A 60,948-nucleotide genomic window follows, 5' to 3' on the forward strand; every position below is an offset into this window, starting at 1 on the left:
ACCTTAACCACTAAACTGAAAGGCCCAAGAATTCAGAAGCTCAGAAATACTATCACGCTCCAAAGGGAGCTTAAGCGGGCCACCTGCATACCTCAAACTCCAGGTTTTACTCTCTGTCAGAAGCAAGTAAAGAATCCCTCTTCTCATTGTATCAGAGCCCACTCCTAATATAAAACTAGGTAAAAGGGCATGAGATAGCCCTCAAGGATGGGAAATGAGTAATGAAGTGAACCACTTATTTGGTTTCTGTAAATAGCCTGCACCATAAGCCTTAATAGCCCACACTGTAAGCCTTAGTAGCCTACACTGTAAGCCTTAGTAACTCGCACCATAGGCTGTAGCAGCCTGCCTCAGACCACCAAGGTCATAGGAGGCTGATACCATACTCTGTTACCCCCACCTAAGGAATTGCACAAGTGCTGACCTCCAAGGTCACAGGAGACTGATACCACACTCTGCTACTCCCACCCAAGGACCTGTGCAAACGCTGACCACCAAGGTCATAAACTAATTGGCTTAGAAACTATGGGGTGGCACCAACTGACTGGCTAACACCCTGCGGGGCTCCTAATATTAGAAAATGATTGGTCTAAGGCACAGGCTTTGTTAGAAACCCTATAAAAACTACCCCATTCCTGCATTCGGGGCTCTGCAGTCCTCTACCCCTGTGCGGTGTACGACTGTGGGCCCCAGCACGCTTGGAATAAAATCCTCTTGCAGTTTGCATCAAGACCGCTTCTCGTGAGTGATTTGGGGTGTCGCCTTATCCGGGCAGAGCGTGGGGACCCCCTGTGGGGGTTTTTTCCTACATTGGGGGCTCGCCCGGGATGTGAAGGCCCCCACACACACCCGAGAACCGACTTGGAGGTAAGGGGGCCCCTTCTGGAGTGAGTGTGTGCCGGCCGGTGTTTATGTTCTGAGTATCTGGTTTCTGGGACGCGCGCTTTGTGCCAGCCGGTGTTTGTGTTCTGAGCATCTGGTTTCTGGGACGCGCGCTTTTGGCTCAGTCTGATTTGCAGCCGTCCTCTAGGGCCGTAAAGGACCAGAGGACCGTGATCAGCAGACGTGCTAGGAGGATCACAGGCTGCCACCCTGGGGGACGCCCTGGGAGGTGAGGAGACCCAGGGACGCCTGGCAGTCTCTTATACCCAGTCAGAAGACCGGGTGCTGTTATTAGAGCGGAGGCTTCCTCCTCCGTGGCCGTCCGATTCTTTTGCCTGCTTGTGGAAGACGCGGACGGGTCGCTGGTATCTGGATTTGTTGGTCTCAGTTGTGTGTGTTGTTGTTGTTGTTCTTTGTGTCTTTGTCTATAGTTCTAGGATGGGACAGACGGTGACGACGCCCCTTAGCTTGACTCTTGACCACTGGACTGAAGTTAAAACTAGGGCCCATAATTTGTCAGTTGAGGTTAGGAGACCCTGGCAAATGTTTTGTGCCTCTGAGTGGCCAACTTATGAGGTCGGATGGCCACCAGAAGGAACCTTTAATTCTGAGACTATTCTGGCCGTTAAAGATATTATTTTTCAGAGTGGACCAGGCTCCCGTCCCAACCAAGAGGCTTATATCCTCACCTGGAAGGATTTGATGGACAACCCCCCGCCGTGGGTCAGGCCGTGGCTGAATAAACCCAGGAACTCAAGCTCCAGAGTCCTGAGTCTTGAGAATGCAAAATGAAAAAAAAAAAAAAAAAAAAAACCCTCTCCTCCCCCTCGCATCTACTCTGAGATCGAGGAACCTCCTCCGGCTTGGCCGGAGACTCAGCCTGCCCCTCCCCCCCCTTATCTAGTCCCGGGAGCTGAGAGAGGGCTTCTCGCCCCTCCCGAAGCTCCACGCTCTGGCGTGACTGCTCCGCCCCCCTTCCTCCCAGAGCCTCCACCCCCAAGCTTGTCCGGGCTTAGCCGGAGACTCAGCCTGCCCCTCCCGAGCTCCTAGAAATGGGAGGGCCAACTGCAAGGATGCAGAGCCGGAGAGATGCTACCCCGGAGGGAGCAAATGGAATTGTAACACTGCCGCTACACGAGGCAGATCCTCCCATGCTGGGGGGCCAACTACAACCCCTCCAATATTGGCCTTTTTCCTCTGCAGATCTTTATAACTGGAAAGCTAACCATCCCCCTTTTTTCAGAGGAACCCCAACGCCTCACGAGGCTGATGGAATCTCTTATGTTTTCTCATCAGCCCACCTGGGATGATTGCCAACAGCTGTTGCAGACTCTCTTCACAACTGAGGAACGAGAGAGAATTTTAATAGAGGCCAGAAAAAAAATGTCCCTGGGGCCGATGGGTGACCCACGCAACTACAACATGAGATAGACATGGGGTTCCCTCTGACTCACCCTGTTTGGGACCACAATACGGCTGAAGGTAGGGAGAGCTTAAAAATCTATCGCCAGGCTCTGGTGGCGGGTCTCCAAGGTGCCTCCAGAAGGCCCACCAATTTGGCCAAGGTAAGAGAGATGATGCAGGGGCCAACGGAGTCTCCCTCAATGTTTCTTGAGAGGCTCATGGAAGCATTTAGGAGGTTCACACCCTTTGACCCCACCTCTGAGATTCAAAAAGGCTCAGTAACATTAGCTTTCATAGGACAGTCAGCTCCTGATATCAGAAGGAAACTTCAGAGATTGGAGGGATTACAGGAAGTTGAGCTACGTGATTTAGTAAAAGAGGCAGAAAAGGTATATTACAAAAGGGAGACAGAAGAGAAAAAGGAGCAAAGGAGAGAAAGAGAGAGAGAAGAACGTAAAGAGAGACATGAGAAAGAGAAAAAAGAAAGGGAGGATAGGTGCAATAGACCACAAGAAAAAAAATCTGACCAGGATCCTGGCCACAGTGGTAGAGAAAAAGGAAAAAGGAAGAGAAATTTTCACAAGTTTAGAACAGGCCGTAGGCAGATAGGGAACCTGGGCAACAGGACCCAACTTGATAGAGATCAATGTGCCTATTGGAAGGAGAAAGGACACTGGGCAAGAGACTGCCCTAAGAAGAACAACAAAAGACCTAGGGTCCTAACCCTTGGAGAAGATGAAATCTAGGGAGGACGGGGCTCGGAGCCCCTCCCCGAGCCCAGGGTAACTCTGAAGGTGGAGGGGAAGCCAGTCAGATTTCTCGTGGACACTGGCGCTGAACATTCAGTGCTTTTGGAACCAATGGGAGGGCTAAAAGATAAAAAATCCTGGGTTCTGGGTGCTACTGGACAACGGCAATATTCATGGACTACCCGAAGAACCGTTGACCTGGGAGTGGGACGGGTAACCCACTCATTCTTAGTCATTCCTGAATGTCCAGCGCCCCTCCTTGGAAGGGACTTATTAACCAAGATGGGTGTTCAAATTTCTTTCAAATCAGAAAAACCAGAAGTGTCTGCTGGAGGTTGACCCATCACCGTGTTGACCCTCCAGCTAGATGATGAGTATCGATTATACTCATCCCCGGTAGAGCCTGCTCCTCACCGACAGGATAACGTTTGCCTCTCCTGCCATCCTCAACCCCGCTACCCTTCTGCCTGAAGAAACTGATGAGACAGTGACTCATGACTGTCATCAACTGCTGATTGAGGAAACTGGGATCCGAAAGAATCTTACAGATGTCCCACTGACCAGAGGAACATTAACCTGGTTCACAGATGGAAACAATTACATTGTAGAAGGTAAGAGGATAGCTGGGGCGGCGATAGTAGACGGAACACAAACAGTCTGGGCCAGCAGTCTGCCAGAAGGAACTTCAGCACAAAAAGCTGAGCTCATGGCCCTCACACAGGCCTTACGACTAGCTGAAGGAAAGTCTATGAACATCTACACAGACAGCAGGTATGCTTTTGCTACTGCACACATACACGGGGCCATCTACAAACAGAGAGGGCTACTTACCTCAGCAGGGAAAGAAATTAAAAACAAAGAAGAAATTCTAAGTTTGCTAAAAGCCCTACATCTACCCAAAAGACTGGCCATTATGCATTGCCCTGGCCACCAAAAAGCCAAAGATTTTATCTCAAAAGGAAACCAGATGGCTGACCAAGTGGCCAAGCAGGCTGCCCAGGGGGTCAACCTTCTGCCCATAATTGAGAAACCAAAGAACCAAAAAAGTGAGCAACAATATACCCCAAGTGACTGGCAAGAAGTCAGAAAGTTGGGCCAGTTCTCTGAAACTCCAGAGGGGGCCTGTTTTACCCCAGAGGGAAAAGAGATTCTACCTCAAGCAAAGGGACTAGAGTACGTTCAACAAATACACCGCCTGACCCATCTGGGAGCCAAACATCTACAAAAACTGCTGCAGACGTCTCCTTACCATATTCTGAGGTTGCCAGAGATAGCTGGCTTAGTAGTCAAACATTGTGTACCTTGCCAGATGGTCAATGCTAATCCCTCAAGAATGCCTCCTGGGAAGAGGCTAAGGGGAGACAGCCCAGGTGCTCACTGGGAAGTGGACTTCACCGAGGTAAAACCGGCTAAGTATGGTAATAAGTATTTACTAGTTTTTGTAGACACTTTTTCAGGATGGGTAGAGGCTTATCCTACCAAGAAAAAAAACCTCAACCGTGATGGCTAAGAAAATACTGGAAGAAATTTTCCCAAGATTTGGGATACCCAAGGTAATAGGATCAGACAACGGTCCAGCCTTTGTTGCCCAGGTAAGTCAGGGACTGGCCAAAGTATTGGGGATTGATTGGAAATTACATTGTGCATACAGACCCCAAAGCTCAGGACAGGTAGAAAGGATGAATAGAACCATTAAAGAGACCCTCACCAAATTGACCGCAGAGACTGGCGCTAATGATTGGATAGCTCTCCTACCCTTTGTGCTCTTTAGGGTTAGAAACACACCTGGACAATTTGGACTGACCCCCTATGAATTGCTATATGGGGGGCCTCCTCCACTGGTAGAAATAACCTCTATACATAGTATTGATGTGCCACTTTCCCAGCCTCTGTTCTCTAGGCTCAAGGTGCTCGAGTGGGTGAGACAACGAGCGTGGAAGCGACTCCGGGAGGCTTACTCAGGAGAAGGAGACTTACAGGTCCCACATCGCTTCCAGGTGGGAGATTCGGTCTTTGTCAGACGTCACCGCGCAGGAAACCTTGAGACTCGGTGGAAGGGCCCCTACCTCGTCCTACTGACTACTCCAACGGCCGTAAAAGTTGAAGGAATACCCGCCTGGATCCATGCATCTCACATCAAGCCCGCTCTGCCACCGGGCCCCGAATGGCAATCCGAGAGGACAGACAATCCCCTTAAACTCAGGCTTCGCCGTGTGGCTTCTCCTTCTCCAGCTAGGTGATGCCTCCAATCCCCATGCCCCCCAAAAGTTGACTTGACAAGTGCTTTCTCAAATGGGGGATATAATATAGACTACAACTAGGGAAGCGCCCCCCTGGACTTGATGGCCTGTCCTGACCCCAGACATCTGTGCCCTGGTAGCCGGGATAAAATTTTGGGATATCCCAGAGCTCACCCCAGAGAAGATCTCTAGAGAAGTCCACTCTCATGTGGCAAAGCAGGCACTCACACAAGGGGTCATCTCCCAAGGTCAATATATGGCAGACAACCCGGGGTGCAGCTCTGGGCCAACCCAACGTAAGATGCAGCATACCCCATTTTATGTCTGCCCCCGAACTTCTAAACGAAGTTATGGAGGGACAAAAGAGTTCTACTGTAAACACTGGGGTTGTGAAACTACAGGCAATACCTACTGGCACCCAGCTTCCTCCTGGGACCTGATTACTGTGCAGGAAGGATTAGATGGGAAACAAGCAGTTCCTCTCAGCATCTCTTTCACCCCCCAAGGTCGAGCATCCCGAGATTGGATAAAAGGAAAAACTTGGGGACTCAGGTTTTATATGACAGGATGGGATACGGGCCTAACCTTTACTATGCAACTTAAGATAGAGCCTCCCACCCCAAGACCAGTAGGACCTAATAAAGTTTTGGTAAAACAGGGACCCCCTAAAATGACATTACCCAAGCTCCCACCCACAGTGGCAACTAAGACCCATCACATAATAACTGCTAGAACCCCTTTGACTAGCCCACTCTCGGAAGCCCCACACGGGACAAGACAGAGGCTCTTTAGCCTAATCCAAGGGGCCTTCCTCGCCATAAACGCCACCAACCCCAACATTACCTCTACTTGCTGGCTTTGTTTATCCTCAGGACCACCCTACTATGAGGGGATGGCGACTATGGGAGAGTTTAATATAACTAAAGAACATGATAGCCGGTGTTCATGGGGGACCAAAAACAAGTTGACTATCTCTGAGGTCTCAGGAAGGGGGACATATATAAAAAAAAGGCCCCCCCATCCCACCAACACCTTTGTAATGTTACTCTGACCTATAGACAGACTTCAGACAACCAATATTTAGTGCCAGGGTATAACAGGTGGTGGGCATATGATACTGGGCTGACTCCCTGTGTTTCTACTTCAGTTTTTAACCCATCCAAAAATTTCTGTATTATGGTCCAGCTTGTCCCCCGGGTTTACTACCATCCTGAGGAAGTAGTCATCGATGAATATGACTACCATCCCACTCGATCCAAAAGGGAGCCTGTAACCCTTACCCTAGCAGTCATACTTGGCTTAGGGATAGCTGCCGGTGTGGGGACGGGGACCACAGCCCTGGTCACGGGACCACAACAATTAGAAAGAGGGCTTGGTGAACTACATGCTGTCATAAATGAGGATCTCCAAGCTTTAGAGAAATCTGTTAGTAATCTAGAGGAGTCCCTGACCTCCTTATCTGAAGTGGTCTTACAAAACTGGAGGGGATTAGACTTACTGTTCCTAAAAGAAGGCGGATTATGTGCAGCCTTAAAAAAAAATATTACTTTTATGTAGATCACTCAGGAGCTATCAGAGACTCCATGAGCAAGCTCAGGGAAAGACTAAAAAAAGCGTCAAAGGGAGAGGGAAACTGACCAAGGATGGTTTGAGGGATGGTTTAACAAGTCCTCCTGGATAACTACTCTGCTTTCCACCCTGATGGGACCCCTAATGGTTTTGCTCCTGATGCTTTCAGTTGGGCCTTGCATACTTAATAAGATTTTTACTTTTGTTAGAGAACGAGTGAGTGCGGTCCAGATCATGGTACTTAGACAACAATATAAGGGCCTTCAAGGCAGCAGAGAGGAAGATTATGTCTAGTCTTTCTAAGTTCTAGGATTAGAACTATTGACAAGAGAAAAAGTGGGAAATGAAAGGCCCAAGAATTCAGAAGCTCAGAAATACTATCACGCTCCAAAGGGAGCTTAAGCGGGCCACCTGCATACCTCAAACTCCAGGTTTTACTCTCTGTCAGAAGCAAGTAAAGAATCCCTCTTCTCATTGTATCAGAGCCCACTCCTAATATAAAACTAGGTAAAAGGGCATGAGATAGCCCTCAAGGATGGGAAATGAGTAATGAAGTGAACCACTTATTTGGTTTCTGTAAATAGCCTTCACCATAAGCCTTAATAGCCCACACTGTAAGCCTTAGTAGCCTACACCGTAAGCCTTAGTAACTCGCACCATAGGCTGTAGCAGCCTGCCTCAGACCACCAAGGTCATAGGAGGCTGATACCATACTCTGTTACCCCCACCTAAGGAATTGCACAAGTGCTGACCTCCAAGGTCACAGGAGACTGATACCACACTCTGCTACTCCCACCCAAGGACCTGCGCAAACGCTGACCACCAAGGTCATAAACTAATTGGCTTAGAAACTATGGGGTGGCACCAACTGGCTGGCTAACACCCTGCGGGGCTCCTAATATTAGAAAATGATTGGTCTAAGGCACAGGCTTTGTTAGAAACCCTATAAAAACTACCCCATTCCTGCATTCGGGGCTCTGCAGTCCTCTACCCCTGTGCGGTGTACGACTGTGGGCCCCAGCGCGCTTGGAATAAAATCCTCTTGCAGTTTGCATCAAGACCGCTTCTCGTGAGTGAGTGATTTGGGGTGTCGCCTTATCCGGGCAGAGCGTGGGGACCCCCTGTGGGGGTTTTTTCCTACAAAACCATCCCATCCCGTCAGCCCCCAAAATACATTTTTATCTGAAGCCAAAGACGTGAGTTTCCTGGCGTGCATTCCTGCATAGTCCTTCTTAGGTAAAGGCTCTGTACTGGGCAACCAGCTTTGGTCCCTCCTCCACCTCTCAGAAACAACTCCTCTATTCTGAGCTCCCTCAGGAGGCACAGACAGGCCCCATAGTACCTCTTGACCCCACGTGCCTTTGGGGCTTGGTCTTCCTGGGGGCGGGGCCGCTGCTGGGGCATGTTCCTCCTGGGGGCGGGTTCACAGTTGGGGCGTGGTCTCCCTGGGGGCGGGGACGCGTTTGGGGCTTGTTTTTCTGGGGGGTGGGTCTTCCTGGGGGGTGAGGGGGAGGCAAGCTGTGTTGGTTGCTGGTTGCTCTCCAGAGGGTTGCTGGTGCAGTCCCCAACAGTCGCATCTCCTGGCTATTACAAATAGTACACCAATAACATGAGGCATGCCAGGAGATGCAATCAGCCCAGATGTCCGTCAGCTACAAATAAAAATGAAAGAAATCATAAAATTTGCAGAAAACTGATGGAACCAGAAATCATTATGGTAAGCCATATAAGTCATAGTCAGAAATAAAAATAGCATGTTTTCTCTCATGTATAGGAGCTAGATTTAAAATTGTGTGTGTGTGTGTGTGTGTGTGTGTGTGTGTGTGTGTGTGTACATGTGCGCACTTGCATGAGCATGACAGTGTGCATATTGGATGAAACTGAAAAGGGGTTCATGAGAGGGTAGAAAAAACTCTTAAGGGAAAATGGGGCAGGAGAATGAGAAATGTATGACATGAAAGCCAAAGGTGGGACTAACTAAGTGGAAGCAGAGAACCAGCCAGAGGGGCCAGGGGCATGGGGGAGGAGGAAAAATTAGAACAAAGTATAATGACATATTTGCATGAAAATGCCAAGTGAAACCCATTATTTTGTATGGTTACTAAAAAAAATGAAGGAAAAGAGAACTCCTTAAATGAAACTTATGTCATATAAGGACACTTGTGCTACCTAGAACACAGCATTAGTCCCTTTCCCATACAGACCTTATAAGAGTAGCCGGTCTGGTAAGAATGTGCCTCACTTAAAAATGACTACTGAAGCCGGCTGTGGTGGTGCACTCGGGAGGAAGTGGTAGGAGGATCGCTGTGAGTTTGAGGCCAGCCTAGGACTACAGAGAGAATTACAGGTCAGCCTGAACTAGAGTGAGACCCTACCTTGAAAATAAAAATTGCTACTTAAAAATAAAGGGAAGATAGTTATAGAAGATACACAAAAGGGCCACAGCATGACAACATGATGTTATCATACAAATGATAATTATCCAAGCAAGAGAAGAAATACATATGGGTTATATGGGATATAGGAGGTTGCTGCCATAATAGTGTGGCATACTGTTTTGTAATGAACTTTTTTTGTGAGATAAGTCGAACAGACTGGACTTTTTTATGAGAGAGAGTGAGGAACAAGAGAGAGAGTTAGCACATCAGGGCCTCCAGCCACTATAATCAAATTTCAGTCACACGTGCAATCTTGTGCGCATATGCAACCTTGTGCATCTGTTACCTTGTACATCTGGGTTATGTGGAATCTGAGAAGTTGGACATGGGTCCTTGGGTTTTGCAGGCAAGTTTCTAACTTCTAAGCCATCTCTCCAGCCCTGATGAATGTTTTTTTAATAAGTAGGAGTATGCTCTAAAATGCTGATAAAAAGTATAGTGTAGTAGATATACATACCAACAACATAGTTTTTATTTCATTATCACTGCCAAATATTACATATTACAGATAATTGTACATGCTGTACTTTTATATGACTGGCAACACAGTAATTTTGTTCATACCAGCATCACCATGAACACATTCCTTTGTGACATCATGATGACTACAATGTAGCTGGGCAGTAGGAAATTTTCAGTTCCATTATAATTGTATGAGACCACTGTCAAATCTATAACAAATTGTTAACAGAAACATCATTATGCAATGCGTGACTCTAATTACACAGAATTCATTATAACTAAGACAAGTAGTTATTATGCTAACAGAAGAGAATGAACATATTAGGGACCCAAGCATGTAATGACATATAATGAACAAAAGTGAGGAGAGTGTGAGAAAGCCAGAGGTAGTATGCACACACTGATTCCCTCACCTTCCATAGCAGAGGCAGCAGCCACCACTAACCTAGCTGTTTCTTTATTGGTGGAGGGAGCTAGGAGGGGTTTCACTATAGCAATGGAGAATGATCACTGATTAGTCCCTCTCAAGGCCCAACATCTTCCCCTTTTGTTTTTGTAAGAGCATTAGTCACCATGGCCCCTGTCTTAGATTGTCCCCCTCTGGGGATCTTACCCGTCACTGGGTACCATGTGTTTAGCTCGCTGAGAACCCACTCCATGGCCTGTCTTAGGTTGTCTCAGTCAGTCTGAGATCTTACCTGTCATTGGTCACATGGAGGGCAGAGGAGGTGGCAGTGGGTCATCTGAGGAACTTAATGCTGAGTTGCCAGCTTGTGGTAATGTATCTCAACCTGATGGAGTTTTATTGCCTCTAGCCTCTGGTGAATGAATTGTGTAATTTTGTTAATTACATAAGGCCTGACAGGATAAGGAGGAGGGGAAGGAGGGGCCTAAGATAAGGGAGGAGGTAGGGTAAGAAGCCATGTAAGCCCATCCACAGTGAGCTGTCCTGGGGGTCCCGTCGCCTCCTCTCCAAGTCTTCCTGGAGCCTCTTATCTTGTCCTGGGTGATTCCCGATTTATTGGCATAAAAGCAGCATTTTTCCTATAAAAAAAACAAGCATAAGCCTGTCTTTTTGGCCGTTAGTAGGTTTAGTCCCCTCCAGGGAATCTAGCTTCCAGGAATGATATCTACATCTGGGGTTAAGGTGGCCGGGACACAAAGGCCCATTTAATTGGTGGGCAGAAAGTCATAGGCCATCCTGCCTCCACAAACATAAGCCATTTCAGAAGGCGGGCAGCGTTGAGCACTGGGCTCGGTTGTGTTAAAAGTACATAAGGAAGGATGAATGTATCTCACATCTATACTGGAATTATTAGGGGAAGGTGGGGTCCAAATGCAAGTTCCAGAGGAAACATTGGGAAAAGCTGGACGGGGATGGGGAAGGTGGCTGAGCAATTTTTTAAGGTCATATGGACAACTGTACTGCAAGCAGCTGGGGAGGCCCCGATCGGAGGCAAAGCCAGAGCAGGGTGAAGACCATTTTAGGAACAGCCCTCTGGGGCGGGACACTCCCTGGAGAAGTGATTGTCAGTGTCCCCTTGTTGGGACACATATTTTAGGTCTCTTGCTGGTAGCCAAATGGGTCTTTTTTCATCTTGAAGGAAGACACATCCAAACCCTTTCCCTGCTGTGAGGATCTGGTCCTCTCCAAGCCCCGGTCAAATAGGTCCCTCCATCTTACCCAGATAGTAATGGATGAGGACCAATGTTTTTGAAAAATTTAGAATATTTAGGGTAAATAATGCTTTTTTTAGTTGGTCATGTGGGGGTAAGGATTCCCCCTTTTTGTTTTTTGTAATTGAGACTTGAGAGTCTGATTATATCTTTCAATGGTAGCCTGGTCCCGGAGGTTGTATGGAATGCATGTGGAATGTGAGATTTTTCCAGGTCTGCAGAAAATCTACAAAGGCTTTGCTTATGAAGCAGGGGCCATTATCTGTTTTAATTTGGTCAGGTAGTCCAAGGGTGGCAAAGCATTGAAGTATATGGGTAATTGCATGTTTAGGTTTTTCCCTGGCATGTGTCGATGCCCAGCAGGTGCGGGAAAAGGTATCAACTCAAAGAAAAATATCAGTGAGCCCAGTCACCACGAGAGGGAGGACTTCTCCCATCCAGTCCAAGGGAGCCACGTGGCAGTCTCCCAGGAGGTGGATTGCCTGCCAACTCCCAGTACAGGAGGTCCGGGCACAAGCTTCCAGGAGGGAGGGTCATCTATTTAAATTACCTCATTTTGTCCCTGGCTCCCAATAGATTTATAACCATCATATATTATAAATTTTACTCAGTTTAACTTTAAAGGTCCCCACAGTGTTGACTAATTTAAGATATTAAGACCTGTAAAATCAAACAAGTCAAACACTTCTAACATATAAAGGCACAGAGTAAACATTTTTAATTGGTATAAGGCATAGAAACGAGAGACAAAAACAATGTAAATTGAACCACCATAACCTAAAATTAGTCTCAGTGCCTGTAATTTTAACATGTTTGAGGTTTTTTAGCTTAAAATCTTAAATTTCAGCTGGGCGTGGTGGTGCATGCCTTTAATCCCAGCACTCAGGAGGCAGAGGTAGGAGGATTACCATCAGTTCTAGGCCACCCTGAGACTCCATAGGGAATTCCAGGTCAGATGCAGCTTGCTAGGCCCCGTTTAGAAATACAACAGCCGCTGGCGAACTGAAAGTGAAAGAAAAGAGAAAGGGAATGAAGAGATGTTGACAAACAAGTACAGGTTATAGAAGCAAAGTTTAGCGCATTAAATATGAAGTCTGCCTCATAACTTATGAGGGTATGCTCACCCGCACATGTACACCCATTACCTCCTCAACACATGCCTCCCATGGGGCACTAGTTGGCCGGGTTCCTAGAGCCCCACGTTAGGTGCCAGATGGAGGGCTCCTCCCCGGTGGGTAGGTAGTGCTGAAGGAAGGAGCAGGCCTGCTGGTTCCTCCCAAGGGGTTGAGGAGGAAGATGAGCGTCGGACAACTCAACCTCTCCTAGTCACCGGAGAAAATCCACACTGAGTCGGGAGTCTTGTGGAAGCAGGGACTCACAGGAACTCGCTTTATTGTTAAAAGCAGTTGCCTATATAATGTTGGGGACGAAGGTGGGGATTTTAGGATGGGGGAAGAGGTAAGGGCCAATAGTAGACTGTGACTATTGAAATGATAATTCCAACTCCTGCGCGGAAGTAGCAGGCCAGAAGCCATTAGGCGTCTTGCTGAGTCCTAGCTGGCCAGAGACAGGTCGCCAAACTTTAGCTAGGCTCAGGAAGTTCCACTAGGCCTCATGCCCGGGCCTCTCAAGGCCCAACATCCCGGTACTTGGCCAACTATATTCAGTGAACTCTCATGAATATTAGTGAGTGACTTCACATTTGAGAATATTTTGTAACATTTTTATGCATTTGTGAGAAAGAAGAAAGGAAGAGGCAGAGAGAGATCGAGAGAGTGAAGAAGGAAGGGGAGAATGTATGGACAAGCAGGGCCTCTTGCCAGTGCAAGCATACTCCAGATAAATGCACCACTTTGTGTATTTGGTTTTACATGGTACTGGGGAATGACACCTGGACTCACATGAAACTTCTTTTACGTATTTTTAGATCTTTATTCACCTTAAATAGTTACCAAGACCTCAACCTTTCATATAGAAGCAGAGGGCATTGGTAAAGTTGAATTCCTTCAGGTGATGTGTCTCTGTTTCTTTTTTTTTTTTTTTTTAAAGTTTCATGCATCTTCTCCCTATTCTTTTGTTCATTATTTTATTTATTTATTTGAGAGCGACAGACACAGAGAGAAAGACAGATAGAGGGAGAGAGAGAGAATGGGCGCGCCAGGGCTTCCAGCCTCTGCAAACGAACTCCAGACGCATGCGCCCCCTTGTGCATCTGGCTAACGTGGGTCCTGGGGAACCGAGCCTCGAACCGGGGTCCTTAGGCTTCACAGGCAAGCACTTAACTGCTAAGCCATCGCTCCAGCCCTGTCTCTGTTTCTTGATGCTGGAGCAACAGGTCCACTGGGGACATTTCCAGCAATGGGGCCTGTGTAGGCTTATAAAACTCATAGTGTTTTGCACCCTTTTCCAAAAGTTTTTGGACAGTAAGTGTCCTTGCACCCTATCCTTTTCTGTCACTGTGCACTCTTCTCTGCTTCACATGCAGAAGGGCTTCCTCAGCACCCCCTAACTCCCATGGCTCCAAGTAAATATATACAATTGGTTCTGTGTTTATGTAATATGTTGGCTAACTATACATGGCATGTTAGTTGAACTATTTTTTTTTTACTTGAATCTCAGTTTATTTATTTATTTGTGGTCATTCTTTTTTAAAAAAAAATTCTATTAGCATTTTCCATGATTATAAAAAAATATCCCATGGTAATTCCCTCCCTCCCCCCCCACACTTTCCCCTTTGAAATTCCATTCTCCATCATATTAGTTGAACTATTTTTAGTGTAATTAAATACATTTGCATGTTATGTTATCATCACCACTATCTTTCTCTGTAAGACCCCCAGAACGAGGACCCCACACTCTTCCCGGAAATGGCGACTTACTCACGAGAAACGGTCTTGATGCAAACAGCAAGAGGATTTTTATTCCAAGCACGCTGGGGCCCACAGTCGTACACCACGCAGGAGTAGAGGACTCCAGAGCCCCGAATGCAGGAACGGGACAGTTTTTATAGGGTTTCTAACAAAGCCTGTGTATTAGACCAATCATTTTTTTTTAACATCAGGAGCCCGCGGGGTGCGAGCCAGTCGGTTTGTGCCACTCCATAGTTTCTAAGCCAATTAGTTTAATTTGTTTAAGCCCCTCGTGGACCAATCAGTCTCCTATGACCTTGGTGGTCAGCATTTGCGCGGGTCCTTGGGTGGGGGTAGCAGAGTGTGGGATCAGTCTCCTGTGACCTTAGTGGTCTGAGGCAGGCTGCTACAACTTATGGTGCGGGCTACTAAGGCTTATGGTGCAGGCTATTAGGGCTTATGGCGCAAGCTATTTACAGAAACCAAATAAGTGGTTCACTTTATTACTCGTTTCCCATCCTTGAGGGCTATCTCATGCCCTTTTTACCTGGTTTTATATTAGGAGCGGGCTCTGATATAATGAGAAGAGGGATTCTTTACTTGCTTCCAACAGAGAGTAAAGCCTGGAGTTTGAGGTATACAGGGGCCCGCTTAAGCTCCCTTTGGAGCATGATAGTATTTCTGGGCTTCTGAATTCTTGGGCCTTTCATCTCCAAAACTTTAAAATTGCCTATCAATATTAATTCTGTAATTTTTTTTCCCCCTTGGAAAAAAAATGGACTCTTTCTGTTGCCCAGGCTGATTTAAAATACTTGATCATTTAGCCCAGTCTGACCTTCAACTCCAAGCAATACTGCCTCAGACTCAGCCTCTTGACTGCTGGGATTATAGGTATATGTCACCCTGTCTGGCAAAAGAAAAAAAGCAAGAAGAAAAGAAAAAGAAGTGCTGTGAATGCAGTAGCAGCAGAGAGAACATAAGCAATGTCCCTTGCCCTCCCACACCTCCAACTGGAGGCTTGCACCTTTTTTTGGGGGTGGGGGTGGTAAGGAAGAAGCGGAAACCATCCAGCATTTACTCACACCTAGTTAAGAGGCAGTTCAGGATGCTAGTGACAGGATCTACAGAACACGTGACACACTAAGGGTCCTAAGCTGGTTGGAATTATCCAGCAGAGTGCTGTCCAGCTCATCCTTCCTGTACGGTGCAGGGAGCAGGACAGTGGGGATTCCATGCGCTGCCATGATGCCCTGCCTCACCCCACCAAGATGGACAATCTTATACCTGCTAGTAGTCAGCATTTGCTATTGCCTCTGCTAGTTCATCCTACAGAAAAGGGAGGAAGAGGGGTTGAGAAGTTGTGGCGATGAGGAGTCATCGTGACTGCCCTGTCACTGCCCTGGGGTCTCCTGGGACTCTGTGTATCCCAGGAGCAGCCAGGGCTTACAGTAACAGGAGACTGAAACTGGTTAGGCAGTCTGGGTAACAGAACCCCAAAAGCTTATAGAAACCTCGATGTTACATCCTCCAGAAAAGATTTCTAGATTAAGCTTGCTCCTTTTCTAGATAACAGAAATTCTGATCCTTACCTAAGATTATTGGAAAAGCTGTAAAATCTGGTCTTTATCTATGCTAACTTGTAAACCCGGTCTTCCTCATGTAGCTACTTCCCATTTAAAAAAAAAAAAAAGTAGATCTGAGTCTCAAAGGTAGTTCTGAAGCCCCCTCTTGCCTCCCTGGACAAGAGCTCCACCTTGCTTCCTTCTCTTATATTCTAAAGTTTTAAGCTATAATAAAATCCTTCTGAACCTTATCCTCTTATCTGTGGATTTCATTTTTCAAATTCATAGGACAAGAATCCAGGAACACCCAAAAATATTGGTGTGTTGGCATACAAGAGACCCAGAATTACTGTATCAGCAATGCCTAACACATCCAGAGTCCCACAGTGGCTGCTGGATGGCAGTGCAGGGTGGTCCCATGTGCCCCTCCAATGTTGGTAACTGGCCTAAGGGCAGCTGGTGGGTGAAGCTGGGTGGTCCTGAGCCAGTGGGCCAAGGGGCTTCAGCCTGCAGGCTCAGCAGCTTTCCTGGGGCCTCCATCAGACCTTGCATCTGAGGCATAGACTCAATTCAAGGTCCCCTCTGTCAGGCATTTGGGGTTTCTCTTTTTTACAGGGCAGTTTGTGTTCCTAATAATTATTGTTGCCTATTTCATTGTATCAATTCAGTTCATTCATGTATAGATTTTTATATTTATGCCTTTGATAAATAGCAAAAGTTTGAGGAACAATGAAAGTAGGGGAGAAATAGGTAGTTTTATTTTTTAGATAGCCAGCTAGGGGAAGGGCCAAAGAGAATTCAGCATCTGATACAACCCAGTCTCATCCCTCAGGAACAGCACCCTCTGTTCAGGTATGCTGGCCTTTTGGGGGGTCAGCCCCTTGAGTCAGAGCACTCAGCTCTCTCTCAGACCCACCTGAGACTGATGGTAAAGCCCAATATGCTGTAAGAAGGGCTTACCAGTTGGACAGGCCTTCTTGGCTGTTCATTTGGCCTTGCCTGAACCTCAGGGTTCCTACACCAGAAAGGCCTTCCTCCATTCCAGCAGCCAGGACTCTCCATGGGGTGAGGATGCTTTTTCTCGCTTTATTACTCTCTTATTATCTTTCAGCTTTCCCCCACCCCCTGGCCCTTTTCCAATTTCCCTGGAAAACCCACTTCATGTTCTTTCTGTTCAGCTTCCCAAATGGGCTCCCAGGTCCTGCCTCCACATGGGTGTATATCTCCTTTCAAAGTCCCATCCTTGGATTCATAAAATCCCCTAAATAAATCTAATGATTTATAACCTATCCTTCTCAGTTTATTTCAAAATAGACAGGAGCCCAAAAGTTGGGAGTTCATAAGCTTTTCCAGAATTTCAAACCCCTGTATCAAAAGGATGAAATCTTTTAATTTAGTATAAAAAGCCATTGTATACTGAAAACAGAACTGTAGTGAATCTAATTTCTCTCACATTGTAAGAGAATCACATTACAAAATAGCAAGTCACAAGTTCTTAAATGTGAGTTAGCTTGTTTATTTCTTCTAACAGGAAAGAAACTTGTTCCTTTTGACACAGTTATCTCAGGAATAGAATGTAATTCACAGTGAACTACTTTTGCAGCTAGTGAAAGTGCATAGAAACTATTGAGGCCTCAAGGTATTCATGCAGCAAAGAGAACTGATTTCAAAAAAGCTCATATGATTTTTCTCTGCGTTGGTCTCCTTCCCCTTTGTGCTGGTATCCGGTTCACAGGAAAACATCACCCTTGCTTGTTTTACCAATCGTCCTTAGTTTCAGTTGGGCCCCTTTTGAGGTATGTTGGGGCAGCTGTATCCTTAGGATATGCATCTATGTGAAAAAGAGAAGCAGACTCTCCAACGGAGAGTAAGTTTTGAACCCAACATGGCTCAGGGAAATTTTGCGGAGGGGGCAGAAAGAATGTCAGAGTCACATGTTGGGTCATGATTTGCAGAGACATTTATCATACCAATAACTGGGGGCTAACTCCACAATGCACGACCCATTTACATCAACAAGGAGGGTCCAATGGGAGGGGGTAGATCACAGATGAGCCTAAACAATGGTACCAAACTGCCTGTATTTACTGAGAAGAAACTAATAAATTAAATTTAAAAAAAAAAAAGCTCATATGAGAGAGCTAAAGCAAATTCAGGTGTTTCACAGTAAATGTGGAATATAGTGCTGAGATACTCAAGGTTTGTAACTTAAATGTGACCAGATGGACCTCTTCAGGAAGTTACAAGCCACAACAAATAGAAAGTTCTACTAAGACACCCACCATATTGAAACAGAATGGTAGAATCTACTAATATGTGGGGGTAAGATTTACTTTTTGATAATTAAATAATAGAGATTACAAATGGCCCTGCTTTAACATGCTTTAGAGGCGGCAAGAAATGTCACACAGAAAGGTAGAGTATCCTTTCTTTGATTTTTCCTTTCTTTCCTTTTCCCTTCCTTCCATTTTTTTTTTTTTTTTTTTTGAGGTAGGGTTTCACTCTAATTCAGGCTGACCTGAAATTTACTATGTAGTCTCAGGGTGGTCTCAAACTCATGGTGATCCTCCTACCTCTGCCTACCAAGTGCTGGGATTAAATGTGTGCACCACCAGGCCCAGCTTATTGAGATTTTTGAGTTTTTATATTCTCAATATTGATCCTCTGTTGGATGTATAGGTTTTCTCCAATTCTGTAGGCTGCTTCTTTGCTCTATTCAGTGTCCTTTGCAGTACAAAGCTTTTTAATTTCATGAGGTTCCAGTGGTAGTGGTCTTACTTCCCGAGACTGGGTTTTATGCAGAAAAGTTCTTTCCTATGTTTTTCCTACTTTTTTCTCTAACAGTTTCTGTTTCGGTTCTGATATTGAGGTCTTTAGTCCATTATAAGTAGATTCTTCTGCATGGAGAGAGGTAAGAAATCTATTTTCTTTATGGCTCAGGCAAGACCTGACTAGAGAAAGCACTTCCCAGCAACCTCAGGCTGGAGCCCAATCCCTGCTAATTGTGTAGCTGCTGGAAGCCCCAGCTTCTCCTGCCTCTCTGCTGAGGTCTCACCTGGGTGAATATTCCTTATAGTCCTTAACTTTTTGGTAGGAGTGAATTGTTTATTTATTTAGATAGAGCAAAAGAGAGAGAGACAGAGTATGGTTGGGCTGGGGTCTCATTCCAATGTAATGAACTCAAGATGAGCCACATTGTGTATCTGGCTTTAAATGGGTACTGGGGAATTGAACCCAGGCCATGATGCTTTGCAAGCAAGCACCTTTAACCACTAAGCCATCTCCTCGGCCCTTAGCACTTTAAAAAAAAAATTGTTCATTTATTTACTTATTTATTTGAGAGCAGCAGACACAGAGAGAAAGGCAGAGAGAGAGAAAAAGAGAGAGAGAGAGAATGAGCACACCAGGGCCTCTAGCCACTGCAAATGAACTCCAGACGCGTGCACCTCCTTGTGCATCTGGCTAATGTGGGTCCTGGGGAATCAAGCCACAAACCAGGGTCCTTAGGCTTCACAGGCAAGCACTTAACTGCTAAGCCATCTCTCCAGCCCGAGCACTTTATTTTTAATAGTTTGTATCCCTGGCCACATGTGGCTCCTTTTCCATGTTTGGTGTGATGCAAGAAAATATTCTTTGTTGAAGGATAGAATGAACTGTATTAAAAGCGAATTTATTGGATTAGCTTTCGACAGTCCAACAATAGCAGTTTGCAGACCTGAGCATCAAGGAACCTGGTAGCTGCTCAATACATGAAGCTGGATACTTCCGCAGTCCCAATCCGGCACTGAACACCTGGAGGCTTCCTGGAGAAATGTTACTCTTCAGTCAATGCTAGTCTTCAGTCCACACTGGAAAGCAGCAAACAGCAAGCAGCCAGGTGGGAGGAGGGCATGTTTTCCTTCCCAAAGCTTCCTTAGATAAAGCCCTCCCCACTCCGAGAGGAGCTGGCCACTCAGAAAGGAGCTGCCCACTCTGGGTGAAGTGCTCACCCTTGGAGAAGGATTCCCCCCTTCATTCAATCCTCCCTGGAAGCAACCTCAGAAACCCACTTATGGGTAATGTCTATGGATTCCTAAAGAGATCAAGTTGACACAGAACTTAACCATCACAGTCAGGAAGGCATTTGGTCACACTGCAACCACAATAAGGAAGCAGAGAGCAATGGATGATGACCCTGTTCAGCTTGCTTTCTCCTTCTTATTCAATCTGGGAACCCTAACTCATGGAATGCTGCCATATACAGTTAGAGTGAGTCCTCCTACTTCAAATAACCCAATCTAGAAAATCCCTGAGACATTTCCTGAGATTCATCTCCACAGTGATTCCAAATTCTGCCAACCATCATAAGCTAAACCATTATAAGTCCACCCCTTGTCAATTTGACACTCAAACATAACACCTTTCAGCCATTAACTTCCACCCATTAGTCTCACTGTCATTTCATAATGCAAAATGTGTCCAATACAACTTCAAACATCCCCATGGTCTTAACAGTTCCAACTCTGTTCAAAAGTGTGGTCTCTTCTGAGACTCAGCAATCTCTTAGCTGTGAGCTCCTGTAACATCAACAGCAGAGGTTACAGTTGATCATGGTGAGGAAGGCATGTGTCAGGAACTGGAGCAGCCGGACACATTCAGTCCACAGTGAAGAAGCAGACTGATGATTGCTGCCTCTCTGCTGGCTTTCTCTTATTTTCAGTTTTTCCCTCCCAATTAACCTAATCTAAAAAAAATCCCTCTCAGTCATTCCCAGAGATTTGTTTCCATGGTGATTCTAAATTCTGTCAAGTTGATAACCTGAGATTAATCATGTACCCTTGTACATGAAAACAGCCATGCCCAGAATCCATAAGCTTATTAAATGAAAATCCTATCATCAGAGTTGTTTGTCAAGGGTGCCCCTGAAGCCCTGAAAACAATATGAACTACTGTCACTGCTGCTGGGTGTTCACCAGAACTACACAGTAAGACCCTATTGCTAAAGTCACCACATGCTTTGGTTGCAGGACATGGAGAAATCAAGCTGGGAGTGAGATGGAAGCTTCTTCCCTGCTAGGTTTCATAGTGCTGGAAGCTGCTATGTATGTAGGCTGCTGTGGGAGGCTTGTTGATATAGTTACCCTTCACGTTGCTGGGACAAAGAACCTGACCAAAAGCAGCTGCTGGGAGGAAAGGGTTTATTTTGGCTTACAGTCTCGAGAGGAAGTTTCATGATGGCAGGGGAAAGCATGACATGAACAGAGGCTGAACATCACCTCTGCCACAGCAGGTAGAAAACAGCAGTATGAGTCAGCTGATCTCTGGCAAGGGGAAGCTGGCTATAACACCCCTAAGCCTGCTCCCAGTAACACCTCCTCTAGCAAGCCCTCAGCTCCCAAAATGCCACCAGCTAGGGACCAAGCATTCAAAACACATGGGTTTAAGGGGATATTCTACATTCAAACTATTAAACTTGTCATTGCAGTCTTACTTATAAGCTATGGACACTGCTTGCTACATTATCAATACATAAGGTAAGATGTGCCTATTGGTATAATAATGGTGTAATTGTTACATGTGTAATCACCTCCTTTCTGCTTGGATGTCAGTACGGCTCCACAGGAGAAAATTCCTATGTAGTGTTTTAAGCTTAGTCAAAAGCACATTGCAGGCTGGAGAGATGGCTTAAGGGTTAAGGTGCTTGCTTGCCTGTGAAGCCTAAGGACCCATGTTCAACTCTCCAGATCCCACATAAGCATGCATCTAGATAGAGTTCAACTACAGAGGCCCTGGCATGCCACTTATTTCTCTCATTAAAAAAGCACATTGGAGCGGGGTGTGGTGGCGCATGCCTTTAATCCCAGCACTTGGGAGGCAGAGGTAGGAGGATTACTATGAGTTCGAGGCCACCCTGAGACTACATAGTGAATTCCAGGGCAGCCTGGGCTAGAGTGAGACCCTACCTTGAAAAACCAAAAAATAAAAAAATAAAAAGCACATTGCTGGGGAGATAGAGCCCCCAGTTACTGCTACTGTTGTGATAAATGGATATGATATGACTATCAAAATGTCTTCTAAACATTTATGTATCTTTCCACAGATTACTGTTGCAGTTATCTCTCATCAGGGAAGATTCTGTTTGCAATTGATGGCAGTTACTACAGAGTCCTGCTGGGTCAAGGTGCTCTGAATAAATGACTGTTGAATGCTCAGCCCTAAATGGAACATTTAGATCAATCACCCCTTCCTTGCTCAGAGAACATTGTAGAAGAGGGTGTGGAAAGAATATAAGAACTAGAGGAACCCTGTGCTCCAAGCATGATACGGCCATTGCTTTCATGATGCAGCTGTGATTACCTACATAAGACCTACACAAAATTAGTCCCAATAATATTCCATTATTGGGGAGGGACTCATGAAACTCAGCACCTCCCTGAGGATATACAAGCAGTTAATGGCTGCTATGGAGGAGGAACTCACAAGGACCCAGCCCCCAGAGGGAGGCTCTAAGTCCTTCCCTCTCATTCAGATATGCACAGACACACACCATACATACAGGTATATACATAAACATACATGCTGGGAATGATATATATATATTTTTTTTTGCCAATTGCCAATGTTCCTGTAAGTAATCCCAATTAAACTCATTGGTTTATTGAGCTACACTTCGTATGAAATCGTTTGTTTCTGTCATCACTGCTCTATCTGGGAAGAATAGTTGTTTGTTCAGGTCTCCTTGGAACAAGTTCATACAACAATCTGTGAATTTGTTTTTCTCCTTTCACGTCTGTCAGACTTTGTTTCATCAGGAAACACTACTGTTATTGCTGTAGTTTGGATGTGGTTTATGTCACAAAGGTTGATATTCTGTAAGTTTGCTCCTCAAAACTGTTAACTGATGTTAATTTAACTGGTCATTGTAAGGTAACTGGATCACTGTGGACACAGCCTTGAAAGGGGTTAACACTGGTCTTGTATAGTTTTTACAAGAGTGAGCTGTTATAGTGAGACCATCTCACACACTTGGCCCTTTCTACAGTTGTTCCCTTTCTGCTTTTATGCCATTTTGTGACAGTCAAGAAGGGTGGTTCCTCATCATAAGTCATGTGGAGTTTCAAGCCGCCAAAACATTTTGTGAGTTAACAGAGCTCTTTTCTGTGTTAAGTACAGAGCTTCAAATATTTCATTATATCAAACAGAGCAGTACATTTCAGACTACAATTTTTAAAAAACATGTTTAGAATCTTGTTTGTATGTATGCATGTATGTGTGTATGTATAGGAATACCAAGATTCTTTGGCCTTACCTAGGCACTGGGGAATTGAACCCAGATTGGTAGGCTTCACAAGCAGGTGCCCTTGGTTACAATTCTTAATGAATCAGTTAGTTTATGATTAAGGCTGTGATGGCCACACAGTGGAGCACTCTAAAAACCATGGATCTTGATTCTGGGTAGGTACTACACAGAGCAGGATGGCTGAAGCAGTACGTTAGGAAATCTGCTCTGAGGAAACCATGGTCAACCATAGACAAGAAAAGTAAAGGGAGACAAGCAACCAGTCAGAAGGTGGTACCATAACCCAGGTGTAAGACTCAAAGCCTACTGTGGATATGCAGGGCATATTTAGAAGTCTCCCAGCTTGATTTACCACAAGTTAAAAGATTTCACCAACAGTATGCATTGCTTCTTCAAGATAACTCATAGAGAAATTTGAGGTTTACAAACTTCTGTTTCACTTTAAAGCCCCTCAAACCTCTGCTTAGTCTTAAATAGACTATCACATTGTTCTGTACAACTGATTAAAAGTATGTACAGGGGGGACTGAAGAGACAGCTTAACAGTTCAGGTGCTTGCCTATGAATCCAAAGGACCCAGGTTCGACTCCCCAGTACCCACATAAGCCAGATGCACAAGGGGTTGCATGCATCTGAAGTTTGTTTGCAGTGGCTAAAGGCCCTGGTATGCCCATTCTCTGTCTGTCTCCTCTCTATCTTTCTCTCTCTTCTTGCAAAAAAAATAAATAAACAATTTAAAAATATTATAAAAGTACTTACAGGGCTTGTGAAAACTAAAGATCAACAAAACCCCACAAAATAAACTTTCCTATTTACTCCCTTTCTGTGCAATTGACCACACCCATCTCATGAAGTTAAGCAATGTGGAATGTAGGAAATAAAATAGCACACTACCTAGAATATGGTAGTACACTAAGGTTAATTTATTAATATCAGCCACTATTGGTTCATATACAGGGTCATGATAAAATTAACCTTCTGTAAGTATGAGATATGACATGATTTCAAATTTCTTAAAAGTTGTATTAGCTCTTCAGAGATGATACAACTACTGCTTTGCGCAAGTATATCAAAGGCTTTTGTAAAGACCCTTTTACAATGCCAACTCCTTATTTCACAGAGCAGCTTCTATTGCAGTGTTTTGCCTTGCTCCTTAGCTACAGTAGGGGAATGGGCCAATCAACAGAGCAGACAACAGGATCTTGAGACAGCTCCCTCTGAGATCAATCTCCTATGTAAGGACCCAGGGATCTAAGCTGGTCTCTTCCTTTCCTAGGTCTTGTCTGATAGTTCTTTGCTTGAGGCTTATGCAATTCACTTTCTTGATCTAGTAGGACTGGATTACAACCAAAATAACCCTGGTTCATATTTTCAAACAGGACTCTGCTATGTGGTAGTGCCACTAGGATGTGCATGCACACTCTGTATATACAGAGTAATGTTATTATTTTTCCCAATGAAATCATATGGTGACAATAGTTTGTTTCATGGTATTTGTCTAACAATAATCACTACTACTATATAAAACATGTATTTAGAATCTCACTATCTATTACTGGGAAATTTTTGTACTTGTATGCTATGTTAAAGATATCATCAGGCCAGACGTGGTGGCACAAGCCTTTAATCCCAGCACTTAGGAGGCAGAGGTAGAAGGATTGCCTTGAGTTTGAGGCCAACCTGAGACTACATAGTGAATTCCAGATCAGCCTGGGCTAGAGTGAGACCCTACCTTGAAAAATAAAAAACAAAACAAAAAGCCTTCATTGGGTCACCAAAAAAGAAAAAAAAGATATCACCACACTCCTAACATTTACTTTCTTAGAGTAAGGTCTCACTCTAGTAGTCCAGGCTGACCTGAAATTCACTATGTAGTCTCAGGGTAGTCTTGAACTCATGGCGATCCTCCTGCCTCCCAAGTGCTGGGATTAAAGGCCTGTACCACCACACCTGACTCCTAAAATTTGCATTTTATACATTACTGCTTATGAACCAATAAGAAAGGCACATATTCTTATTTTTAACAATGAAAGAGTTTGGGAATGGTGTATCTAGAGACATTATTCAACTTTATTTATAACAGTAAGAAACTGGAAATAAATAATCCACCAGGAAATTGATTCTTAAAATCATAGAATCATATTTTATAACAAACCATAAAATAGAATTGTGAAGTAATCGTTAAAAATGTGACAGCTGGGTGTGGTGGTGTATGCCTTTAATCCCAGCACCCGGGAGGCAGAGGTAGGAGGACTGTTCTGAGTTCAAGGCCAGCCTAGAACTACAGAGTACAAGTTCCAGGTCAGCCTGAGCTAGAGTGAGACCCTACCTCAAAAACAAAAACAAAAAGTTGTGAGTAAAGCTGGGCACAATGACTCACATATATCCCTATAATCCCATCACTCACTCTGGAGGCTGAGGGAGGAGGATTGCCATGAGTTCTAGGGTAGCCTGGACTAGAGTGACACCTTGTCTCAAAAAAGAAAACAAAAACAAAAATGCTGTGAATGTATTTGACATGAAGAGGCTAACTTTGTTTTTATATTATCCCAATGTCCTCTGGTAATTTTCTACCCTCAAACATGCTATACCTCTTCTTTCATCCTTACCCACTACTCACTCTGCTCTGCTTCCTATTTCATTCAAAAATCTCAATAGGAGGAGACTTGTGTAACTCAGTCTTATGATATTCACCCACCAGCCAGCATAGATGCCATCAGGGCTCCTTGCCTCCCCCAAAGCTGGAGCTTCCCAGGGAACACCAAGCCCTTCACTCCAGCACGAGGCTTCACCCTCTGGTCCACAAGGAAGATGCACATAACATGACACAAGAGGACACTTTACATGCAGAATCCTGCAAACTACTCCACATCACCAGTCTTGAAAAGTCCGGAGCAGGAATAGGCATTAGCACTCTTCCTTGGTACATGCTATAGAGAAGACAGAACAAAACATATCAGCCTGTGAAAATTACCAACTCAGTTGCCCAAACTGCCTCCTCCCAAACATGAAGAAAAGTAACACCAAAATCCAAAGTTTAGGGTGGGAAAGATTGCTCAGTGGTCAAGCTACTCGCCTGCAAAGCCTAAGGACCTGGGTTCAACTCCCCAGTACCCATGTAAAGCCAGTTGCATCAAGTAGCACATGCATTTGGAGTTTGCAGTGGCTGGAAGCCCTGGCATACCCATCGCCCCCCTTCACCCTTAAAATAAATATTTTTAAAGCTCCACAATTAAATATTCTTTGAAAAAATTAAAGAGTATCTTAATTAAAATTTAGAAAATGATACTAGAATTGAACAAAAAAAAAAAAGAATGGAAAAAAGAGAAATGATAAAAATAAAACCATAGGAACTGAAGACTAAAAAGATTTGAGGGCTAGAGAGATGGATTAGTGGTTAAGGCATTTGCCTGCAAAGCCAAAGGACCCAGGTTCAATTCCCCAGGAACCATGCAAGCCAGATGAACCAGGTGGCACATGCATCTGGAGTTCATGTATAGTGGCTGAAGGCCCTGGTGTGCCCATTCTCTATCAGCCTCTCTCTCTCTGAAATAAATTTAAGAAAAAGAATAGATTTGATAGAAATGTCAGCACAAAAATGAAATTAAGAAAGCAAATGTATATTGTTTACAATCATGTAAGTTGTTAAAGAAAAAAAGAGGGCTGTAGAGATGGCTTAGCGGTTAAGCGCTTGCCTGTGAATCCTAAGGACCCCAGTTTGAGGCTCGATTGTCCAGGACCCACGTTAGCCAGATGCACAAGGGGGCACATGCGTTTGGAGTTCGTTTGCAGTGGTGGAAGCCCTGGCGTGCCCTTTCTTTCTCTCTGCCTCTTTCTCTGTCACTTTGAAATAAATAAACAAACATAAAACAAAAAAATTTTAAAAAAAAGAAAGCAAAAGTAATACAGGCCAGAAAACAGACTAAAGACAGGAAGAGCATACAAATGCAACATAGCCAACTATCAAGTCACAGAAATTAACCAAACCTAGCAAGGCGGGATGGCACAAGCCTCTATCCCAGCAGTCAGGAGGCAGAGGTTGGAGGATCGCTGTCAGTTCAAGGCTAGCCTGGAATTAAAGTGAGTTCCAGGTCAGCCTGGGCTAGAGTGAGACCCTCCTTGAAGAAAATAAAATGACCCAAATAAACCTTCTGTCTTTTCAATAAATATGAATAGGCTTAAATTCACTCATCAAAATATTGGGGGGGGGGTTGAGCCGGGCATAGTGGTGCACATCTTTAATCTTAGCACTTGAGAGGCAGAGGTCGGAGGATCGCTGTGAGTTCAAGGCCACCCTGAGACTACATAGTAAATTCCAGGTCAGCATGAGCTAGAGTGAGACCCTACCTCAAAAAAAAAGTTTGGGGGCAGGAGGGCTAAAGGAGTAGTAGAGCACTAGCCTAGCATAATGAGGCCCTGGGTTTGATCCTTAATACTGCATAAACCAGAAAATAAATTGGGGGAAAGGGCTGGGAAGGTGGCTCAGCAGTTAAAGGTAATTAATTGCAAAACCTGCTGGCTGGGGTTCAATTCCCAAGCTACTCACATAAGCCAGATGTAAAAGTGGTGTTAGTATCTGTAACACAAATGACTGTTAATAACAGGCACTGCAGGTGGGCACACTGGTATACATCTGCAATCCCAGCACTCAGGAGGCTAAAACTGGAAAATCTCCAAAGGACAACCTGGGCTATACAGCAAGATTCCTGCGGGCTAGATGGGGCATGTTTCCATGGCATTGGCAGAAGCTCAAGAAAGCCAAGCCCTTTCACATGAAAAAGAACTGTGAGTTCAAGGCTAGCCTGAGACTACAGAATGAGTTCCAGGTCAGCCTAGGCTAGTGAAATCCTACCATTGAAAAAAAAAAGGAGGGGGACCCAGCTCACAAAATGGGAGAAGACCTGCCACTCTTTACAAAGGATTATAACAGGAAAATTTTAAAAATCAGTGTAGAAAGGACAATCAAGTTAACAGAAACATGGGTAAAAGACAGTAACAGTATTTCACCAAAGATGAAACTCGAGAGTCAATAAACTTAGGAAGAGATGCTGTACTTCATGCAAGTAAAACTACAAGACAATTTTTGCACCTACTAAGTTGACAAAAACAAAAACACCTTACAGAGCACTGACAAGTGTGGGCAAGTGTGAATTCTATATAGTTTATAAGAGTGTAAACTGGTAAAACCCTTTAAAAAAATGGCATTATCTTAAACTGATATAGTAATTCTTCTAGTCCTTGGAATATAGCACAGATAAAACTGGTACATACTTATACCAGGAAACATAAACGTATCCACATAAAGCCAGATGCACAAAGTGGCACATGCATCTACAGTGCATTTGCAACAGCAAGTGACCTCAAACTTTGATTATAAATAAATAATATATTTACTTATATACTTATTTGTTTTTGTTTTTGTTTTTCCAGGTATGGTCTTGCAGTAGCCCAGGCTGACCTGGAATTCACTATGTAGTTTCAGGGTAGCCTCGAACTCACAGTGATCCTACTACCTCTGCCTTCCGAGTGCTGAGATTAAAAGTGTGTGCCACCACACCTAGCTTACTCATCTATTTGATAGAGAGAGAGCAGCTAAGAGCGAGTATGGGCTCACCAGGTTCTCCTGGCACTGGAGATGAATGTCAGATGCATGTGCCACTTTGTACATCTGGCTTTCAAGAGGTACTGGGGAATCAAACCAGGTCATCAGGCTTAAATAAAATATACATAGTTTTAATATATTTATTTATTTATTTGTAAGCAGAGATAGAGAAGAGAAACATGTTGTCTAGAAAATTACACACATTGGGTACATTTAGAAAGAAGTGCAAGAGGAGAAGGAAAATATAAATGGCAGACAAATCTACATGAAGAAACAGGTTAATGGAAAGCCAAATATCTATGTATGTGTGTTAAACATTTTATAATGTTTTACTGGTAGAGGAAAAAAAATACTTTAAGATTTAAAACTTCTATTGAAGCTATTTAACAGATATATTTTTTTAAATTTTTTATTTATTTATTTGAGAGCGATAGACACAGAGAGAAAGACAGATAGCGGGAGAGAGACAGAATGGGCGCGCCAGGGCTTTCAAGCCTCTGCAAACGAACTCCAGACGCGTGCGCCCCCTTGTGCATCTGGCTAACGTGGGACCTGGGGAACCGAGCCTCGAACCGGGGTCCCTATTTAACAGATATTTCAGAGAATAAAAGTTTTAAAATGGTATATGCTACTTTTACCTTTTTAGACTATTTACATGACTTCTTGTCTGTATCCAAAACCTGATATGAGAAAAAAGCAGATAATTTTTATGTACTAATGTCTAATAGGTACTCTGTCACATCTTATACTTTTCAAATGATTCTAATATCATTGCCTAATAATCATATAATTACAAGAGAAAATAAAGCACTAATTATATAATTTCCATATAGGCATTTCCTTTAAATAAATATTTGGTGAAATTTCTAGTTCCACGGTACCTCTTGTACTTTATTTGATTTATTTATTTTTGGTTTTTCAAGGTAGGGTCTTGCTCTAGCCCACATTCAACTGGAATTCACTATGTAGTCTCAGGATGGCCTTGAACTCACAGCAATCCTACCTCTGCCTCCCAAGTGCTGGGATTAAAGGCATGTGCCACCACTCCCAGCTTCATACTTTAGAAGGTATATAGTAATAAGCACCTCTGACTTTCTAATATTCACATATGTTCAAGGGGACTCCTGTTATACATGGTTTTAAGATGATCTTCTTAGGTTTGCAATATTTCAATTTAATTTTGGAGAGACTACCCTCAATTGACATGAAATGAAAAAAATATAAATGCATTGCAACTTCTCAATGATTTTTTTCTTTTCTTTTTTTCTTGTATTTTGCTTTTTGTTTTTCAAGGTAGAGTCTCACTCTATCCCAAGCTGACACAGAATTTGCCATGTAATCTCAGAGTGGCCTCAAACTCACAGCAATCCTCCTGCCTCTGCCTCCCAAGTGCTGGGATTAAAGGCGTGTGCCATCACACCCAGCTGATTTTTTTCTTATAGACCAAAAGAATATTTAAAGAAAACCCTTTGAAACTACTACTTGCATATTTTTTAACTCTAAATGACTCCAATTCCTTTTAATAGTCTTTATAGCAGGAATACTAATTCTCCTATTTTCTTTGAATTTCTTTATCTCAGCTATTAAAAGTTGCTGACTACATAGCCAGGAGTGGTGGAACATGCCTTTTATCCCAGCACTTAGGGAGGCAGAGGTAGAAGGATTGCTGTAAATATGATTAGTCTGGGACTACAGAGTGAGTTCTAGGTCAGCCTGAACTAGAGTGATACCCTATCTCAAAAGGAAAAAAAGGGGCTGGAGAAATAGCTTAATGGTTAAGGCACTTGCCTGCAAAGTCAAAGGACCATAGTTTGATTCCTCAAGACCCACGTAAGCCAGATGCATAAGGTGGTGCATGCATCTGGAGTTCATTTGCAGTGCCTAGAGGACCTGATGTACCCATTTTCTCATTCTTTCTATCTCTATCTGACTCTCTCTCTCTCTCAAATAAATAAATATTTTTTTAAAAAAGGAAAAAAAGTTGCTAACTACAAAATTGGGGAGATGGTTTAGTTGGTAAAGACTTGCCACACAAGCATGAGGACCTGAGTTTGAATCCCCAGACCCATGCAAAAAAGCCAAGAATGGTGCTAGAGGGATGGCTTAGCAGTTAAGGCATTTGCCTGCAAAGCCAAAAGACCCAGGTTCGATTCCCCAGGACCCACGTTAGCCAGATGTACAAGGTGGTGCATGTGTCTGGAGTTCAATTGCAGTGGCTAGAGGCCCTGGTGCACCCATTCTGTCTCTCCCTCTTTCTCTGTCAAATAAATAAATAAAACTTTTTAAAAAAGCCAAGAATGATGGCTCATGCCTGTAATCCCAGTGCTAAGGAGGCAGTGATATGAGATCTCAAGACTTGGAAGATAGCTAATCTTGCCAAAACAGTGAATTTTGGGGTGAGTGAGTTTCTGCCTTCAAAATATAAGGTGGAGAGATTGAGAAAGACACCCCAACATTGACTTCTGGTCCTACACACACACACACACACACACACACACACACACACACACACATATCCACAGACATTAAAAAATGCACACACTGAGCCGGGTGTGGTGGCGCATGCCTTTAATCCCAGCACTCGGAAGGCAGAGGTAGGAGGATCACCGTGAGTTCAAGGCCACCCTGAGACTACAGAGTTAATTCCAGGTCAGCCTGGACCAGAGTGAGACCCTACCTTGAAAAACCAAAAAACAAACAAACAAACAAAATGCACACACTGGCTGGAGAGATGCCTTCACAGTTAAGGCATTTGCCTGCTAAACCTAAGGACCCAGGTTCAATTCCCCAGTACCCATGTAAGCTAGATGCACAAGGTGGTGCATTGAATCTAGAGTTTGTTTGCAGTGGCTGGAGGCCCTGGCATGTGCGCACGCGCACACACACTCTCTCTCTCCCGTCTCTCAAATAAATAATCTTTTTTAATTCACAAATGTGTATATATAAGAAAGAATTAAAAATAGTTCAAGAGTTGCTATCTTGAAAATTTTAAGAACATTTTAACTTATACTAACATATAACTAATGTAATTTATATTAGTGAATATAAATCTTCCTTTCTGCTATAAAAATAAAAAGAAATTCCCAAACCTAAGTAAATTCCAATTATCCTAAACTAACTGATGAAGCTCTCTCTTTAAAGAATAGTATCTTTTCAAACTTCTATCCTGGATACAACTGTAACCTTTTAAAAAGGAAAGCAAAAGAATATAAGCATACTTACTTTAGCTAACAGTTCTTGTGTTTCTGGAGTCAACGGAGCATGAGAAAAGTTACAGTGATCTCCTTGATAACACTTTGTTCCTGTATGGTAAAACTTGCAAGGGTATTCATGTGACACAAATGTTAAGGAAAAGAATAATCTTAACCCAAATAATTTATTGTTAATAATTTCATTTTTCCTATATAAAGATCTTCCCTATTAGTAGAATCACTCTGTTTAAATTATGAGACAATTAATTACTGAGTTAAATGTAAAATATATAATTTTAGAATGACAATTTTTCCTTCACAAATATATACCATAATGTTTACATGTTTCACTGATACATGAAAACAATATATTGAGAAATGTGATTATTTTAAAGGATTCATTTGGGATAGGACAGAATCAATGACAATAACATGTCTTAAAAAACCTGAATCCTTTATGTATTAGACTTGACTAAAATAGAATAAATTTACACAATTTCAATATTATTTTCTAGGAAAAAATCTTGAAGTTGGAATTTGACACTCCTCATATTGTATGACTAAAGAAAAACAACTTATATGATGATCAAAGGTGCTCTTACCCTAAAATGCTGTGTTCCATGTTTTTATAACTAGTCTGTACCATCTGGACTACAGAACTGAAGTTATTCTTCTAATCAAGGGCCAAACCCCACACAATATGGAATATACAGGTGGTCCATGCTACATGATCTCTATCTTTCCATGAAATAGCTTATGTGAATATAGACTCAATTAGACATTATCACAGCAGAAACTCTGACATCTTTTTTTTTTTTGTAATTTATTTCACAGCAACAGATGAAGAGAGAAAGAGGCAGATAGAGGGAGAAAATGGGCACGTTGGGGCCTCCAGCCACTGCAAACGAACTCCAGACAGGTGCACCCCCTTGTGCAAAAATTCTGACATCTTGATGGAACTGACCAGGTTTCAAGATCCCTCTGTACCACGCAGAGGGACCTCCATTAAGAGGTTTTCTAAAAGGATCCTCTTTGCTTTTTTAGGAAAAACTATAGATAACATAATCACTTTAATAGTAAGTTGGCATAGATGGTATAATTTTGTTTTAACAACAATTCTGGCTTCATTAAAAAGTTTTTATCTGGGGGCTGGAGAAATGGCTTAGTGGTTAAGTGCTTGCCTGTGAAGCCTAAGGACCCCAGTTCGAGGCTTGATTCCCCCGGACCCATGTAAGCCAGATGCACAAGGGGGTGCATACGTCTGGAGTTCGTTTGCAGTGGCTAGAGGCCCTGGTGCGCCCATTCTCCCCCTCCTCCCCCTCTCTGTCACTCTCAAATAAATAAATAAAAATAAACAAAAAGTTTACATCTGGAGCCAGGCATGGTGGCACACACCTTTAATCCAGCACTTGGGAGGCAGAGAGGTAGGAGGATCGCAGTGAATTTGAGGCTACCCTGAGACTATATAGTTAATTCTAGGTCAGCCTGGACCAGCATGAGATCCTATGGGGAGAGGGGGGGTGGTATGCATCTGGGACTGAGGAAATGGCTCAGCAGTTAAAAGTGCTTACTTATAAAGTATGCCAGCCCAAGTTCAATTCCATGGCACCCACATAAAGACAGATGCACACAGTGGCAAATGTGTCTGGTGTTCATCTGCAGCAGCAAGAGGCCCTAACATACATATTCTTATTCTTATTCTCGTTCTTTCTCTCTTTCCCTCCCTCCCTCCCTGTCTCATAAATAAGTAAAAGGATTTTTAAAAAATCTGCATGTTTAGCCAGGTGTGATAGCATATGCCTTTAATCCTAGCACTCAAGAAGGTACCTGAGTTCAAGGCCAGCCTGGGGCTACAGAATGAGTCCCAGGTCAGCTTGGGCTAGAGTGAGAGCCTACCTTCAGGATGGAGGGGAGAGTTTTCTTTTTAAAAATAGTCGTGGCATATCTATGAGGAGTAACAAAAACCAGCAGTAAAGGATATTATGCAAATACAGGCAGTTTTCACCTTTGGTGCAGTAGCCTTGCACATAATACTTACACATTTCCTTTTTCTTCTCTATCTCTGCATCATGATCAAATTTACACTGATCTCCCTGAGCAATAAAAGAACAAGGGAAAACTGTTATTTCCCATAGACAAGACATTACAATTTAATTCCTGCTAAACTTTAAATAAGCAAATGATTCCAGAAACTTAATGAGTCAGATTATAAATATATGACATGTCTGCTTAAATTTTTTAATACTATTTTTAATACACTGTAGTTTTTTTTTAATTATCTTGTTCTAGTGCTGGACAGATATCTCAATTGGCAAAGTATTTGCCTGGCAACCATGAGGATCTGAGTTCAGCCCACACAACCCATATTAAAAAAAGCCTGGGGTTGTGGCACACACCTGGGAAGGGAGGGCACATTCCCAGGCTTTACAGACCAGCCCGTCTAGCCTAATTAACAAGTACCAGGCTAGTAAGAGACCCTGGCTATAAAAAGGAGGATAGTGCCTGAGGAACAGCACCTGTGCATATACTCACTCTCTCCACCCCTCTTACACACACACACATACTAAAACACAAACAAATATGCACACACAAAAACTAAAATTATCTTAGGGGTCAAGGTGATTGCTCAGTGGATAAAGCAATGGTCACAGAAGCATGAGTACTTGACTTTGGAACCTCAGCACCCACGTGAAAAGCCAGATGATGTGGCAGCAGGCATTTGTAATCCCAGCCATGCCTATAGGTCAGAAGGGAAGCAGAGGCAGGATCAGCTGGAAGTTTGAGGATCAGCTACCTTAGCAAAAATCAGCAGTGAACATGAGATCCTGCCTCAGAGGAGATGAAAGACCAAGACCAGACACCCAAAAGTTGTCATTCAATTTCCGCATGTGCACCACAGCATGTATGTACCTGCACTCAAACACATCATATACACACACAACTCACATACCAAAAAATTATCTGCTAAAATATAAAATATAAAACTCAAATTTTCTTGTTGAACCTTTTCCAGAAGTTTTAAAACCCTCAGGTATGTCTTTAAAGACCATCAAATGGAAATAGCAGTTGGAGTACATTTTTGCTGCAGCCTTACATTTTAGCATATTTTTGTTTATTCTTATACCTTAATACATTTCCTTTCAATAAAATATTTGCAGACTTGTTTGCCTTTGCGTTCTACTGTGTGTTGATTGATGAACCCCTGACTCATCCTCACACATGGCTGCTTCTCTGTAGGTTCACCATCCTTTAAAAACAGAAGACCAAATGTGAGAAACAGAACTTAAATATTTTAAGGCTGAAAGATTGCTTAGTAGTTAAGGTGCTTGCCTGCAAAGCCAAAAGACCCAAGTTCAACTCCCTAAGACCCACATAAGACAGATTCACAAAGTGGCACATGCATCTGGAGTTCATTTGCAGTGGCTGGAGGTCCTGGCATGCCCATTCTCTCTCTATCTGCCTCTTTCTCTCTCCCTGTCTTTCAAATAAATAAACAATAAAAATATTTAAAAGAAAGAAATTAAAATATTTTATTTTCTTGAACAAAAACTATTGTGAACTACTTTTTAAAAGCATGTCTTCTAGCTGGACTGGCAGCACAACCCTGTAATGTCAGCATTCGGCTACAGCAAAAGGATCACAAGTTATGGCCATCCTGGGCTACAGAACAGGATGTCTCAAAACGAGGTGTCTTTTTATGGGGACTGGGGAGGTGGCCCAGTGGTTAAAGGTACTTATTTGCAAAGCCCGCTGGCCTGGTTTCAATTCCCCAGGCCCCATGTAAAACCAGATGCAATGGGCTGGAGAGATGACTCAGTGGTTAAGGCACTTTCCTGCAAAGCCTGACAACCTGGGTTCAATTCCCCAGTAACTACATGAAGCCAGATTCACAAAGTAGTGCATGTATCTTGGAGATCCTCTGCAGTGTCATACCCAGACCCTCTGTTTTATCTCTCTGCTTGGAAATAAATAAATAATATTTTTAAAAATAAAAATAAAAAATAAAACCAGATGCACAAAGTGGCACATTGTCTGGAGTTCATTTGCAGTAATAAGAGGCCCTGGCACACCCATCCCTACCTGATAAATAAAATATTTTTTAAACATATCTTTCTAAAATGGCCTTCAGGTATAAGACTTGGACTTTTGCACATTAGTTTACAAAATGAGTATTTTGTAAGTTTTGTCAGTTTCAACTGTGAAGTATCCCATACATTGCCCTGACTTTGTAAAAATGAAAAAATAATTAAAAATGAAAGTGTCAGTACTTGTAATAAAATATGAAGTCTAAAAGGATAAAAATATTTAAAATTATGGGAAAAATGAGAATCATAAAAACAGTGGAAAACCTGTAGTTTCAACAACAAGTTCACAGAGTACAAACTGAGTACACAGATTAGCTCAAATTAACAACATAACTAGAAATACATTCACTCTCATTATTTTTTGCATAAAAAATGAAGGTTAGGGCTGGAGAGATGGCTTAGCAGTTAAAGCACTTGCTTGCAAGGCCTGAGGACCCAGGTTTAATTCCCCAGGACCCTTGTAAGCTAGATGCACAAGGTGGTATTCACTTGCTGGAGTTCAGTTGCTGCAGCTAGATGCCCTGGCATGCCCATTTTAAAAAAAATTAATAAAATGAAGGTTAAGCTTAAAATCCATTTTAGATCTTTGGATACAAAAGCACTTTTAATATACTAATGATAAAGCTTACAGATTCTACATGTCAAATTAATAAATTCAGTTTTAGGAATATGGTACTTGCAATTAAAAGAGCTAGCTAGAGTCTCTTATGTGATCTGCTTTGCAAAAATGTCATATTATTCATTTAAAAGACCATGCAAACTATATCTGTACCTATGTCTAAGTTTAAACCTTTGGTTTCATATGAGAGTCTAACACATATTTAGAACTTGGACCTCATATAGCTTTTTTCAGCTTTGGCTGAAGAATCATCTAAACTCATGTAACCATATGAAAGGGAACCCTGAAGAGGGGTTACAAAACCAAGTTCAGCCCTGGTTTGGCCCTATGTGACTATGAGCAGAGAAGCTAGGGCCTCAGTCCTTATTTTCGGATATGGAGGCAGGAATGACTTTTATATAAATTGTTTCAATCTATACTACTTGGTATTTGTTTTCCCCTTCCTTCCTATCCTCTTTCTGAGATTGGATCTTGCTGTAATCCAGGCTGATCTTGAACTCCTGCCTAAACTCCCAAATAGTTGGGACTATAAGGCATGAACCACCATGTCCAGCTAATATTTGGTATTTCTTTTTAAAAAAAATTATTTTATTTATTTGCAAGCAGAGAGAGAGAGAAAGTGAGAGTGAGCATGTCAGGGCCACTGGCCACTGCAAACATATTCCAGATGCATGTGCCACTTTGAGCACCTGGTTTTACATGGGTACTGGGGAATCAAACCTGGACATTAGGCTTTGCAGATAAGTACCTTAACTACTGAGCCATCTCTTCAGCCCTGTATTTGGTATTTCAAATATTCTTATCACCCCAAACTCTTATCCCCTGTGACAAAGCCTAATAAAAAAAAAATTAACATTCAACTTAAAGACCTTCAGAAAAGCTGAGTCCAGAAAGGCAGTTCTATGCTAAGTGCACATGCAGACCAAGGAAAACTACAAATCAAATCAAAATACTAGAGCAGGGTTTGGAACTTATTAAGGCTAATGCCCAGAAACACTCATTTTAATTTCCAGAAGGAATCAAAACAGATAAGGGACTACAATAGTATGATCTTTGCAATACCACAATGGTCTTTGAACTATCTCCAGAACTCCTCTCTCCTTCCATATCTTCTGTGGTCACTGGTGGCACTACACTCAAAAGCCAAGGAGCCTGTGTGCATTACGTGTTCAAAGCCAGCTGGGAAATCACTGAGGTCAAAAGTGGGTGCTGACAGCCAATGTTCAGAGAAAAAGAAGCAATAAGAGTAAGAAGAACCACCATGGAGAGCTCACCACAGCTGGAGGTCTCCAGATAACAGATGTGGGGGATGCTCCTGCCATTCCATATCACTGAGCACTTCCTGAAACTGAAGAAAACTCCCAAAACAAATAGGTGTCCTCGGGCTGGAGAGATGGCTTAGTGGTTAAGCACTTACCTGTGAAGCCTAAGGACCCCGGTTCAAGGCTCAATTCCCCAGGACCCACGTTAGCCAGATGCACAAGGGGGCGCATGCATCTGGAGTTCGTTTGCAGTGGTGGGAGGCCCTGGCGTGCCCATTCTGTCTCTCTCTCTCTCCCCCCCCCCCCTTTCTCTCTCTGTCTGTCACTCTCAAATAAATAAATAAAAATACAAAAAAAAAAAAATAGGTGTCCTCCTACAAGCTATGCACCATACCTTTCCTTGTGAGCCACCGATCTTCAACACATTTGCTTCTCTGTTCCCAGTGCCAGGCCACTTTCGCTTCATTTTTTTCTGCTTATTGTTCTTGCAACCAGCTTTAGGATTTTTATTTTTTTGTTTGGCAGCTAGAAATGAGAAAGTTGGTTTTTAAAATGATAGAAAAGTCTGAAATCACTTTAATCTTAAGAACATCTTATAATAATTCGGGAAACTTCTACAGTTCAGTGGGAGAAAATTGATATGACACAGACTTGTCTTTCTAGAAACTATGCAATTAAGAGACCAAAAAGAGAATTATAACATATCTTGAAGTCCCAATTCATCCTTTTTTTTAGTTTTTCAAGGTAATGTCTCACTGTACCCCAGGCTGACCTGGAATTTACTATGTAGTCTCAGGCTGGCTTCAAACTCAGCAATACTCCTACCTCTGCCTCCCAAAGTAGAGATTAAAGACATACACCAACATACCTGGCTTTCTTTCCTTTTTAAAAGTATTTTTTATTTATTTATGTGAGACAGTGGAGAGAGAGAAAGAGAGAGGAGAGAAAGTGAGAATGGGCATGCAAGGGCCTCTTGCTACTGCAAATAAATGCCAGATGCATGTGCCACTTTGTGTGTCTGGTTTTACCTAGGTATGGGGACTTGAACCCAACCTTTCAAGTTTTACAAACAAGCACCTTTAACTATCATGCCATCTCTCTAGCCCCCAATTCTTTCTTTCTGAAAAGAAGTGTTAGGGAGAGGGAAGAAAAGATTATGAAATCAATCTTGCAGGTCATAAGCAAGGTCCTTTTGAAAATATCAGGATACAATTTTTCAATCAGGAATTGCCATACCATTACAAAGTGTGAGGAAAAAACTTCAAACAAGTTCCTTTAACCACTGAGCCACCTCTCCAGTCCCTCAAAGGTTTAGAATGACCTGTGTGGTGGTTTGAGTCAGGTGTCTCCCATAAAATTAGGTGTTCTGAATGCTAGGTTTCCAGCTGATGGAGATTTGGGACTTAATGCCTCCTGGAGGCAGTGTATTGTTGGGGGCGGGCTTATGGGTGTTAGTGCCAGTGTTTGGCACAGTCTCCTGTTCCTGTTGTCTACAATGTTGGCCAGGGGGTGATGCCCACTCTCTGCTCATGCTGTCATTTTCTCGTGCCATCAGGGAGCTTCCCCTTGAGTGTATAAGCCAAAATAAACTTTTTGTCCCCAAAAAGTACCCTTGGTTGGATGATTTCGGCCAGCAGGGCAAACCTGACTGCAATAGTAATGTCGGTACCAACAAGTGGTATCATTTGCTGCTAGACACCTGGCTGTGTGGCTTTGGCCTTATGAAGCTGATTTTCAAGAGGAATGTGAAGGATTTGAAACCTTGGCCTAACAGATGTCTTGCAGTGCTCTAAGTACAGCTTGATGGACTATTCTAGTCAGAGTTGCAAGACCTAAATGCAGTAAGAACTATGGACTGTGAGGTTTGGCCTTTGAGGGTGAGAAAGAGCTTTGCCTGGACTGGGATAGAAGCACTTTGTGTGAGAGGCTTGCTGTTATGCCCCTGTCCCAAGAATTTGTACAAGGTTGCTTTGTGTAGAAATGGACTAGTTTGAGTAGAGGAATATGGCACAGAAAGAAATCTTTGGGCTGAAATTTCTGCCCGTTCAGCTGCAATTATATGAGAGATTACAACCTTTAAGATTGGGCCAGTTGGGCTAGAGGGATGGCTTAGTGCTTAAGGTGTTTGCCTGAAAGCCAAAGGACACTGGTTCAATTCCCCAGGGCCCATGTTAGCCAGATGTAGAAGGGGGCACATGTGTCTGAAGGTCGTTTGCAATGGCTGGATGCCCCGGTGCATCCATTCTCTTTCTCTCTCCCTCTTTCTCTGTCAAATAAATAATACAAACAAAATATTTTTAAAAAATTGGTTCAGCTGACCTGCACTGGGGTTTCAGGAAGACTATAGACTCTTTTGAAGGGGCCTGAATGATCAAGGAGTGTCCTGTTCTTCAAAGTCTGCTTTATTCTCCCCTGGATCAACAAATTGGTACCCTACCTGGTATTATGGAATATAAGAAATGCAGGAAAGGGTCACTGAATTTGCAACACAGTCTTTTGTTTTGGAAACTTCAATGGGCAGTGTGTAGTAGCAGGTTTGCTGGATTGCTTGCATGGAGACCCAATGGAGATGCTGGGACCACAAGATGGCTGCTAAGGGAAGCTGCTGGCCCCAGATGAAGTTTTCCAGGACTGTGAGTAGCCTAGCTGGAGGGGTGGAATTGGAACTCCAGAGACTTGTTGCTGGTTAGAATTATTAGACTTAGAAATTTAGCACTGGCTAGAATTGTTGGACTTGGAGCTACAGAGTTTGATGTTTGCCCTGGTTGTTTTAAATCTTGTATTGGCTGAATAGTTCTTTGCTATGCCCAATGCAATCTTTTGCACTGTGAGTGTTTATGATGTGCCATTATGAGTTTGGGTTTTTTGGGTTTTTTTTTTTTTTTTTTGGTATTACGGCTCAGTTAAAAGACCTTCAACTATGGGGATATTTGAACATCATTAGGATTGATAAAAAATATGGGAACTTTAAAAGTTGGACTGAATGCATTGCATTTAAAAACATTTTTTTTTATTATTATTTATTTGAGAGCAACAGACATAGAGAGAAGACAGATAGAGGGGGAGAGAGAGAATGGGCGTGCCAGGGCTTCCAGCCTCTGCAAACGAACTCCAGACGTGTGCGCCCCCTTGTGCATCTGGCTAACGTGGGACCTGGGGAAGCGAGCCTCGAACTGGGGTCCTTAGGCTTCACAGGCAAGCGCGCATTGCATTTTATATCATGGATGCTTTATCAGGTTATGAGGGCCAGGGGTGAAATGTTTGATTCAAGTGTCCCCCATAAACTTAGGTATTCTGAATGCTAGGTTCCCAGCTGATGGAGATTTGGGGAATTAATGCCTCCTGGAGGCAGTGTACTGTTGGGGGCAGGCTTATGGGTATTATAGCCAGTGTCCCTTGCCAGTGTTTGGCATACTATTCAGTTTTTGTTGTCCACCTGTGGTGTCCACTCTCTGTTCATACTGTCATTTTCCCCTGTCAGCATGGAGCTTCCCTTCAAGTCTAAAAGCCAAAATAAACCCCTTTTCTCCCAAAAGTTGCTCTTGGTTGGGTGATTTCTGCCAGCAATGTGAAGCTGACTGTAACAACTTAATAAGTTACAGCCAGATTTCTCATTGATGTTTCATATGGTGATACATGCCTATAAGCCTAGACTTGCAAGGGTAAAGCAGGAGGATCAAAAGTTCAAGACTAGGGCTAAAGAGATAGTTTTAGGAGTCAGGGTGCTTGCTGGGAAAGCCAAAGGACCCAGGTTTGATTCCTCAGTACCTACGTAAAGCCAGATACACAAGATGGCACATGCATCTTGCATTCATTTACAGTGACTAGAGGCCCTGGCATGACCATTCTCTCCCTCTCATTCTCTCTCAAATAAAAAAAACATTAAAAAAAAAAAAAAGTTCAAGGCAAGAATAGTTCGAGGCTAGGGCTGGAGAGATGGCTCACAGTAAAAGATGCTTAATAGCAAAACCTGATGGCCTAAGTTCAATTCCCCAGTACCCATATCATTTGCCCTAATCACTATGTCTAAATCTCATTTTAGTAATGAAAGAACTGTATTTCTATACTGGGAATATGACTCAGTGGTAAAGTGTCTCCCTGGTATTATGAGACTGAGTTTAATCCCTAGCACTTAAAACACACATGCGCGCACACACATACACACACACACACACATACACACACACACACACACACACACAGACAAAAAAAGAAAAAAAACGATGTAGGGGAGGTAGAGAGATGGCTTAGCGGTTAAGTGCTTGCCTGTGAAGTCTAAGGATACTGGCTCAAGGCTCAATTCCCAAGTACCCACATAAGCCAGATGCACAAGGTGGTACATGTGTCTAGAGTTCATTTGCAGTGGCTGGAGGCCCGGATGTGCCCATTCTCTTCCTCTTTCTCTCTCTCTCTGCCTCTTTCTCTCTCTTTCTATCACTCTCAAATAAGTAAATTTAAAAGAATTAAGGGCTGGAGAGACGGCTTAGAAGTTAAGGCATCTGCCTTGAAAGCCGAAGGATCCCGGTTTGATTCTCCCACATAAGCCAGATGCACAAGGGGGTGCATGCATCTGGAGTTTGTTTGCAGTGGCTGAATGCCCTGGCACCCCATTCTCTCCCTCTCTCTCTCTTTCTCTCTCTCAAATAAATAATTTTTTTTACATGAAACACAATAGTTTCATAGTATTTATAAGTATATCATACAATACTGTTTCCTGTTATGCCACATACCAATATGGCATTGTACAACAAGCATAATGCCACCTGATTCTTACAAAAGTAAATCATTTAAACAAGTCAGTAAAATAAACAGTAGTACCTGCTTTTAGGCATACAGATTGTAAAACTGGTTTACTTTCCTTTGATTGGTATTGTGTAGCAACAGAGAAGTAAAAAATCAAAAAATAATTAAAATGGCTAAATATGCAAAAAATTGTTATTCACAGCGACATGGCTACATAGGATGAATTATTCTATGCTTATTCTTTCCAATTGTGGAATTTCAAGATAAAAAGCACTTGTTTCCTACAGGTTCACAAAACAGCATAACAAGAACAATCAAGGAGAATGCACTGTAGGGTTAGTTGAGAGTAACAAACTATGGCCCAATGCCTCTACCTGCGGCAGAGTATTTCCAAATCCAAACAATGGTTACAAAAATTATTTGACATCTTTCCTAACATAGAAAAAAAAAATTCTTGCATGCCTCTCACAATCCAATTCTTTTTTTCCTATTATAATTAATTTAAAAAATAAAAATAGATATAGGTATAGAAAGATATAAACTATCACCCCATCAGTAAATCCTATAAATGATAGCAATGCAAACAGATATATCCTATCTTTCAAACATGTAGAGGTCAGGGATTTAGCATTCTCCTTTTGACAAAAGCCATGGCCTTTGATAACAACCCACCTGTAGCCCCCAGCTACTCCTAAAACACAAGCACATATGCATCAAGTGCAAGGTCTCAGAACAAGCAAGCTCATGACTGGTATAATGATCACCAAAAACACTTCTCATAAGTAAAATGCAGGTGAAAAACCCCTTGTCCACATACTGACAACCATGACAGCTTCTAGAGAGACTCTAACAAGAAAGTGGTTGGGCTCACCCTTCTGTGTACCTTCTCCTCCCTCTTTCTTCACAAATTCTGCAGGAAGTGCTGGTGGTGGGGCAATGTTTGCCATTTCTTTAGCTTGTATGTACTGCTGAAGTTCTTTGGCAAAATTATCTTCTGGTTCCTCACTGCAGACTTCATCATCACTATATGCATCATAGTCCTTACTTCTTGATTTTGTACGTGACAAATTTTTTGGTGATGTTGCAGAGTTTCCAAAGTGCTTAAACTAAGTAAAAATTTCAAGTTTTAAAACTTAGTAAGATTTAAAACAAGCTTGTTATACAGGAAAAAAAAAAAAACCTCTGGCCATGAAATAATCATTATTTCAGTTCAATGATAGGTACACGGGTTTCATACACTATTTTACCCACTCCTTTTGAAAATATTTTTATTTATTTATGAATAGAAAGAGTGAGAGACAGAGAAAGGGAAAGAGAGGAGAAAATGAGTGCATGGGTATACCAGTGCCTCTAGCCACTGCAAACTAACTCCAGATGCATGTATCACTTCGTGCATCTGGCTTTTTGTGGGTACTGGGGAATCAAATCTGGGCTAGGATGCACTGCAAGCAAGCACCTTTAACCACTTTAACCACTGCTATGGTGGTTTGATTCAGGTGTCCCCCATAAAATTCAGGTGGTCTGAATGCTACATCCCCAGCTGATGACAATTTGGTAATTAAAGCATCCTGGGAGGCTATGTATTGTTGGGGGTGGGCTTATGGGTGTTTTAGCCAGCTTCCCCGTGTCAGTGTTTGGCACTCTATCCTGCTGCTGTTGTCCATCTGATGTTGACTAGGAAGTGATGTTTACCCTCTGTTCATGCCATCCTTTTCTCCTGCCATCACGGAGCTTCCCCTCGAATCTGTAAGCCAAAATAAACCCTTTTCTTCCTATAAGCTACTCTTGGTTGGGTGTTTTCTGGCAGCAATGTGAACCTGACTGAAACACCAGCCCAATTCCATGCTTAACAATGTTGGAATTTTTTCAGAATTAAAAACAAGCCACTGGGCTGGAGAGATGGCTTAGCGGTTAAGCGCTTGCCTGTGAAGCCTAAGGACCCCGGTTCGAGGCTCGGTTCCCCAGGTCCCACATTAGCCAGATGCACAAGGGGGCGCACGCGTCTTGAGTTCGTTTGCAGTGGCTGGAGGTCCTGGCGCGCCCATTCTCTCTCTCTTCCTCTGTCTGTCTTTCTCTCTGTGTCTGTCGCTCTCAAATAAATAAATAAAATAAAAAATTTAAAAAAAAAAACAAGCCACGATGACATATCAATCTTTAAATACAATTTGAGGGAAGATTCTGAATGTGTCCAATGTATCTACTAAAGTAAAAATCTAAACTCCCAAATCTTAATTATTTGCTGGCAGGGGGGATTATAGTTCTCACATTGCATTTGCAACATTTTAAATGTTCTAATTCCATACTTTATTTCATAAATCATCAAGTAAACTATCCTAGTCCAGCTGAAAATCTACTTACATGTATGATATACGATAGCTACAAAGCCAAATTCTGCTCCTGGAAGTCAGCAAAGGTGACAGTAACAATAGGAATTGCCCCATTCTCTGTAGCCAAGTTGACTCTTCTTTTACTATTTATTTACTTATTTATTTCTGTGGTGCTGGGGCTGGAAACCAGAGGCTTGCATATGATAGGCAAGAACTATACCACGGAGTTACAACCCCAGCTCCACTTTACTTTTAAATTTTTAAATTAAATTTTTTGTGTGAGAGAGAAAAAACTGGTGCATCAGGGCCTTCCAGCTACTGCAATCGAACTCCAGACACGTTTGCCATCTTCTGCGTATGTGTGGTCTTGTGCACTTGTATCACCTTGCGCATCTGGCCTACAATAGGTACTGGGTAATCAAACCTGGGTCCTTAGGTTTCACAGGCAACTGCTAAGCCATCTCTCTAGCCCCCACATAACTTTCAGAACTATTTCTTGAATGCTATCCCAAGACAACCCGAAACTCAGTCACCCACTGGGACAGAAACCTAAGCATGATAACTGAGCCTGGAAATGTCCAAGCTGTTCACAACAGATATCTTAAGGCAGTTTCTGCTTAAAAACATTATTTGTAAGCTCGGGGATGAGACTAGATCTCAATTTTTTTTTGGGGGGGGGTCTTTTGAGGTAGGGTCTCACTCTAGCCCAGGCTGACCTGGAATTCACTAAGGAGTCTCAGGGTGGCCTTGGACTCACAGCAATCCTCCTACCTCTGCCTCCCAAGTGCTAGGATTAAAGGCGTGCACCACTGCACCCGGCTTAGATCTCAATTTTTTATGTTTGGGGATGAGACTAGAACTCAATTGGCTGAGTGCTTGCCTAGCATGCATGAAACCCTGGGTTTGATCCTCAGCTGGGATTAAAGGTGTGCTACACCACACCCAGCTTGAACAGGCCCATTCTTATGTGATGTTTTCACCAAAATAACAAAAATCCAAAGAGAAAGAGGCAAGAGGGGCAGATACTGACTTCATGATGGACTGAACTAAATCCCACAAAATTCGTGTATGAAGTCCTATCCTCCGTGCCTCTGGATGTGGCCATATTTGCAAATAGGGCCTTTACAAATGGGATCATTAGGGTGGGTCCAAATCTAATATGAAAAGTGTCTTTATAAAAAAGGACAGTCAGGGCTGGAAAGATGGCTTAGCAGTTAATGTGCTTGCCTCCGAAGCCTAAAATCATAGGTTCAATCCTCCCAGTACCCACGTAAGCCAGATGTACAAGGTAGCACATGTGTCTGGAGTTTGTCTGCAGTAGAGACCCTGGTGCATCTGTGCGCACTTGCTCTCGCTTTTGCTCTCTCCCTCTCTCTCTCTTTCTCTCCCCCTCTCTCAAATAAATAAATAAATAATAAATAAATAAATAAATAAAGGGAACAGTCAGACAGACTCAAGCATGCAGGAAGAATGTCAAGAGAATGCTAAGATAAAGGATGCTTCTGCAAGCCACAGAAAGCCAAAGATCACCAGAGACCCTGGAACAGCCTCTCCCTCACAGGCTTAGGAGGAACCATGCCTGCAGGCACCCTGCTCTCAGAATTCTTTTCAGCCTCAATAATCCTAGGATAAGATATCTCGGTTTTTAAGTTGCCAATCTCATGGTACTTTATTATAGCAACCTTAGCAAATAATTCAGGTTTTGAGTTATTGATGGCTCAGGTGGGCTAAGTTAGCAAGTCAAAACGTGTAGGTAACATTTAAAAATCTAATTTGCAAAGAAAGTTTTCAAAACCAGTTTACAAAACATTTCAGAGAGAAATCAACCTTGTTATATAATCCTGGCACATTATCCATCTTATCTAAGGTATAAGGGGAAATAAAAATAAAAGCAGTTACTATCATTCATGTTAAATGGCAAGAAAGCTACTGAATGATAAATTTAAGTTTCCTTGATGAAAGTAACTGGGTCCTAAATGCTTAGACAAATCAGACACCTCATTTTTTTTTAAAAAATATGTTTTTATTCATTTTTCATTTATTTATTTGAGAGCACCAGACACAGAGAGAAAGACAGATAGAGGGAGAGAGAGAGAATGGGCGCGCCAGGGCTTCCAGCCTCTGCAAACGAACTCAAGACGCGTGCGCCCCCTTGTGCATCTGGCTAACGTGGGACCTGGGGAACCGAGCCTCGAACCGGGGTCCTTAGGCTTCACAGGCAAGCGCTTAACCACTAAGCCATCTCTCCAGCCCCAGACACCTCATTTTTATCAGACCCATTCACAGATGTTTTTCAATATGCCAACAACCTTACTTTTTTGGGAATTTGCTCCCGGTCCCGTTTTGCTTTCCATTTTATTTTCTCTGTCTGTGTTTCTTCAATTTCAGTATCCTCTATCTCATCACTGATTCTGCAGCAAAAAAAAAAATCAAATAACACAAGAGATATTTTTCATCCTGAAAACAGTTTACACTACAGCATCAAAATTCATTGTCTGAGTTTGTCTTCAACTTGTCCTCAAAGAAATTCCAAATACTCCAGAAAAAATAATGTACAACACCATGATGAGAAGTAAATGTCAATGTGCTCATGAATAACCCACAAAACTGAAAATTTGGATATGTTAATGTCGAAGAATTAGCACCTAGGCTGGGGACATAGCTCAATGGGTAAAGTTCAGATCCTGAGAACCCATATAAATGCTAGGTGTATCATGATGTGTACCTGTATCCCAGTGCTGGGGAGGTGGAGACCAAGAATCCCTGGGTTTCACTGGCTAGCCAGTATTACTGAATCAGTGAGTCTTGGGTTCAACAAGAGATTCTGTCTTACAGAATAAAAGTGGAGAGTGTGGGGGCTGCCTGTAAGACCAAAGGACCACAGGTTCAATTCCCCAGTACCTCCTAAAGCTAGATAGACAATGTGGCACAAGTATCTGAAGTTCATTTGCAGTGGCTAGAGGCTCTTGCATGCCCCTTCTCTCTGTCTCTGTCTCTCTCTCTCTCTCTCAAATATATACATACATACATATATGCATGCATACATACATATATACATATTAAAGTGGAGAGTGATCAAGGAAAACCCCCATTGTCTACCTCTGGCCCACTTCATTTTCACTTCATTAAGGACCACAATTCCAGCCGGGCATGATGGTACATAACTTTAATCCCAACACTCAGGAGGCAGAGGTAAGAGGATCGCCATGAGTTCAAGGACACCCTTGGGACTACATAGTGAATTCCAGGTCAGCCTGAGCTAGAGTGAGACCCTACCTCGAAAGAAAAAAAAAAAAAAGATCACATTTCTGAGTCCTTATGTCATCTAACCTATAAGCAGAATGGGTCAGAAATGTTTATCCTCTTGTCAAATACTTTCAGCCACAGAGCCCTCCCTGCTCTTCCTCACTGTGACCACACACATACATACATACATACATACATACATACATACATACATACACACACACACACACACACACACATTCTGCATATATGCAAAAAAATAAATTTAGCACCTACATAAATCATCCATTTATCCATCATTCCATTCAGTCAACAAATCCTGAGTATTCATCACATGCTACGCTCAGACCTCACATCCTGAGATACAACAAAGAGGGGGAAAGACCAACCTGCTCCTGTCTTCTGGGAGCTTGCTATGTATTTGGGAGAAAAATATTAAGCAATTTCACTCTTAAGGGGTAAGTACAAGTGCATATATGAGGAAAACAAGCTAATTTCAGGGCCAGAGGCTTTCAGAATAAAATAGATTTGTAAACCAATGTATAACTGAAAGGTATTTTAGAAAGGATGCAGGGTACCTTCTGATATACCCACTCTATAATTACCCACTTAATCCAAATGTGAGGATTAAAAAGAAAATTTGTTTTCAGACTCACAGGTATAAGAAACTGACTGGGACAGACATTGTATGAGATAAGTACCTGGGCATATCCCAGCAGAACTTAAATGGACACAAGAAGATGAAAGGAAATATCAGACTGGTGAAAAAGTATATGCCCAAAACCACACCCTATCATTCTACACTGCCTACTTCATTTTCACCACTTCATTAAGGACCACAATTCTGAGTCCTCATATCATCCAGCCTATAAGCAGAATGGATCAGAAATGTTTATCCTCTTGTCAAACATGTTCAGCCACAGAGCCCTCCCTGCTCTTCCTCACTGTGGCTGCTTCTAAATCTCCCTTGTTTATACATCTTTGCAACTCTCAGTCAGTCCTCATCCTTCTATCTGTTCTCTCATTCTTGGTGATCTCTTTCCATCTCAAAACTTCAAATACCATCTGTATATAACTGACCAACACCTTAGTCTTCACCCTGGACTCTGACCCTCAAATCTAACATAGCCAGCTGAGCATGCTGGCTCATACCTCTAATCCCAGACTAGGGTGGCTGAGGTAGGAGAACCACTGTTAGTTTGACTATAAGCTGGGCTACATAGTGAAACACTGCCACAAAAATATCCAAAAAGAAAAATTCTAAACAAAGCCAAACACCCCATTGAACACTTGGATATCTATCTAACCGACTTAATTTCACATGTCCAACACTGAACTTGATAGCTCTCAGAAATCAAATCCTCCTCCTAAAATAGCAACTCTAATCTTCTGATGACAGACTTTTACTTCCCCCCCAAAAAATGGGAACAAAAACAATTTATTCTTTCTCTAAAACATCTCCTATTTGACTTTATTCATACTAAATGATCCAAGCTTCTCCTGCTCCCCTGTATTCTACTTTTCAAATGACCAGAGTGACACCAGTAAAATTACATCAGATTTCACTCCCTGCTAAAAACCCTCCAATGTCCACTCATCTTATTCACAGTAAATGCTAAAGTCCTTATTATGTCATCTCTAAGACCCTCCATGAGCTGACTCTGCAAATCTTCACTACCCCAACTTCAAGTCCTAACACTCCACTCCAGCAGAAGTCATCCTGACCACTTGGTTGTCCCACCCAATCATACACCACCTCACTCCCCTGAGGACTTTTATATAGAACACTCTTTTCTCCAGTTATCAAAACCCCACTCCATCAAGTTCTGACTCAAATGTCATCTTCCAGTTATCAATGACGCTTTTCTTTAACTATCTTCTTTACAATGTCTATACCCACTCTATCATTACCCACTTAATCTCCTACTCTGCTTTTTTCCACGTCATTTATATTACACATTTACATATCATCTGTACTCCTCCCCCAGTAATATAATTTCATGGACACTAGGATTTTTTTGGTTTTTGTTCATTTATTGCTCTATCCTCAGGGGCTAGAATCATGTATATTATGTAGCAAGTGCTCAATAAAAATTGTTTTTAAATAAGTAGTCTCATCACAAACAAAAAAACATACAAGACTGAACAACTTGTAAAAAAATTTTGTAATACCCTGAAAATAAAAAATAAACTGGGAGCAAAATGCAGGTATCTACAAATGTGAAAGACCTAAACTGGAAGGAACAGTAGACATTTTCTGTGAACAAACATTTCACACTACTTCCATACTATTCTTCATCTATCTCTAGGCAAAAATGTCTCTTATGTACTTCAATCATGCTTTTGTGAGTGGATCTTCTGTCTGGTATATTTTTAAATTGTTAGCTGATATTATTTTTATATGTTGCTATTTTCTCTTTTGTGATGCTTTGCCTTGCTCAACTCTTAGGTATTTTAGTAATTAGTTCTCATTTTCTTTAGATGCTTGTATCATGTGCAAATAAGTGAGTGTCCACCTCTTTCAAGGTTTATAGGACTTATTAGTGATTTTATTTTAGAAGCTGTGTGATGAAATCATGTGTCTTGAAGTAATACTACCTTCTACTTCTACTAATACTATCTTCATCCCAGCTTTGCTACTTAAATCTTGGCAGGTTATTTAACTTCTCTGTGCCTCTTTAAGGTTGTGAGGACTAAATGGAAAATTTCAGGTAAAGTACTCAGCAAAGCTCTCAATTAAGGTAATGGTTTCCATTCAGGCATCTGAGACAGAGACGTGAACAGGAATGAGTGATACTATACATGGAGACTCAACTGCACTGAAATGATGCCTAGAATGAGGGAACTAAATGAGTAAAGGATGTGTGTCAAGGATTTAGGAAAAATGGGTAGCAAGGAGGAAGACAAACGTTTGGGAAGATGTCTTTTTTTTACTTCAAACTCCAAAGACTAAAAAGCGAATGAGTACATGAAATTTACACGATACTTGGCCAGCAGTTTTGCATGCTTTCTCAATTTAACTGAAATACTACACCGAAATGATGCTTGTAGCTTTTTTAAATTTTGGTCCTTAGGGTTCGCTGATCACCTGCACTGTCTCCTTTAAAATTCTCATCAATCAGATGTCGGTGGAAACAGCAACTGATCTCTCTTTGGAGCTGGAGTTAACTAGAAACGGCGGTAAAGACAGGTAGGACTAGGAAAGCAGGCGTGCAGAGAAACGAACCTCCCCCCGCCGCCGGTTACTCCCCTCCCCAGGCTCTCGGCATCCCTGCCCCGGCGGCCCGGGAACTGGGCTCCCTCGGCCTTCCACTCCCACTTGCCCGACACGACCTCTCCTCCCGCGACCACCGCGCCCCGCGGGGACCGCCCAAGCGCTCGCCCATGCGCTCCCGGATCGTGGCTCCGCGGGGTTCGCAGAGGGCGCGAAGGGGCGGAGCCCGGCAAAGGACCAGAAGATGTGGGATCACCTTTCCTCAGAGTCCGCGGCCGGTTTTTTGCCGAGGGCTGGGTTAGGGGGTTTTGAAAAAAGATTTTCAAAATCCATGACTCAGAGCGGTGTTCTCCACCCGTCTCTGAGTCGAGCAGCTACTGAGCAACCAGAGCGACAGCACAGGATCCCAGTGTCGCGCCAAGGCCCACAGGCTCCGCCCCGCGCACGCGCAGCGCCTGCCCCACGGCTCGGCGCACGCTCGCTTGCTCTCGCCCGCGCGTGCTGCGCAGGCCCCGAACTCCTTGAGTAGCTTTCCATGCACACGCTGCGCATGCGCTGCTTTTATTGCGTAGCATTCCATGCGCATTTTCATCCGGTATAATAGCGACCTAGTAGAGTTTTTGAAATTAATCTTTAGAATTCTTTTCATCCTAGTGAAAACTTTTCGACCGCATTCACAATGTTTCTAAGGACTTGTAGCTCAATGTAAGCACAGCAGTATCATCTCTTGGACACAAGCCATTCAAATTTTAGATTTTAATCCTTTTTTTGGATTTTCGAGGTAGGATCTCACTCTAGTTTAGGCTGACCTGGAATTCACTATGTAGTTCAGGCTGGCCTCTAACTCTCGGCGATCTTCCTACCTCTGCCTCCCTAGTGTTGGAATTAAAGGCATGCACCACCACACTCGCCTGACTTTTAATTCTTGTAGCAGCATAATCAGGCAGGGTACTATTACCATCCACATTTGCCAGATGAATAAACAGGATTGCAGAAAAGTAATGGAATTCAAACAGTCTTTACAACCTAAAATAAAAATTTAAGTATCTTTAAGGACAGACATAGTGGCTGAAGTAGGAAGACAGGTGTGAGTTCCTGGCCAGCTAGGGCTACAGAGTGATTTCTAGATCAGCATAGACCAGAGGGAGATATATAAGAAGGATTACTAAAAAGTACTAAGGGCTAATGATGCAGGATTTGGATTCCAGGGAGGGATTAAATTCCATAAACATGCAAGAGATCCAGGCCTGTGGGCCCCAACTTTTGTATTTTTTGTTTTGTTCTATTTTATTTTTGAGGTAGGGTCTTATTCTAGCTGAGGCTGACCTGGAGTTTACTATGTAGTCTCAGTCTGGCCTCGGACTCACAGTGATCCTCCTACCTCTGCATCCCCAGTGCTGAGATCAGCTGTTTCTTATCTAAGTTAGCAAACAATTGAAAACACAGATTTCAAGATGGGTAAATTATAAGTTATGAGGCCTATTTTAAGGAGAATTCGCATCCAAAGGGAAGACTAGCAGGAAGCCCCAGACCAAAAACGAGATTCTCTCTTCACCTTCCGGGTGTTTTGCATCTTGGCCCCATTGGTAAGCTCTCCCCCTTCCCAGGTTGGGAAGGGGGAGAGGAGATGGAGAGTCTCCCTCATATAGAAGAGAGTCTGGATACACATGTGGAAGGCAAAGCATGAGAGCCCAAGTCAAAAGATCCCCTCACAAAGGGGATCAGGAAAGACTCAGAGCTCAAAGAGAGATCACATACTTAGCAAAGTAAGAAAGCACCCAAGAACAAAATACATGTAGAAAGCAGGCAGGAAAATGCCCAGGCTGGTAAAGGAGACAGCTTATCAATGGGGACAAAGAAACAAAAACCGGGATATAGAAGAGAGGGCCAAAAGAGGGATATACACATGCAGTTAGGTAAGAGAAAACCCAGAACAAGACACATGTGGAAAACAAGCAGAAAAATTCGCCAACAGAAAAGCAACCCACCTCCAGCCTGGGTGGGACATAGAAGAGCTAATCAAAGCAAGAGTCAAATGCCAGGAGAATAAAGAGAGACCAAGACATTCACACACATGGTTAGGCTCCTTTTTATGGTCAGATATCCAACTAGGACAAGCCTCATCACCAGATTCAGGTGTGTAAGGAGAGACCTAATTGGTTGGTGGGCTTAGGATGGGGCAGCCCATAGGTATGCTAAGCTAAGCAAGAAGCAGAAAGCTTCTGTCAGGGAGTGATGCTTGCAGTCATCTTGGATGACACTGTTGGATGAGATGTAGGTTCTAGCCCTTCCAGGACAGGCAAGGTGGCATCTCCTTGGGCCTCTGTCTGTGGCTAACTACCTATAAGAAAACTATTTGGGGCTGGAGAGAGGGCTCAGTGTTTAAAAACACTTGCTTGGAAATCCTGATGACAAGGGTTCAATTCCGTAGTGCCCACATATATCTAGATGCACAAAGTGGCATGTGTGTCTGGAGTTTGTTTGAGCAGCAGGAAGCCCTGGCATGCTCATTCTTGCACTCTTTCTCTCTCTTTCTTCCTTTCAAATTATATATGTGTATGCATGTATATATAAATAGAAATATATATATTTATATATATAAATATACGTATATATATATATAATATATATACATACATACATATATACATGAAACTATCTTGGGGTTTATTAGATGCGGCGTTGGTGGAGGGGCACAGGTATTCTGGGGGGAGGGTCCCAGCACCCGAATCTCTGTGGGCAATGGCAGGGACCTTAGCTGTGGGATAGGGGCAATTTCAAGTCCTTGTCCAACCTGAGCAGGAGATCTGCCAGGTCAGGTCATGAGGCGGAGATGGCAGAGGGTGGTGGAGAGAGGCGCCTGGTCTTGTTGGCTCAGCACACCCGATAAGCATGAAACCCCTGTCTTTGGTGGCCGTGGTCGGGTGCTTGCTGGTGCCCTCAGCTCAAGCCAACAAGAGTTCTGAAGAGCCACATCTTTAATCCGAGTACTCAGAAGGCAGAGGTAGGAAGATCGCCATGAGTTCGAGGCCACCCTGAGACTACATAGTGAATTCCAGGTCAGCCTGAGCTAGAGTGAAACCCTACCTTGGGGAAAAAAAATAGTTCTGAAGATATTTGGTGTAAATGCATCTGTCCACCTTACAGAAACTTCAGTGGGCACATTTACAACCAGAATGTGTCTCCGAAGAACTGCAACCGCTTGCATGTGGAGCCCATGCCGGTGCCTGGCCATGATGTGGAGGCCTACTGCCTGCTGTGTGAGTGAAGGTACGAGGAGCACAGCACCACCACCAACAAAGTCATGACCGTCCATGGCGGGGGGGGCCCTCTTGCTCTACTTGGCCTTCTTGATGCTGGTGGACCCTCTGATTTGGAAGTCTGACGCGTACACTGAGCAGCTGCACAATGGAGAGAGGAGAATGAGGATGCATGTTCCATGGCAGTAGCTGCTGCATCCCTCAGGGGACCTGGAGCAAACACTGTCTTGGAATGTGTGCAAGGTGCTCAAGAGCAGTGGAAGCTGCAGGTGCAGGAACAGCAGAAGACAGTCTTTGACCATCACAGATGCTCAGTTAGATAGCTGGCACAATTGCATCAGGAACCCAGGCTGTGGCTGCCAGCTCTTGGGCTGGATGGAGTCAGGGGTCCATTCTCTTCCCTCAGTGCAGTCTTCCCTGGTCTTCCTTTAAAAGCCTGTGACATTTATCTTCCTCTCTAGAAATGAAGTCAGCTAGTGTATTTACAGTGTGTGATGGGGTCTCTGGTCACTAGTGTCTCCATAGGTTTCTAGGATTAGGGGAAGTGGGAAGGCAGACCAAAAAGAAACAGAGACATTTAAGAAGGTCACAAATAGATTGGGTAGAATCTGTCCCTCCTTGCTCTACCTTTGCCATTCCTTCCAGCACCACATGTTGGGGGATGGAAGACCATTAAATGGAATATTAGACAAAAAAGCTCAAACTATTAGTTGGGCCAAGTGAAAAAATAAATAAATAAAAACCTTGACTAGCTTCTGCAACTGAGGGGATTGTTTGATTCCTACCATGATGCCACAGACAAATAAAGGAAATTATTTGAAGCCAAACATCTCCCAAGGGGAAATTCTACAATTTCCCAATTGTTTATAGTATAGGCAATCACTTTCTACTGTACTTGAATTGTTACTCACAATTATACGAGGAAAAAATAAGAAGATAACAATTAGTAGTATTCCTTCTTTAGAAGTATCATATGATACAATTCAATTATCATAATATACTTTCATATATGAAATGCCTAGAACATACCAAAAGATAACCAGACAGAAAAGGAAACTAGATTAATGGGGTAGGAAGAGTCATCAAAAATAAAAATTTAACCTATAAAAACATCAGATACTAGCATTCTCAGATTATAAAATGCTACATGTTTATAAACTAGACTCATCCTAAAACAGCCTCAAATTCTTCAACCTTCTTTGTTCATATGCTCTACAGTTTGACTTTGCAGTTCCTCCCACAAAAAGGAAGCACCTATTTCATATCCTCTTTGATCTGATTTTGGCTAATAGAACCACTTGTTTTGGTTAATAAAATACAGAAGAAGCAGTCTGTGAATACCACACCTAGAAACCTTATGCCTATTTTCTCTCTTTAATTCCTGCCCTCTTTAGGACAATAAGCCTCCTCCCCTGATGAAGATAAAGGGGAGACAGAGATGTGAGGAATAAGTCTAGTGGTGGATTGCAATATCCAGCAATCCTCTAAGAACAAAATCATTTTGCTAACACACAGCTGACTACAGATATATGGTGGGGTCTGGCAGAGAACTGAAGAAACTCCAGACTATCTGAGTCCACAACACTAACCCACAGGACTGTGAAATAAATAAATGGTGGTTGCTTTAAGTTACAAAATGTTAATGTTAATTGTTACAGCAATAGCTAGCTGATAAAAAGTATGGAGGCTAGAGAATTGGATCAGTGGATAAAGCACTTGACTCTCAAGCCTTCATACCTTAGTTCATTCCCCAAATCTCATATAAAAAGCCCAAAGTCTGGTAGCCATGACATGCTTCAGTAATCCCAGTACCCTGATACTAATGGCAAGATGGAAGGTGGAGACAGGAGAATTTCTCAGAAGGTCACGGTGAGCCTGGCAAAAAACAGCACAGCAAGAATCCAAATCAAGAAATCCTGCCTCAGATGAAGTGGAACAGCGAAGACTGACCCAAAAGTTGTCCTCTGACCTCTACACACACATCAAGGCACATGTGCACCTGCACTCACACATTCACACACGCATGTGCACACACACACACATGTGCATATACACAAACAACAAAAAATTAAATAAAACAGATTAAAAAGGAAATTATACCAAATGATATAAAGGAATTGGTAAAGGCTAGGTAGAATTTCTAGAAATAAAAAATTCTATACTGAAATTAAAAACTCAATGGATGGTGTGATAGACAAAAAATATTCTTTAGCATTTCTCCCTTCAAGAGCTGGAGCCAGGGCTGGAGAGATGGTTTAGCGGTTAAGAGCTTGCCTATGAAGTCTAAGGACACCAGTTCAAGGCTTGATTCCCCAGTATCCATGTAAGCCAGATGCACAAGGTGGCACATGCCTCTGGAGTTTGTTTGCAGTGGCTAGAAGCACTGGTGTGCCCATTCTCTCTCCCTCCCTTTCTCTCTCTTTCTCTCTCTCTCTATCCCCCCCCCCAACTTTCTCTGGCTGAAGCTCTCAAATAAATAAATAAAAATAAACAAAATTTTTAAAAAGCTGGAGCCATAGTCCCCTCTCTTCATATGTAGACTGGTCTCACTTACTCACTTCCAACAAGTACAGTGTGGCAAAAATGACAGTACATGATTCCCAGACCAAGTCACAAAAGCATTTCAATTTTTTTTTTCTTATTTTCCTGAACCACTTGCCTGGAGTGAAGGCAGTCACCATGTCATGAAACATTCATGCAGCCTTTGGGAATGCAGCCATGTCAGTGAGGCACCTTGGAAACATCTCCCAGGTGTCCAAAAGCCAGAACACATCTTGACTTCAATTCCATGAGAAAACAGGAAAAACAAAACAAAACAAAAAGACCACACTCAGCCAAGTAGCTCCCAGATTCCTGACCATAGAGAATACAAGAAGAGTGATTTTCCCTATAATTATAAGGCAGCTGACCTAAACATAGAATTGTATGACCCTGCAATGCCACTCTTAGCTATATAACCAAAAGAATTAAAATCAGGGGCTCACATGTTTATTAACTCATGTTCATTGCAGTATTATTCACAATAGCCAAAAGGTGGAAACAGCTCTAGTGTCCACGCACTGACGAGTGGATAAATCAAATGTGGTATGGACATGAGTGGCTTTATTGATCCATAAAATGAATGAATACATTGTATATACTACATCATGGCTGAACTTTAAAATCAGTGTAGCTAGGCATAGTGGCATTCACTTTTATTATAAAGGGAGTGGAGGTAAGAGAATTAGGAATTCAAGACCAGCCTCAATTACATAGCAAGTCTGGAGACAGCTTGAGCTACCATGAGACCTTGTGTCAAAAAAAAAAAAAAAAATAGAGCTGGAGAGATGTCTCAGCAGATAAAGGTACTTGCTTGCAAAGCCTGATGGCCTGGGTTTAATTCCCCAGTACCCAGGTAAAGCCAGATGCACAAAGTGGTGCATGCATCTGGAGTTTGTTTGCAGTGGCAAGAGGCCCTGGTATGCCCATCCACCATCTTCCAAATAAATAATTTTTATTTTTATTTATTTATTTATTGTTTTTTCAAGGTAGTGTCTTGCTGTAGTCCAGGCTGATGTGGAAATCACTATATAGTCTCAGGGTGGCCTCAAATTCACAGTGATTCTTCTACCTTTTCCTCCCAGGTGCTGGGGATTAAAGGTGTGTGCCACCACACCTGTCTTGAATAAAAATATTTTTAAACTAAAAACAAATAAGCAAGCAACACACAAACAAACCAAAAACAGCATGCTAACTGAAGTAAGCCAAACGCAAAAAGAAAAATATTGGATAATTCCACTCATGAAATATCCAGAATCAGGCTAGAAAGGTAGATCAATGGGTAAGAGCACTCGTGGAATAAGTATGAAGACTAGAGTTCAATTCCCAGCACCCACATGAAAAAGCTGGGTGTGAGCTATGTGTGGTGGCACATGCTTCGTTGGTTCAAGTACGAAGACTGCCATGAGTTTGAGGCCAGCCTAGAACTGCAGTATGAGTTACAGGTCAGTGTGGACCACAGTAAAACCAACCCTCTCAAAAAACTCTGAATGTGACCACACATGCCTGTAACCCCAGTGCTAAGGGTGGCAGAGACAGGATAGATGAGTCTTGCTGGTCAATCTAACTGAAAAATGGCATGTGCTCCAGGATCAACGAGACATTCTAACTCAGGAAATAAGGTGGCAGAATGAGGAGGAGGACACTTGCTTGACATCCTTCTCTGGGCTCTGCATGCATGCATACAGAGCACACATATCTGCTCACACACGTGCAACACACACACACCAAAAATATCTAGAATAAGCAGATTTAAGAGGCAGATAATAATTAGATTAGGGGTTACGAGGGGCTGAGGGGGAAGGAAAGTTCAGAATTATCACTTAATGGCTACGGAGTTTCTGTTTAGAGTGACAGGAAGTTTGGAAGCTTAATGAACTTTTGCATAATAGTCTGAATGTAACTAATGTCACTGAATTATGCAATTCATGAAATGGCAAAATTTGTGATCCATCTTACCAAAGCAAGAGGAAAACAAAGCATCTGGCATAATAAAACAATGTGATGAGCAAGTGCAATGCCTGGTGGGCAAGCACAGTGGTCAATAAATAGTGCTGTTGCTCCAATAGCTGGGATTCAGTGTTCTGGAAAATTAGGGTACAAGTGAGTCGATGTGCTCCATAGAGCCGATGTGCTCCATATTATCTATAGTAATGTCCTAGAAAAACTTTTACTTTTTTTGTTTTGTTTTGTTTTTTTGGTTTTTCGAGGTAGGGTCTCACTCTAGCCCAGGCTGACCTGGAATTCACTACGGAGTGTCAGGGTGGCCTTGAACTCACAGTGATCCTCCTACCTCTGCCTTCGGAGTACTGGGATTAAAGGTGTGTGCCACCACACCAGGCTAAAATTTTTACTTTCATTCCCACAACTTCGGACTGTGCTTAGTTGGAGCAAAGGTTTTCTGTCTAAGTGTTGTTGCTATGTGCGGTTGGATAATGGTTTGTTAATGGAGGACAGTGGTGCATTGTATAGGATGTTAGTATGTTTAGTGGTGTTCATGGCCTCTGCCACTAGTCAGTAACATCTGCTCCTAGCATAAAAATACAAAGAGCAGAAAGAATGAGGAAGGTGGGAGAAGGCTTGAAAAAGCTGGCTTTTCCAGAAGTAATGGCACCTTACAGATCAAGATATTAAACAAATAACAGTGTATCACTTGTGCCAAGCAACAATGTCTTCATACCAAAATGGAGTGGGGAGGTCTACTAGTTCTAGATTTATCAATTCCAAAAGTGCTCACACATTAACAGTATTAGCCAACTGTGGACCCTGAAAGCTTTATATTAGCCAGCCAGGCCAAATATGCCAAGTGGTGTAATGATGGCATGTTTGTTATGGGGGAAACCAAATGATCTCTGATTGGACTTGTGCGAAAACTTAATGCAAACCTATGCCTAGGGAGGGCATAAGCCCTAAGGAAGAAGTTACTACTTTTTAGGGAATATATTATGCCCACTAAACTGCCCTCTAAATGCCTGTGTTTATGCCTATATACTAATGCTTCTCTTGCTTTTGATTACAGAAACATCTCTTTTCAAATGGTGTTGCCCACTGATGTGACTCAAAAATCACCAAGGTGCTTAGAAGTGACAGGGGAGTGTTGATCACTAAATGTGACAACTCTATCACACCCTTCAAGGCTCAGGGCCCAGTGCAGAAGAGGTGATGGAAAGAATGTAAAAACCAAAGGAAGGGGAGGACTGCTTACAATACTGTCTTCCAGACAAAAAGTAGCCTTGGTACTCATGACCTCACAGTGGCTAATGGTACCTTCACAAGACCTGCATAACAGAAGGGGAAAAATATGATGACATCAAAAGTGTGTCCATTAAAGGATATGACAATCTTTCCACTAGTTTGGGGTTGAGACTCATTTGGATGCCTAAGTTTCCTCAGGGCAGTGAATCAAGACTTATGCAGGTAGGGTGACTCATCCCCAATATTACATTATTCTGAAGAGGTCAAGGAAGAATGTGCCTAGAATGTGTCTAGAAACTACTCAGCAGAAAAGGAATTAACACCAACCTATAGCAAAGGCGACATGGCAAAGCATAGAGGAAGAAAAAGTAGTGATTAAAGTTGCATGACTGGTAGTAAAAGTTAGCACAATACTTAGAAATCCTTAATCTGATGTAAATCCACATATGTGTGTTTGTGTAAGAATAATTGGATGTTGCACAATGTTTCATTCAAGGGCAGACTGCATGATTATGGGCCCCATAATAAAATTTCAAAAGTTCCTTCTACCTGGTTG

General features: G+C 42.8%; 1 protein-coding gene and 1 pseudogene across 1 annotated transcript; one reads left to right on the forward strand and one right to left on the reverse strand.

Moving 5' to 3' along the window:
- Positions 1–25,160: 25,160 nt before the first annotated feature.
- On the reverse strand, positions 25,161–51,825 carry Zc3h8 (zinc finger CCCH-type containing 8). The gene is made up of 9 exons (XM_004669778.2): positions 51,656–51,825; positions 47,254–47,350; positions 43,484–43,718; positions 38,264–38,394; positions 35,028–35,150; positions 33,885–33,996; positions 31,935–32,044; positions 29,351–29,392; positions 25,161–26,040 (listed from the first exon to the last, which is right to left on the reverse strand). Exons 1-8 carry the CDS (start codon positions 51,730–51,732, stop codon positions 29,360–29,362), a joined length of 918 nt encoding a protein of 305 aa, XP_004669835.2. The 5' UTR covers positions 51,733–51,825; the 3' UTR covers positions 25,161–26,040; positions 29,351–29,359.
- A 2,466-nt stretch (positions 51,826–54,291) lies between these two features.
- LOC101613403 lies at positions 54,292–54,982 on the forward strand (annotated as a pseudogene).
- Positions 54,983–60,948: the final 5,966 nt, after the last annotated feature.

The sequence above is a fragment of the Jaculus jaculus genome, chromosome 4, assembly GCF_020740685.1.
Source record: "Jaculus jaculus isolate mJacJac1 chromosome 4, mJacJac1.mat.Y.cur, whole genome shotgun sequence".
NCBI classification, from domain to species: Eukaryota; Metazoa; Chordata; class Mammalia; order Rodentia; family Dipodidae; genus Jaculus; species Jaculus jaculus.

Coding starts and splice junctions, on each gene's coding strand:
- Zc3h8 (XM_004669778.2), bottom strand. CDS start 51,732: ATGGATTTTGAAAATCTTTTTTCAAAACCCCCTAACCCAGCCCTCGGC. Junction 33,997..35,027: donor TTGAAAGGAAATGTATTAAG/GTATAAGAATAA, acceptor TTTATTGCTCAG/GGAGATCAGTGTAAATTTGA. Junction 29,393..31,934: donor CACAAGAACTGTTAGCTAAA/GTAAGTATGCTT, acceptor TTCTCATATCAG/GTTTTGGATACAGACAAGAA.